Below are 68,232 nucleotides of genomic sequence, written 5' to 3' on the forward strand. Positions count from 1 at the left end.
GTTCCTGAGCTCCTGTGTCTCAGGATAACCTTTCCTTTGAGACTCCGTCCCATCTCAGAGTTGTGTGGTTCTTGGGCTCCAGTGTCTCAGGACACCTTCCAGCTGAGCAGAAACACTTGGGATGGCAAAGGATGGCTACACTCATCACACTGTTCTAGAAGTCAAAACTGCTAATCTGTTTCAACAACACGAAACTGCAGTTCTTAAAAAAAAAAAAAAAGATTTTATTTATTGCCAGGCGGTGGTGGTACATGCCTTTAATCCCAGCACTTGGGAGGCAGAGGCAGGGGGATTTCTGAATTTGAGGCCAGCCTGGTCTACAGAGTGAGTTCCAGGACAGCCAGGGCTACACAGAGAAATCCTGTCTTGAAAAAAACCAAAGAAAAAATTTTATTTATTATTACATGTAAGTACACTGTAGCTGTCTTCAGACACTCCAGAAGAGGGCATCAGATCTCTTTATAGATGGCTGTGAGCCACCATGTGGTTACTGGGATTTGAACTCAGGACCTTCAGAAGAGCAGTCAGTGCTCTTAACCACTGAGACATCTCACCAGCCTGAAACTGGAGTTCTTATCAGAACAAAATTATCAGAATGCTGCTTGCCTGGACTTCTCAGTCATTTCTTGTAATTCTGGGCTTTTCCTCTTTAGCCTTTAAACATGATTTTACTTCACCCAAAGTTAGGCTGTGTTCATATCTCTTCTGTGGTTGTGTTGTGGCTTCTGCTGTTTAGATCAGACCGAGCACTGACATTGGTTTGGCCTCTGTCCTGTTTATGCCTTCTACATATAACTAGGATATACGTCTCCCCTCCCCTGTCTGGAAGCTGTTCTTGTACATGAGGCACCTCCTCAGCTCAGCACATGTCAGATGAGCATGAATTGGGCCAGCACACGCCCTCACAGCTCAGGACTCCCTTGCTGTCTCCTAGACCCCCATCTGGCTAGGAAACTGCTTTGGAAAGTGCTTGTCTGTGGGTTGAAGAACTAGTTTTTTCTAAGCATTTAATTAATTAATTTTATGTATATAAGTACACTATAGCTGTCTTCATATCTTCAGACACATCAGAATAGGGCATCAGATCCCTTTACAGATGGTTGTGAGCCACCATGTGGTTGCTGGGAATTGAACTCAGGACCTCTGGAAAAGCAGTCAGTGCTCTTAACCACTGAGTCTTAAAAGAGCCTCTCTGTATTTTTTACTCAGCCTTGCTTTTTTTCTTTCTTCTCTGCAGCTAGCCACACCTGGCCTCCTGAGAAATTGTGTTGCTAAGCAACTGGTTTTCCCAGCTGCTCTTATGGCTTTTTTTCTCTCTTAAAGGAACAGAATCAAGAAACTGCTTTGTATCTGGAGCGCACCTGTTTCTCTTCTCACCCAAACTTTCTTAAATTTGGATTTCTGTCTCAGATCCTGTGTAAGTAATTTCCGACATTCAATGTCAAATATAACTGCACTGCCTCTCCCCTGGGACTTTTCTAAGTTTGCCTTCTATGCCCCATATTGGGCGCCATATATCCTTAAGATTTTTTTTTTCCTCCCAAGCTTTGTTCCCAGAAACGATGACTCTGAAACTTCTTATATATATAGGCCAATAACCTTGGCTTTGTTCCCTGACTCGCTCATATCTCAATAATCCAGTTTATTCTATTCTAGAGCCACATGGTTGTTTACCTACTTCTCAGATTTATGTGTCCGTCTCCTCAGAGTTTGGGTGACTCTCTCACATACCTTACTCATTTCCAGAATTCTTTCTCTCCCTGGCAGATGTGTTACCTCTGAATTCTGCCGCAGCTCAATGGCCAAAGTCTTTTTTATTGACAGGTGAAGGCTTACCCACAGTGCACAATGACCTCATTCCTACAGCTTTCCCACCACATGGAATTGCCTGCCATGTTGGTTTCACTCTGACATCTCCTTCATCTATTCCTCATGTTGAGTGCTCCTGTAGCCACTGAGACCTTCCTTCTCTTAGGGCACAGAAGTCCCTCCTTATTCTCTCCTACCCAGCTATAGCCTGATCTGCTCTTTAATGACCAATCAGAAGATAATGGAGGACAATGTTTTTTACAAAATACCGAGTTAGGAAATGCTTCATAAATAATGACAATATCAATTCTGAACTACATTCGAATCTCTGGGTACAGAAATCAGCACTTAAATACACAGTGCTCAAAAACATCCTCAATATTTCCCTCTTTTACTCTAAAAAAGGACATTTCTCTTAGATTAATAAACTACATATAATAAGAACAGTTATGGAAGCTATCAGGTAAAATTACTGTTGAGAATTGGTTCTAATGTTTTGTCTTAATTCAGTGCTCACAAACTGTGCTTCCAGACACCAAGGGTCCATAGCTGGCTTTGATTAGTAATTGACATAAAGCTAGTGGCTGGGCAGGAAGCCAGAGGAGGGACTTCTAGACTGAGCCAGCAAGGGGCCAAGGGGGGAGAACAGACAGAATCACCATGACAAGGAAGCAGAATGATCAGACTAAAAGGCCCACTGACATGTAAGAATCAGGGTAAGTGTCCACAGGGGCCAGTCCCCTGACCATGTCTGGGGTAGCAGAGAAAAAATATAGAGTTAGCAAATATTAATTCAGGGATACTGGAGGGGAGTGTGTGCTAGCTGCAGGGAGGCTTAGAAGTGCGTAACCATTGAGCTAGTCAGGCATATTAAAAATTAACCTATGCTGGGCATGGTGGCACACACCAGTAATCCCAGCACTTGGGAGGCAGAGACAGGCGGATCTCTGAGTTCGAGGCCAGACTGGTCTACAGAGTGAGTTCCAGGACAGCCAGGGCTACACAGAGAAACCATGACTTGAAAAAAACCAAAAACCAAAAATAAACCCAACCACAAAAAAATTAACCTGATGTGTGTGTGTGTTTCTAATAGTGAATCCACGCAAGCTGCAAAACTAGAACAAAGAAACACAGCCACTGGATGGGGACTTACCCAGGGCCCTTCCGAATGGTTTCTAGCTACCTCAGAGAGCTTAAGCTCAGAGGTGGTGGGAACCATCTCTCCAGCCCCCTAATATTAATTCTTTATTAAGGATCATTTAACTAGAGACAAGTCTGCTCCTGACAGTACCCACTTCTTGGTTCAAAGAAGAGACTGAGCTCTTTATTGACCAATCAGAAGATGTTGGAGAACAAATTTTTTTTTTTTAAACAAAAGACTGATTCAGGAGATGCTTCATATAATGACAATACCAAGTCTGACGCCATCTTCTGGAGTGTTGGAAAGCTACAGTGTACTTACATATACTAAATGAATAAATCTTATTTAAAAAAAAAAACATGAACCACCACCACTGGCAACTCTGTCATTTTTCAAAGATCATCTTTTCTTGACCTCGGGGGCTGGAGAGATGGCTCAGCGATTAAGAGCACTGACTGCTCTTCCAGAGGTCCTGAGTTCAAATACCAGCAACCACATGGTGGCTCACAACCATCTGTAATGGGATCTGATGCCCTCTTCTGTTGTGCCTGAAGACAATCGCAGTATACTCATATAAATAAAAAATAAATTAAAAAAAAAAAAAAAGGAAGCAGAAGCCATAGGATCAATGCAAGTTGGAGGCCAGAGTGGTCACATAGTGAATTCCAGACTAGGGTAGTTAATTAATGATACACTGTTTCAAAAAACCAAGAATAGGTTAGGGGACCAAGTTCAGTGGTAAAGGCACTTGTCATCAAGTGTAATGCCCTGAGTTCAGTTCCTAAAACTGACACGATGGAAGAAAAGAACTGAGTCCCAAAGTTGGTCCTCTGGCTTCCACATGCACACGGCGACACACACACACACAGTGACACACACGCAGTGACACACACACAGTGACACACACACACACAGTGACACACGCACAGTGACACACACACACACACACACACACACACACACACACACACACACAGAGTCTTAGTCAGGGTTCTACTCTTGCACAAACATCATGACCAAGAAGCAACTTGGGGAGGAAAGGGTTTATTGAGCTTACACTTCCACGTTGCAGTTCATCACTAAAGGAAGTCAGGACAGGAACTCAAGCAGGTCAGGAAGCAGGAGCTGATGCAGAGGCCATAGAGGGATGTTTCTTACTGGCTTGCTTCCCCTGGCTTGCTCAGCCTGCTCTCTTATAGAACCCAGGACTACCAGCCCAGGGATGGCACCACCCACAATGGGCCCTCCCTGCCTTGATCACTAATTGAGAAAATACCTCACAGCTGGATCTCATGGAGGCATTTCCTTAACTGAAGCCCCTTTCTCTGTGATAACTCCAACTTGTGTCAAGTTGACACACAAAACTAGCCTGTATACACCCACAAAACATTGGGAATGAGGTCACACAAATAATGAGGCACAAACAACCAAAGTCCAAAGTCAAACAAAAGCAGCTTTTATTCACCAAAGGAAACAGAAATCTAGCTGGACCAGAGATTCAGTCAGGCTCGGGAGCTGGAGCAATGACCCGAAGAAGTGAGCTCACAGGCCTTTTAAAGCAGAAAACCACTAACAGGTATGAAGGGGAAGATTGGGGGGGGGGGGGGGCTAAGCAACCTTTACCATTATTGGTCGTGGGATTTCCAGAGGTCCTGGTTCCTGATTGGTCCGTAGTGGCCCCTGGCTATCCCAGGCAAAGAAAGTTGGCAACTATTTCAGGATCTTGGAGAAAAGGCCAAATGCTCCTCCTCTCCCTGAGTGGTAGACTTCTAGTCCTAGAACACTTGTGGTTTTTCTTGGAATTGGGGTCATGTAAAATGGAGGATAGACTTCAAGATGGAGCAAGGTAGGCCAAGGAAGTTTAATCCAGTAACATCGACACACAGACACACAGACACACACACACACAGACACACACACATACACACACACAATTGAAACAATAAACAGAGTAATTTTTAAAATTTGATTTATTTCTTGGTAGTCAAGAGTTCCAGATTTTGTTCTGATTGATGGTTTCAATATAAATTCCATGTGTAACTACCAAAAAGTTTCAATTTCACTCGACAAGGCATAAAACAGCACTGAAAACTTTAAAAAAAATTTTTTTCTTTTTGTTCCATGGGCCTGTATTTTTCTTCCCCACCAAAAAAATGGGTGGAGATGACATTTTAACAACTAAATACTTAGATGTTAAACATTTCTAATTTTGCTTTGTGGGTTAAGTACTCTCTTGCACATACCACTTAAAAAAAAACATTGCCATAGTATGTGCTTTAATCATTTCATCCTTGTCACGCCGATCGTATTATCTATTTAAGTGACCCCCCTTTCCCATCAGCCTCAAGAAGGACCGGAGTCTGGGTCCTGCAGTTCTGAGCTCAGTACGCTGGGCTCCCAGGAAATGACAGATTACAAGTAAAGACCTGCCTGTTCCCTTTGTGTCTTTCGCCTCAGGGTGACCACAGGTGTGCTGGGATGCTATCTAGGAATCTTCGGTAGGCATTTTGCAGCTAGTGCTTGACCATTGCAAAATGGGAATAATTTGTACCTGTCGCCAAGTGATGTAGGGAGGAGCCAAGAGGTGAGTGTGAAAGGTTCGCGGCAAAAATTAGTAATTCATTCATCATTTAATGGACAATTGAGCTCCTAGGTTCGCTATTGCCGCACCAAATGTGTTTCTTCTGCAGGTCGCAGCCTTTCTGACTAGTGCTTAGGATAGAATCTCGCCCTGGACTGGTCTCCAGCGAAACACAGGGAGGTGCCTTATTAAAAATGGCGCTGGCGGCTTCAGAGGCGACTGCGGCGGCGCAGACTCAGCGTGCCCTCTGACCTGTTGGCAGCAGGCGGGGAGGGGCACCGGGCGACGCCATATTGGCTGTTGTCCTGTGAGGGGAGCGGCGGCGGCGGCGGCGGAGGCGCGAGAGGAGCCAGCGAGCCGGGAAGCGGCGCGAGAGGCAGCATGACTCGGAGGCGGAGCAGGCCGAGCGGTGGCGCGGGCCGGCGGGAGCGGGCGCGGGCTGCGGGGCTGCAGAAGCCCCAGGCACCCGAGCCGCAGCCGCCGCCAAGCCTGGAAACCGGAGCGGGTGCAGGGCCCCCGGAGGTACCCGCGGAGCCGGATCGCGACGGACCCCGAGAGGAAGACGAGCCCAAGCTGGCTCCAGGCCCTCAGGTAGGATAGAGCAAGATGACTCCGACTGCCCGGCTGCTTACACCTCCCCAGAGCGGGAGCGGGAGTGGGGCGGGATTGGGCATGGACCATACTGTGGGTCTGAGGCCAAATCCCAAGTCCCGAGCAGCTTTCAACCCCCTTGCCGAGAATGGAGGCTGGACCCCTCTCCAAAGCCAAAGCTCAGCCAACCCTCTTGCGACCCTTCTAAAGCTACCTGTTCAACCCCTACTCCGGAGTTAAATGTTCTGACCATTTATGCTCTCTGGGACTGGCTCAGGTCCTGAGACCACCGCTTAGTTCTCTGCCCTCCTCTTCCCTTTGGAGCCACCTATCTCCCACCCCCCACCCCCCCGCTCCCGGCCCCTAAAAGACCATCATCTCAAGACACTGGAACCTGCAAGGCTGCAGCCTCTGTGTGCCCCCCTGCCCCCAGCGGCTTCATTCCTTCCCCTGCACCGTCTGCAGCCGCTACCCTCAACAGCTGTAGCTCTGCATCTGCCTTCCGGAACCTCCCTCCTTTCCCTACCCAGCAGAACAGTTGGAGTAGAGTCGGGTGGCCTCAAAGATTGTTAGAACAACTTCACTAAGGAGGAAACCCTTGTTCTTCTCCTATCTCCTGTCCCTTAAGGCGCCCCCACTCCCACCCCCACCCCCGCCAGTCCACTAGTTTGGTGAATCCTGCGAGAGTAAGAGTATTCTCGAGGATTCTCTAAAGCTTCCAGCATGCCACCTGGAAGGTCACTTTCTTTTGAGCAAAAGAGAGAACAGGAGAGGCGGGGAGGGGTGGGTGGCGTGGGCCACAGTTGCTCAGGGAGGGTTGTGGCACCCGGGGCTGGGTGGCTTGCCCTAAGCTTGCTCTGACAAAAGAGTTTTGAGTTGGTTTTTTGGCTGAGCCTGCCAAGGAAGGCAGGCCCCTGCAGGAGTCTTGGAGGGTCGGATGCAGCGCCCGGATGAGGATGAGGCGTGGCGGAAGATGCGTTTGGCTCTGCAGACACTGCATCGGGCAGCAGGGGACTCTGGGAGGCTGGTGCAGCTGAAGGCATGCTCTTGACAGCCTTCTAGTAGAATCTCTGGAATTGTGCATGTGAGTGGGGATGCCATTTGGGGTACCATTCCTGGAAGGCTTTCCCTGACCTCCCCAGTTATACCAAGTGCCCCCTCTGTGCCCACAACCCTCTGTGCTTCCCTTTAATGGCTCCTCTCCTTCCGTGATGAAACTTGTTGATGTGTCTGTCCCAAGCACTGAACTATGAACACCAGGGGCTAGGAGGATGCCATTCGTGTGTCCTCCGTGCCTGTCCAAGGCTTTGCCTTCACAGAGAAGTAACTAGGTGAACGAGGGAGAGATTGAATGAGGCCAGAACCTGTGCTCACTGTAACCCACTTTTGATGCTGGTCTCCTTTGTGTCACCGTGAGAGGATTTTGAGTTAAGGAAAGTGTCTCAATTCCTTGGATGTCAGAAGCATGCCCGCCATCCTGCCCTGCAGCCTGGGCTGTCGCAGGTTGGACTGTGCTCCTGCCTGGGTCTAGATGTTAACCGAATGCTGCTTCCCCTTCCAACCTGTTTTGACCCCCACCAAGAGTGTTATCCAGAAGAGGACTGTGGAGGTGGCTGGCTGGTTTCCTGTTTCTTTCCCATTCAGACATACAGTGCTCTAGGGTCCCTGTCACATAGCCCAGAAAGTTTGGATGGTGTCTTAACTGTTCAGATTCATTGAAATACAGCTGTCCCAAAAATCAGAACCTTCATTAGTTTCTCTGATCCAGGGTTTTATAGATTCTTGTCTGTTCTACTGCTTGACCTAGGAATTCATTCCTTTATTCATGCTGGGTGGTTAGCATACCTTCCTTTTTTTGTTTTTTTAAAGATTATTTATTTTATGTATATGAGTACATTGTAGCTGTCTTCAGACATACCAGAAGAGGATATCAGATCCTATTATAGATGGTTGTGAGCCACCATGTGGTTGCTGGGGATTGAACTCAGGACCCTTAGAAGTGCTCTTAACCGCTGAGCCATGTCTCCAGCCTGCATACCTTGCTTCTAACCTTTGCACTTCCCCTATATTCAGTATCTAACACTTATTTTATGCATTAACTACTGATACAGTTCTTTGTCTGCTTTTCCATATAAACCGTAGAATGCAGGAACCTTGTACCTGGTCACCAGATCCCTGTCCTAGTGACTAACAGATATTAGTAAACAAACTAGAGGATGTAACTACAATTACCCTGTTCTCAGATGGGGAAACAGAAACCCACAGCAATTAAACATTTACACAAATGACTCCCACTTATAAACACGAGGCCAAAAACAATCCAATCAAATAAAAATTCACTCTTACACACGCAAGGGAACTGAAACACTAAAACATCAGCTCTCATCGGGCTCTACTTTTTGCTAAGGGTAGAAATGAGATTCAAGAAACAGCTTTTTGTGCTCTGGTCAAAAGTCCCTGGTGTCGGGGTAGAGGCTGCTCATTGCTCTGTCTGCTGACATACCTTTCTTAAGGGTCTTGGTATGTAACCTCCCTCACTTTTGTCTGGATATAGAGTGAATAAGGAAGGTGAAATTCAATGTTACCTGCTGAACCAAGTCTGTGGGTGGCAAATAAGACTATATCCAACCCACAGACTTATTCTAAGATCCCAAACTCATACACTGTTTTATTTTGTTTTTATTCTTAATATAAGTTGGTGCTTTGAAGCAATTGTGTGGCAGGGGGCGGTAGTTTGTGCCTGTAATTCTAGCGCCTGGGAAGCTGAGGCAGGAGGATAGCTTTGAATTCAATGCTAGTCTGCACTACATAGCAAATTACAGGCTAGCCTAGTCTACATTACCCATTTTGATAACAATAGGAAAAAATGAAGTAAAGCGTGTTTCATACCTGCATCTGTGCCTCTTAGAACCCTAAAGCCTTGCTCATGCTGAACCCACGCCTCTCTAAGAGTCATCCTGAGCGCTTGAGTGGCAGTGCCTGGCTCCAGCCCCATGGTTCTCGGTAACTCTGAGCTCACTCGTGTAACCTGGACACTTACGGATACAATCTCTTAAGATTTTTGGGATCCCAAAGGCCTTTCAGTTGTTCTCGCCCACTAAATCAGGTCTATTCACCCAAATTCTCCAACCCTCTTTTACTTCAAGATAAAGCTTAAACAGGTACTGTCTTACTAGCAATGGATGGTGGGAAGGTGGAGGCCGTGAGAACAGCTTGAGGACTTGAGTTTAGCTCCCCACCTCTCCTCACGCTTTGTGTCTCAGAGCTGCTGCTTTCCCTGTTTGAGCCTCATCCACAGAATGTGAAGCAGCCTAGGATGGGCAGGAGCTGTGTCGTGTGGCCAAAGCCAGCCTAGGATGGCAGCAGGAGCTGTGTCGTGTGGCCAAAGCCAGCCTAGGATGGCAGCAGGAGCTGTGTCGTGTGGCCAAAGCCAGCCTTACCTACTACTGCTTCCAGCTGACTTGAGTCCCAAACCATTCAGCTTGCAGCCTGTGTGCGCTCAGAAGCCGGGAGACTTGCTAATGGAACTGGGGTGCTTGGCAATGAGCTCACTCTGCCCTTCCCTTGCATCCCTACAGCGTCTCCTGGGACAGTCCAGTTTAGTGTAAAGGGCCTCTGGAGACCTGCTTCTTTCAGTGCTGAGAGTAAATCTGTTCCCTTGAGGAACTGGCTAAGGTGATCAGTTAGGACCGTTATTGAAACCATTTCATTATGTTTAATTCATTCAGCAAGCTTCAAAATGATCTCTGTAACCAGGGCCTTTGTTTGAGGTACACAGAAGGTCAAGGTAGTTCCTGTCCTCAGACTGTTCCCTGCTGGCTTGTGTCTGCACCACTTCCATGGCCAGTGGGAGGAAGTAATCAGGGGGACCCCTTGCCTAGAACCACCCAGCTTTTTGTAAACCAGAAAGGACTCTCATTGCAGAAATGCCAGTGACAGTGGATGATAAGGGCTTGCCCACTCAAGAGTTTTTAGTTTCCTTAAGATATCTTAGAGTTACAAGCTTAATGTCTAATAATAGATGGATGATTATAATCATAACACTTTTACTTACTGCACCTAGAAATCTTTAGAGTAGGGACTATTTTAATTAAATCACTTTAAGGGTATGCATTATGGGAGATCTTTATTGTACAACGTGTGGCTGTTGGATACCTCACAGTGCTGATTCCCTGATACTCACTCAGGCCAGGTATGGCATACACTGTCCTCTTGTCTAGCATTCATTTGTTCTACCAACACTAAGTGAGCCCTTAATGCCAGAGCCCTTAATGGACTAACTGCAAAGGAGAAGCAAATGAAACCTGGTTCCTGTCATTAGGGAGCTCATATGGTACAGCGAGCCCTGCATCCTCTTAAGTGGCCTTTGGGAGTGTTTTAAGCCTCCTTGGTTTGTTTACTCCTTTATAAAATGACAGTGAGTCCAGGCTTACTTGGTTAATGTTAGGGACCAGCAAGTCACACCTGTCAGGCACTTAGCACAGCAGTAGCTCTAACTGCAGGTGATTGTTGCTTTTATGGTAACTAGGGAGAGCTGAGGCAGAGAAACTTCTTAGAGCCTAGTCGTTATGGTTGAATATCTCCAGAAAAGAAGGTGGAGAAAGAAAGTCATGTCAACGACAGACATTCTTAACCTTCCTAATGTTGAGACCCTTTAATACATACAGTTCCTCATGCATAGTGCCCCCTCAACCATAACATTATTTTTGCTACTACTTCATAACTGTAATTTTGCTTCAGTTATGAGTAATAATGTAAATATCTGATATGCAGGAGGATATTTGATAGACAAACCCTGTGAAAGAGTACCCAAGGGGTCAGGACCAACAGGTGGAGAACCGCTAGTCTACAAAGAAGGGAGGACTCATTTGGAGAGCACGGAGGAGTCAGGCTGTACTCCCCTGCAGGTGGCTTGGGCAGTTGAGGAAGCAAGGGATGGTGTGATGTAGGGAGGCAGATAGTATGGTCGACCCTCTGACAGCGTGAGAAGGTAAATCTGCGAGAGGCAGCTGGGGTTGCTCTCTATTCCATGACTCCCACCCAGCCTAGCGACAGCCACATGCTTCGTTCAGCCCCATCTGTGCCCTATCTATCCGACTATCTATCTATCCGACTATCTATCTATCCGACTATCTATCTGACTATCTATCTATCCGACTATCCGACTATCTAACTATCTGTCCAACTATCTATCCAACTAGGGCCGGAGCCCATCCAAGATCCATTCTAATAGGTGATGCTGAGTGAGGCTGGATCTGGGAGCTGCTCACTTGAGGAAGTCTAGCATTGTGTTTTGTTTTGTTTTGTTTTAAGGGACTAGAGTCCGAGGGTAAAGCTCAATGGCAGAAGGCCTGTATAAAGTCTACGGCCTTAGGTTTGATTCCTAGCATCATGTAAAAAGCAAAAATGGACTGAAGAGGTGGCACAGGTTTCTACCAGAGGATCTGGGTTCGATTCCCAGCACCCACAGAGTGGATCACACTGTTTGTAACACCAGTTCTGGAGGACCCAACCCCTTCTTTTGGCCTCTATGGGCACCAGACATGCGTGCAGGTGAAATATTCATACACTTAAAATTAAAAAAAAGAAACAAAACCAAAAGACTCACCTTCCTCCACTTTTTGAGTTCACTGCTCAACTGCTAGTCTTCTGTTGTATATTAGCCTGCTATGTGTCTCTGCTGAATGATTGGAACACAGTGATGCTTAGAACACTGTCTCTTTGAAAGTCTTGTAGAGACTTAAACAACTAAGGAACGTGAGCTAGGGCCATGCATGGTGGTGCATGCCTGTGATCCCAGCATTTGAGGCAGAGGTGGGAAGATTTGTATGAGTTTAGAGGCAGCTAGGTCTACATTGTGAATTCCAGGCTGGCCAGGGCTACATAGTAAAATCCTGTCTTTTCTTTTGTTTGTTAGTTTGTAGTTAAGTTAGGAGGTTACTCTGTTGTAGAGATCCCTGTTCATTCTGACTAAGAACTTGGAGGATTTGTAACTGGGGAAAGTAGTATTTAATGGGCCTTCTTGGGCAGTTAAAACCAAGACAAGCTTGTATCCTAGGAAGTGTCTGAGTTTGCCCCTTCTATATCATCCTCATCCTTCAAATTAGGTAGCCATTAGCAGAGAAGCAGGAGGAACATGCAGCAGTTTCACAATCTGCCTGTCTCCCCTTTATCCTCTACCCAAAACTCATGACTCCTTTTCTGATTTCCCCCATTAGAATGAAAGAAATAGGTATCTTTAGACTGAAAAGGAATGTGGGGAAACTAAGTCAGGAAGAAAGGACCGGAGGAGCTGCTAACTGAAGATTCTTATTAGGAAGCAAGGGCCGTGTTATATACCATGGGGTTCAAGATGCCGTGAAGGTTCCTGGTTAGTTCTCTGTCCTGTGCTTCAAGTAATAAATTTGGTTTGGGCAAGTCTTACTTAGTAAGTTTCCCTATCATTTCTTCCAGGGCAGAAGAGGAAAGAAACTAACGGGTATTGGGCACCTACTGTGTGCCAGACCCAGGCCAGGTACTTTACATAATTTATTTCCTTCTGTCCTCACAACTCTGTGAAGTATGGTGTTATTCCCATTTCATAAATTGAGAAACCTGAGACTCAGAATTTGAGTAATACTCAAAATACTGAAAATGGCAGAACAAGAATTTGAACTTAGAACAAATGTCTCCAAAGTTCATGCTCTTTTCACAGGGAGAGACCTGTCTTGGAGTTAAAAGGAGTAGAGCAGCAGTTGGCCCAAGCATTTGGGTAAACGAACAGCATGGGCCTTTCTCTGGCTGCTAGTACTGCAGCAGTTGAGTGTGTTGGTTAGGCTCGTGGGCACCTTAGGATCAGCTAGCCAAGCTAGCTCACTGCTTTGTCCTTACTCAGCTTATAGGACCAAAGAAGCTTCTCTACTAATTGGCCTTAGAAAATGAAGCAGTTTTCTGCCTACTGGAAGGATCACGCTTGAATAAGAATTGCAGTAAAAGTTGTAGACCACTGGGGTGGGGTTTGGTCAGTTCGTGGGGCATTAGCCGCAGCTCTGATTTCTGGAATTCTGGAATCTTAGTTCTGATTGCCTTCTCACCAGAACCATGCCTTCCGCATAGCAGGTCAGGAAAGGGACTGGCTGTGCTGTTTGAAATTCTATTCCTGATGTTAAATAACTGAGACAGAAGGCCTTTAAAATCCCATTTACTTAATGAATGCCTGCTATGTGACAGATAACAAGCCATACTTGGTTTCTGAACATATGTAAATGATCAACAGCCACTCCATGCCTCAAAGAGCTACTTTCTGCCAGGAATATGGCACAATGTGACAGGTGTCACACTAAAAAAAATTATGTTAACTTAGAAAGTTCAGAAAGTTTCATTGACCTTTGACTAGGATCTTATAGATGCTAGGAATTTACCACAGAGTTGTCCAGGGTGTGGGACAGTGCTGGGTGTGAGAAATTGTAGCTGTTGGGGTCAGGGAGGCTCTTGGAGTTTAGTATCTTGAGAGGACAGTACTCTCATGGGCTATTTCAGAATAGAATTTGGAACCCGTTGCAGAGCAGCTGACTAGATACAGCATGTGTCTTGGGAAATCTGGTACAAACATCCGAGAACTCTTGGGACTGGGAGGAACTCCTGGGAGGAGACCAGGCTGAATGTTGAAATTCAGTCCAGCTTCTGAACAGATCTTGGGGTCTATCTGCTCTGCTGATCAGGGTTATTCTCTGACACTTGACAAACTGGGAAAAAAAGCCAGTATAAAGTCATGTCCCAAAAGCTGCTCAGATACACCACAAGCTATATAATTGCTGATAAGAATTATTGTAAAGGCTTTTGCTGCTAAGCCTGATGAGCTGAACTCAGTCCCTGGGATCTGCATGGGGGAAGGAGAGGAGACTCCTGAACTTGTTTTAATGTTTACACATATATATGGTGTGTATGCTCTTGTTCATGAATGCATGTATACTCACAATAATAATAAAGAAATGTGTTATTTTAAAATTAAGAATTATATATGTTTAATTTTATATATTAAGATAGGAAAATGGTCCTGTTTTCATTTTGCAAATTTTTAATAGAGTAAAGTTGGGGAAGGAGGCATGCTGTGTATGTGGGAGGATCAGAGTTTAGACCCTCAGCACTCAAATGAAAAACTAGTATGGTCTTGTATACCTGTAACGCCAGCATGGAGCTGGGGGTGGAATATGTGCAGACACAAGGCTTGCTGAGGCTTATCAGCCCACCAGCCAGCCTAGCCAAAAATGATGAGTTCAGATTGGAGAGATCCAGTGTCGAGGAAATCAGGCAGAGAGTGAGAGAGGAAGGCACCCAGCACCCTCCTCTGGCCTCCACAAGCTCTTCTGGGTACAGGCACCTGTATGCACAGATTATGCACAACCTGTTCACCCTGCACAAAGCCATGAGCTCAATGTTAAGTCTTTGTATTTATTTTACACTAAAAATCCGTTGTCTGAGCCTAGCACGATTGTACATGCCTTTGATCCCAGAAGCAGGCAGATCTCTGAGTTCAAGCCAACCTGGTCTACATAGCAAGGCCCAGGCTAGCCAAAGCTATGTAGTAAGACCCTTCCTCCAAACAGGAGTGAAAACAATAAAATCTGATGTGTATCTAGCACTTCAGATGGATTCCTCACAAATGCATAATTCTGTGAAATCATGCTTTCGTCATTCGGAAATGGATTTTATTTATCATGCCAAAAAATAACATTTGTTAATAACACCAATTTCTCAGTTAAGTATTGAGACACTCTAAAGCTCATGGGAAGTGATCCAAACTTTCCCAAATCTAAGTTTTTGTTTGTTTAGATTCTCACTATGCAGCCCAGTATGGCCACAAACTCATGGTAATCCTCCGACCTCAGCCTCCTGAGTGCTGGGGTGGAGGTATGAGCCGCCATGCCTGACTTTCACATTTGAATTTTTGATTGAAAGCTTGAATTTTTATCATTGGCCATAAATACTTGACAGTTTTTCTTGAAGTAAGGGTTTTATTTTGTTTATTTATTCTTTTGAGGAAGTGTCTGCTAATATTCTTGTCTAAATAACAAAGACATTTTTTTCAAGGTAAAACTGGTATTGCATGGAATAAAAAAAAAGAAACTTAGTGCTTCTTGGACCAAGTAGAAGTAGTTGGGTGGGAGGGGAGCAGAGACACTGGGTGCAGTGGCCACACATCCCAGCTTCCTGAACCCTGGCTCCCCTGCCCTGGAATGTGCACACTCCAGCCAGTTTCCTGTGGGCCATCCCTCCTGGAGAGGAGAGGCTCTGGCTTCCCTTGAAGAGTGAAAAAGTTACCTAGAAATCTTTTTGGCAAAATACAAAATCAACAGAACCACTAGAACTTTTTCTTCATGTTTTGCTTTAGAAATTTAATCTAAGGTGAATAGGAACAATTAGCTGATGCCTGGGCCTTCTGGGTTTAAGAATTAGTTCCCTGGGGGCTGGAGAGATGGCTCACCGGTTAAGAGCACTGACTGCTCTTCTGAAGGTCCTGAGTTCAAATCCCAGCAACCACATGGTGGCTCACAACCATCCTTAACAAGATCTGACTCCCTCTTCTGGAGTGTCTGAAGACAGCTACAGTGTACTTACATATAATAAATAAATAAATCTTTAAAAAAAAAAAAAAGAATTAGTTCCCTGAATCTTTGGGAATTAAAAAACTACTGGCTGTTTTCATTCACTTGATGGCCATGTTTTTGTTCAGAAATAACAATACAGCTTGGAGAACTGCGTGGAGAGCCTGGATTCACAGACTCAAGGCATAGAGACTATATGTTTGCCAGGACTGAGAAGTCACACGCACTGCAGTTAGAAGCCTGAGCCGGAGCTCGCTCAGCCAGAGCATTAATGAAAGGAATTGTGACATTGCTTGGGTCTTGGGCGTTTCACTACCCTTAACAATGAAAACAGAGATATGGGCTGGCAAGAGGGTTTAGCAGTAAAGATTCATACTGCCAGAGCTAATAACCTTGGTTGAATTCTTGGAACCACGTAGTAGAAAGAGAAATTGCTCTTGAATGTTGTTTTTCTGACCACCCATGTGCCATTGTGTATATTGCACACAGACACACACTCAATATAGTTTCAGAGCGAAAGCTGGAGACATGGCTCAGTAGTTAAGAGCATGTACTACTCTTGCAAAGGCCCCGAGTTTGATTCCCAGGACCCATTTTGGGGTGGCTCACAACTGCCTATAAATTATCTCTGGTTATAAATTATAATCACTTCCGGTGTCCAAAAGCACCTGTAAACACATATAGACGTAATTTAATAAAAACATACTTACGAAAGTAAATAAAAATTAAAGCAGAGGTGGATATGTCAAGAGACAGGTGTGGTGGCACACACCATAGTCCTAGACTCAGAAGGCTGAGGCAGGAGGACTGTGAGTCCAATGGTAGTCTGAGTTTATAGTGAATGCTGCCCCCGCTCTTTTTCCCCCCCCTCAAGACAGGGTTTCTCTGTAAAGCCTCTGTAGGCTGTCCTGGAACTCTGTAGACCAATCTGACCTCAAACTTTAGATATTCCTGGGTCTCTGCCTCCCAAGTGCTGGGATGAGAGGTGTGTACTGCCACTGTTCCCGTACCCCATCCCTGGCTGTGAGACCCTTTATCAAAACAACAACTAGCAAGTCTTCCAGCTCCATAGCACCTTGTATCCAAAGAAAGACATCAGAGCCTGAAGGCTTTGGGGGTGGGGGGCCTTCCAAATTGCATGGTCCTGGGAAAAAGTGTACTAGACTTAAGAGAGGATTGTGAATAGTTAATTCAGACTTGTAAGGAACAAACAGCCAAAGAAAGGGTCTGCTTTAGAAATTAAGTGCCTGCTGTCTGGATCCCTTTCACTGAGTGGTTTGTTTTGTTTTGTTTTTTTCTACTGTTACTTAGACCTTTGGGCAAGTCTGTGCGATGCAGATGGTGTCCGTGCTTCAATTAAAGCTTAATTAACTTTCCATGTCTGTTTCTTCCTTTATCAGGAAGACAGCCTGCCCTATGGGATGACTTTCATTAATGGCTCGTTCGTTTATTTGTGGCCTCATTTAGCTTGAGAAAGAGTCACATTGTTTCCTTAGCTGGGAACATCTTACTGTGCTCCTTGCAGATTTGAAATCAGAGCCATGCAGGCTAGAGAGGGTGAGAACCTGCTCTGTAGGAAGCAGTCATTTCAAGGATGGTCTCACCACGGTGCCTGCCAACTGGAATGCTGTGAGGATGCTTCACAGATCTGAGGAGTTAGCCTTGAGCCAGGCCCTGCTGAGTACCTGTACTCAATAGGAAACACTTGGGAAGGCAGGCGAGAGAAGTTTGAGGGCAGGCTGGTCCTCACCGTGAGCCGGGACAGCCATTTCCCTCTAGGACTGTCTAGAGGGGTGTGGATTTATGCTGAGGCCTTAAAGGCTTTAACTCTTTGTCAGGAAATGGAGATGAGCAGGTCTAAAGTAGAAGTCCCCCTTTAACAAGGGAGAAGCAAGGGGTGCAGGGTGTTGGGGGACTTAAGCTTTTGACTTCCTGGGTTAAAGGCAGACACTAAGATGTTTAACAGAAGCCCAACAAAAGGGTTATAACTGTAATCCTCGCACATAGAAAGAACGCTGAAGCAGAGGATTACTACAAGTTTAAGGGCAGCCTCGGCTGTACTGTGAGATCTTGTCAACCCCCAAGCCCTACCCCCAAAAATGATATCTAGTATCTTGCACTTGTTGTGTATGACAAGTTCTCAGCTGTATATGATTCAGTGGCCATTTACTGTTTCCTTGATTCCTTTCGTGTCATTAGTACCCTCTGTTTAGCTGAGAACTGTGTGCTTTGAGCTGAAGGAAGTTCTTGATCGCATTGCATTCTCAAAGCTGACCCTACAGATTAGGATTAATCCCGTTCTAGATGAGCAGAGGGAGCAAGCAGGACCTGGTCAGCGCCACACATGGCTGTGCAGGGTGAGCACCAAAGCCTGTGTTTGCTGCTGTGCCACAGCCCTTCCCGCAGTTACTCACACTGGTCACATGCTTAAAGTGATAACAATTCTGTGTTTGCTTCTGAAAGAAAGTAGAGAAAGCATCTTAAAAATTTTTATCTAGGGCTGGAGAAATGGCTCAGTGGTTAAGAGCACTGACTGCTCTTCCGAAGGTCCTAAGTTCAAATCCCAGCAACCACATGGTAGCTCACAACCATCTGTAACAAGATCTGATGCTATCTTCTGGGGTGTCTGAAGACAACTATTACATATAATAAATAAATAAATTTAAAATTTTTTTTTATCTATATAAGTATGCTACCTACATGTATGACTGTGTACCATGTACATGCCCAGTTTGAGCATAGGCCGGAAGAGAGGCGTGGCCTCTGGAAATGGAGTTAGGGCATTTTGGTGAGCTTCCATGGAGTGCTGGGGATTGAACCCAAGTCCTCTGGAATGACAGTCAGTGCTTTTAATTGTTGTGCCATCACTCCAGCTCTGAGAAGGCTTTTTTTTTTTTTTTTTTTTTTTTTTTTTTTGTACTGTGGGGTATACAGTATGCACTTGAATTATTTCTCAAAATCCTATATTAGTCAGACATAGTACTGGAATTTAGTCCCAGCATTAGGGAGACAAAGAAAAGTGGATCTTTTGAGTTCAAGGCTAGCCTGACCTACATTGTGAGTTCCAGGCTACCCTATGGCTATGTAGATGCAGTCTCAAAACCAACAACGCTGGGTGGAGGTGGTGCACGCCTGTAATCCCAGCACTCTGGGAGGCAGAGGCAGGTGAATTTCTGAGTTTGAGGCCAGCCTGGTCTATAGAGTGAGTTCCAGGACAACCAGGGCTACACAGAGAAACCCTGTCTTGGGGGGCGTGGGGGGAACCAACAACAACAAAAACACATAAAACCTAAGTATTTTAAATCCCTATATATTGTACTTTATAGACTATAATAATTTTACATGTACATGGTCCTGATTTTGATCTCTAGCATGAGAGAGGAGAAAAGACTGATTTAAAGATTTTTGCTATTTTCAAACTCTTCTTCCTGACCAGACATTCTAGCACATGCACATGCCCATAATCCTCGCACTTAGGAGTAGATGCAGGAAGATGAGGAATACAGGGCCACCCTCTGCTGAATAATGAGTTTAAAGCCAGCCTGACATTCATGAAACAAAGAAAATACCTAGCAACAACAACCCCACGTCAGGATTTTATGACCATCATGTCCTAGTGAGCTGAGAGCTGTCCTGTGGATCCTTGTCCTGGGATGCCCATGGCATTTTTAGATGCCACTAGGCTCCAAGCCCTGCATGCCGGAGCCTTCCCCTGTCTACCTGCAGTTAACTATAACTTGTCTTACACCTTTGAAAAATGTCCTAAGTGCTGTTCTCAAAAACTCTACCTTTGGGGCCCATGAGATGGCTTAACAACTACTGGAACTTGCTGTCAAACTTGAGAACCTGAGTTCAGCCCCCAGAACCCACATGGTGAGAGGTGAGAGCAGCTCCAGCAACGCATCCTCTTACCTGTGTGCAACACACACAACAGATACATACTTAAGCTTACGTTTCAAAAGCCCTCCTTTGCTTTCATGTCTCTAACCCTTCTTAGTTAACCTGCCGTGCTTGTGAGAGGACACAGTGAATGAGTCCCATTTGCACTTCCCCTTGACAGAGTGTTTGACTGTGTGCTTTATAACTCTCACTTGTAAATGTCTTTGTCTGGGAAACTCTCTCTCCAGTCCTTACACTTCCCTGAGTCTTCTTTTCCTCCTGTTGTCACTGCTGGGTCCTTCTGGAAGAAACCAGGGCCCAGGTCAGTGGATGGCAGCAGCATGGCTGCCTTCAGGGTTCTCTGGTCCCAATTCATTGTGAGGAGGCCATGTCACAGGAAACAACACTCCTTGCAAACACAGTATCTAGTGGAGGGTAAACTTATGTGCAAGTTCTCTGTTGCTATGAACAAACTACCTGCAGCCTAGTCACTTAAGACTTTACTACTTCTCCTGAACCTGCTGCTTGATGGAGTGTCCCTGCAGCTCCAGGCAGGCCTGTCTGGTTTTAGCTGGGCTCACTCAGATCTCATCAGCTGACTGGTTAGGTAGGAACACTCCTATTTTCTCCTGTTCCCTCATAGTGTGTCAGAGGCACAAACTCATGCAGACCATCCATGCCAGGACACAAGCAGAGCATGCACACGATTCACACTGATGCTGCCAGCTTGTCTGCTAATGTCCTGTTGGGCCAAAAGGTGGGCCATGTGCAGCATCAGTGGAGGGAGTCTAGGATGGGAAAATAGAGGAAAATCATTAATTGGAACTATAAATATAAGTAGGTTCCCAGCGACCCCAGTGCGAAGGGAACCTGCAGAGGTAAATGATGGGTCAGATTTATTGCCAAGGAAAGAAGCAGGCAGGGTAACGGCCTGGGTCTGGGCTGTGGCCTGCCTGTGCCACTCTGTAGCTGGGCGGGAAGCAGAGCTCAGGGAGCTTAGCTAGCTGGTTCAAGGTTGTCAGCTGACCGTGCTGACGCTGAGATGGAGTGTGTGTCTGTCTGACCCAGAGTCCAGGTTTTTTCTACCATCCTTACCCAAAAGAGCCCGAGGGTCTGTCTCTCCCTGCCTGTTTACATCTCTACAAACCCTTCTCCAGAATCTTGCTGCAGTGCTAAAGGGATTGATGGTTCATCTCTGGAAAATACGCATGTTCTTCCTCACTCTTCGAGGATGGAAAGTCCATTTTCCTTCCAGCTGAAGGCTGGTCTGTCCTACAAAGATCTGTGGCCCTTCCTAGGTTCTTCAGAGAGGGAAGGAGCATCTCTGTAGTTTTGATATTTTGAGGACATCTGAGCATGAGTTTTGGAGTTACATTTACTGGGATTCAATCATTCACTAGCTCTGTAACCTTGGGCAGCTCATTTAACTTCTTGAAACCTGTTTCTTCATCTTTAAAAAATGGGAATAAGAACACCTGGTTTGCAGAGCTGTTACAAGGACTAAAACTAAATTATGTTTCTAAAGTGCCTGTCCCAGCGCCTGGCACGTGATGAGTGAGTGGTGTTATTAATGATGTTAGCATCATTTCTAAGGCAGCCTTTCCCCCCCTGGGAACCCTGTGTCTGTGTGTTGGACAGGTTCCCCCTACCTCCAGCCAGTCTGTGCACACTTGTTGCCTGCTGTGTCACCGCGAGCGCAAAGGCTGGGAAGAAGGCCCTTCACAAAATGGACTGGTGTTGCAGGGTGAGAAGCTGCCCCCTGACTTCATGCCAAAGCTCGTCAAGAACCTCCTAGGCGAGCTGCCTCTGTGGGTCTGCCAGAGCTGCCGCAAGAGCATGGAGGAGGAGAGGCAGACAGGTGGAGACCGTGCAGTGGCGGTAGGTAACAGCTGACAGGCGACCCTGGACGCAGAGCTGCTTGCCTCCCTCAGGAAGCTGAGCTCTTTCCCCTGGCCGCAGGAGGCTCTGCCCACGCTGCTCAGAGAAACCACCCGGCTGCACTTAGTATTTGTGAACTGGGTTCAGATTCGAGGGAAGAAGAGACAGGCCCACTAGTGGACGTAGATCATTTTGTTCCTATCCGTCACCTGACCCTGATGCCTTCAGCCCTGTGGCCACTTGAAAGGCCAGCAGAATGAAACACCAGTGGAGGTCTGAGGCGTGCCTCAGTCAGAAGACATCAGTAATGGCTAGGAGCCGTGAAAGACTGCTGTCCATTCTTATTAGCTAGATTCCTCATTTACCCAGACTTCCATTTACCCAGAATCCATTCAGTTTTCAAGACTTCTTGCTTTGGGGCTGGAAATGGAGCTCAGTAGTAGAATGTTGTCTTGTGTACAAAGCTCTGGATTCATTCTTTAGTGCTGGAGAAGAAGGAAGGAAGTCGGTCTGGGGAGGGGACTCACTGGGAAAAAGCACCTGCCACACAAGCTTGAGGCCCCGAGTTGGAGTCCTCAGAATCCACATAAACCCACACCGGGTGGAGCACATCTGTAACCCCAGGCTCCTGCAGTAAACTGGGAGGTGGAGGCAGGACAGTGCCTAGAAGCTGGTGGGCCAGCTAACATTGCTGACACAATGGCAAACCAACAAGGATGGGGAGGGCCTGCATCCAAGGTTGCCCCCTGACCTCTACGCACACGATGACTCACAAGCATCTGTACTTACACACATGTGCATTCACACATCACACACAGATGTGCATCCCAAATGGAAGAAAGGAAAGGAATGGTGGCACTCCTTCTAGTCCCAGTGCTCAGGAGGCAGAGGCAGGCAGACCTCTGTGAGTTTGAAGCCTGCCTTCTCTACCTAGTGAGTTCCGGGACACCCAGGGCTCCCTAAAGAGACATTGTCTCGAAAAATACCCAAAGAAATAAAAAAAATAATTGAAAGTCTGGGGCTAGAGAGATGACTCAGTGGTTGAGAGCACTGGCTGCCCTTTCCAGAGCAGGGCGTCTGGTTCTCAGAAGCCACACATGGCTCATAATCTACTGTAATTCCAGTCCCAGGGGATTTGATGTCCTCCTCTGGCATATGGTACACAGACATACATTCAGACAGACACTCATACACATAAAATAAAAATAAGGTCTCAAAAATTAAAAAAAAAAATGGCAGGAAGGAGAAAGAAAGGGTCCGGAGGAGCATGACCCCAAACCGCACTCGTGATTTAAAGTCCTGTCATCTGGGTGGCAGCTCCTCACCATCACATGACCCATGTTCAGAGCCAGGCTCTGCCCCCATCCACACAGTCAGTCACACAGCTGGGAACACCATAGTCCTTACCGTGCTTGGCCCAAGCTGACTGTGCTTCAGCCGTAACCTAAGGCCTGACGCCAGGTCAGCCCCACTGTTTGACCATGAGCCTTTTTCTTTCTCCTTTCCAGATTTCCTTGTCACACACATCCTGCAAATCACAGTCTTGTGGGGGTGACTCTCATTCATCCTCGTCCTCTTCATCATCCTCATCTTCCTCCTCCTCTTCCTGCCATGGGAACTCAGGGGACTGGGATCCCAGCTCGTTCCTGTCAGCACATAAGCTCTCAGGCCTCTGGAATTCCCCACACTCCAGCGGGGCTGTGCCAGGCAGCTCGCTTGGGAGTCCTCCTGCCATCCCTGGTGAGTCTAAGCTTTGGAAAGTTCTGGGCCCCCATCTATGTAGGTAGCTGTTCACCTTCTCTACTTTGGCCTAGTCAGTGAGGAACTAGGTTAATAAAATTAGTAAACATGGACCTGTTCTGATGGCTGCAGGACAGCCTAGACCTTTGCTATCTCTGGAAGATGCTGCAAGACTCTGAAGTTACAAATACTGCCGACAGAGAAGTTTGCCCTCACTGTTATTACTGACATTGTAATAGGAAGGGTCATGTCCACCTGCCCTTTATCCCATCGACAGGCTGAGCCTCTGCTTCTCAGCCTCCTTGGTTTGTTCTGTCGACCTTAGGGATAGATAGCACTATCTACCCCGAAAGGCTGGCAGGCTGGCAGGCCACAGGAATCTCCTTAAACTCAATACCAGTACTCAAGACCCAGAGGAGAAAGCCTTTGGATTATTAATGCCATACTTCTAAATGGAAAGTTGTTCAAATGTCAAGTTCTGTGAATTGAGCACATCATTCCAGTTATGTTAGTCCTTGAGCTGAAGAGACTCGTCAAAGCCTTTTCCTACTTCAGTCAGAAATCTGCAGCCTCCTAGGAGTCAGGCATACCTTGGCTGCTCTGGTCCATGTGGCCAAAGGTAGATCCCAAGGTTGCTAGAGCTTCCTCTCTTAGGCGTCTTGAATGCCTTGGAGAAACTAGACATTCTCTGTCCACACTGCAGCCGAGCCATTATCCTCCTAAGGCTTGGGATGCTCAAGCCACTCCAGTGGAATGCCTACCCACACATTTTATGGCAGCTGTGCTATAGGCTGTGTCCTCTGGTCACAGGAAGCAGGATGATGTGGCAGAGAGCCTGTGGGCTTTCCTTCCAGGTCTGACCCCTCTTTCTCCCCTCCACCCACAGGTGAGGCTTTCCCTGTCTCGGAGAACCACCAGCACCCAGACCTCACTGCTCCCCCTAACAGCCCCACTGGCCCTCCCCCCCATCCAGCATCTCTGATTCCTTCTCACCCTGGTTCCTTCAGCTCGGCGTCCCACCCACACCTGCCGCCCACCACCCAAGCAGCACCTGTCCCCACCCAGGCTTCAGAGTGCCCTATGGCTGCTGCCACTGCCGCCCACCCCCCAGGGCCATGTCAGAGCCCTCATCTGCCCTCCACCAGCATGCCACTCCTGAAGATGCCTCCACCACCCTCGGGGTGCAGCCACCCCTGCAGCGGGCACTGCAGTGGGCCTCTCCTCCCACCGCCCAGCTCTCAGCCACTCCCTAGCACTCACAGGTAAGTGAGTGCCATGAAGGGCCCCACTCCCTGCTCGCCGGAGCCAAAGAGTTTGGATTGGTCTGGAAGAAATGGCTACAGAAGGTCCTGTATCATTCCTTAGCACCAAAAATAAATAAGCTCTAAATTAAGGGTTTTTTCCCATTGTTTTTTTCAATTATAAATTTTTAAAGCTTAGAACAGTTCAGATGTAAGAAAGGGTAGGGTCCTCACAACCTGAAGAGAAACTTCCAGCACTGTGGCCTGTTTTCTTAAAAATACTTCTGTACATAAATGGCATCATTTGGTTTTTATTTGATACATATTTTATGTAGCAATTTTTTATTTTCTTCATATTGAGACAGGCTCTTGCCATGTATCCCAAGCTAGCCTTCTGACTTGGGAACTTCCTGCCTAGCCTCTGCTAGTGGGATTACAGATGGTTCTTACCACCTCTGACCTATGTGGCAACACTGCTTAAATAGCGTGATCATTTCCCTAATTAAAAACTTTGTTTAAAACTTAAATATCTTTGTAATATCTTACTCTACAGTTGTAGCATAATTTATTTTCTTCCATCCCCGGACATTGAAGCATTTCCAGTTTGTTTTGTTTTTGAAGGCAGGGTTTCTTCATGTAGTCCTGGCTATCCTGAAACTCTCACTGTAGACCAGGCTGGCCTCAAACTCAGAGATCCACCTGTCTCTGCCTCCTGAGTGTCGGGGTTAAAAGTGTGCGCCATCAAATCTGGTTTGTTTCCAAATTTGTGACCAGGAGAAATACTATTGTGAAGAGCCTGGCCTTAAGTAGATCTGGGCCCTTCAGAGCCGGAGAAGCAGCTCTGTGGCTGTTAACGGTTCCTGAAAGTGAACGTATCGACGGCAGGCAGCGTTGTGATAGGTTGACAAGGCTCTGCATTTCCCAGTCGGACATCTCCCCGTCTGCTGCCGCGCTCTGGACGGGTGCTCCCACAGCTTTCCCATGCTGTTGATGATGTCAGTACAGACTTGGACCTTGCTGCTTTCATTAAGGAGTATGGTGTTCCTATTCCTATGATTTGTCCTTAATCCTCAGTATTTGGGGCTGGAAAATATTAATTATAGTTCATTTTGCTGGTCTCCAGCTATGGAACATTTAGGTCATTCCATTAGTTTAAAATAACCAACATCTAAAGCTCTCCTGCCCTAAAGCTTTTCCTTCTTATACTTTTTAATCATTGTTTCTTAGAAGGATTCTTAACACACATTGGCAAGCTGCTTTCTCCCATGCAGAGTGCTACACCTATGATCCCAGCATTGGGAAGCAGAGGCCAGGGGATCTAGAGTTCAAGGCCAGCCTCGACTGTTTAGAAAGACTGATTTTATTCAGAGAGTGAAGGGGAGGGCGGAGGGAGAGTGCATGTGTGCTAGGGATTCCCTTTGTGGTAGATGCAGAATGCTCTGAGTTGCATGCCCAGCGGGAAAGAGAGTAGGTGGGAGAACTGCTTTTATAGGGTTCTTCGAATCCATGTAACCTCCAGTAAAGAGTAGCAGTCTCTCTGGATCCTCAGAACACTGGGGAACTTGAAATAAACTCCTGTAGACACCACTGGTAGCAACTGCTGCTACCGCATGTTTATTAGCCTTTCCAGAAGCAGACATGGGCTACACTGGCCTGGCCTACACTGTCACCTCACTCTTATTTCCCCCTCAAATATGGGACCAGCTTTGCAGTGCTCCAGCTGCTGCTGATGTGTCTGTCACAGGGCTCTGCTCCTTCCTAGCTCTGATTCAGGGACCTCTCAGCCTGTCTCAGCCTTGCCCTGGAAAATACTGTTATAATAAAATTGCCCCAACTCATTGCCAGAGTTCTTGAGAATGTAAGTGGAGAAAGTATGAACTCTGTGCACAGGGAAACAGGAGTTTGTTGTTTACTACCTGTTCAGCAGAGCAGCCAAGTGCTCTGTGCCCCAGTCTCCATAATTGCTAAACAGAACTTCAAGGAGGGCTAGGTGTCCTGCTCACTATGTTTTCGGTCCGAGCAGTAGTGGTTCTTCTAGTCTGTGGCCCCCAGGAAACACATCTGCTTTTTCTCATCACAGAGCTCTTGAGTAAGGAGGCTCTGCCTACTGAGACCGATACAAGGCTCAAGTGTATCATAAGGACCCTGGACAAGTAGAAGAAAAACTGTTCTCGTTGGTCATTTGGGGCTAATACCAGAAGAGCCAGCAGCCCATGAGTCGGTTCATATTCCTGTTCACTGAGCACTTGCTCTGCAAGGTTGCTGTGCTGTGTAAAGACTCCAGAATGCAAGTGGCAGGCTCATTAGTTTAAAAGACAAATGGTGAACAGCCCACAATCACAAGGCTTGTAATGAGCTAGAGAAGTATTGACACAGCACCATCACATAGGGGTATGCAGGGAACTTCCACAGGGTCAGCCTTTACATTTGTGATACCGGAAGCTCTTACCAGGCTCTGGCCTTTACAAGAGGCGTTAATGCAACAGGCGGAGGGCAGCTGGAATGGTGGCTGGGGACTGGGGTGCTTTTCTAGGCTCCTGCTCTGTTCTGTGCCTACACCACCCACTCTTACCTCTGGGCCCTTCTCCCTTGCAGCAGGGACCCTGGGTGCAAGGGGCACAAATTTGCACACAGTGGCCTGGCCTGTGAGGCCGATGAGGGTCTGGGAGAGGAAGAGGATAGCAGCTCTGAGCGCAGCTCCTGCACCTCGTCCTCCGCCCACCCCCGCGATGGGAAGTTCTGTGACTGCTGCTACTGTGAGTTCTTCGGCCACAATGCGGTGAGTGAGCCTGCCTGGGCAGAGAGGGCTGGGCAGCCAGGGGCAGAGGACAGAGACCTTGATCATGGCGATGACTGCCGTTCTGGGCGTCAGAGTCCTAGCACCTACGTCTGCTTGCTTCAGCCTGGAGGCACATTTGTGAGGTCGGGATATCTTAACACTTTATTAGCTGTGTTCTTCTCGTGGTTTCTCTTAAGATTGACTTTTTTTCTTTAGGCAAAAGGAGAGGAAGTGGCAGAGAAAAAGCTATGATTCTGATGAGTATGTATACGTGTGTAATCCCAGAGAAGTGAACGCTTGTGCATGATGAAGGCAGAGTGGAAGCAAAAGGCCCCAGTGTGACAGCAGCTGAGGTCCCCAGTATGGCAGCCAGCTGAGGTCCAGGCCGTGAGCACAGGTGGCACCCAGGAGGCTCAGGTCCGGGCACAGGCTGTTTGTAGACAGTGGAGCAATTCAGAAGTCTCAGAAGGAGAAGAGGAAAAGGCTGCTGGCTAGTGCAGAACAGTTTAGAATAGGAAGTGTGGAAGTAATTCAGAATTACCAGTCACCTTTGAGTGAGGCATTGTTATCTTCATTTTAGAGGTGACAAAATTGAGGTTCACAAAGACTGAGTGACTCGCCCAAGGTCATACAGCTTCCAAGGGATGAAGCCAGGGCTCAAACCTGCTCCCCTGGCTCCCCAGCCCGTGGTCACCAAGCTCTGCCCTCATCTTCATACCTGCCACTGCTTCGGCTCAGTCTACTGAGGATGAACCCATTTGGCCTTGGTGGCTGATGCTAGAGCGAATAATTATCTGGCTTCTCACCACATACCTGGTGCCAGCGGGTGGGAGTGCCATGGGCCCCCCAGGCCTGGGGTGTAATGTCAGCACCTCCCCCTCCCCAGCCACTCGCTGCCCCGACGAGCCGGAATTATACTGAGATCCGGGAGAAGCTCCGCTCGAGGCTGACCAGGCGGAAAGAGGAGCTGCCCATGAAGGGGGGCACCCTGGGCGGGATCCCTGGGGAGCCTGCGGTGGACCACCGAGATGTGGACGAGCTGCTGGAATTCATCAACAGCACGGAGCCCCAAGTCCCCAACAGCGCCAGGGCTGCCAAGCGGGCCCGGCACAAGCTGAAAAAGAAGGTGGGTGTGGGGGGGCTCAGCTCTACTGCCGCTCCTCCCTGAGGACTCCCTCACCCCAAGCCCTAAGACCTGGGGTATGAATGGTGCTAACTACCAAAAAATCTTGGTATCCTCATTACCACGGGAAGGTCTGAATGAATCTGGGGGGGCATCAGGGTCAGGGAAACCCCAGGGGCAGTAATTGGAGCACGAAATGTGTCTCTGCCGCTGGCTGACTGCTGGTGTCCGCCAAGCTGAGGATTTGCCTCTCCCGTCATCGGTCATTTATTCATTCAGGAAGCATGTCCACAAATACTGGGAGCCAAAAAGTAACAGTTAAGTTCTCACCCTGGGAGAACCTCAGTCCAGTGAGGAGACTGACACAAAACTGGACAAACACATCAGTGTGTGACAGGAACCTGGGTGAGGGCCCTGGCCCGTAAAGCCCTGGAGTGACTTTATAGGAGGTGACTCGTCCGTCAGCTGCGTCCCAGGGAACACAGGCAGTGGGTCCAGCACACCTCACAGCAGTGTGGTAGAGCCAGTGCTGGAAGCAGCAGAGAAGTAGGGCAGGCAGGCAGTGGGAACAGAAGGGAGCTCAGAGGCTCTGTCAGGGCTGTCAGCTTTGACCTTAGCCTCCAAATAAGAGGATGTCACCAGGGGCTCAACTCCCTCAAATCGGTATTTTTTTTTAAAGATTTATTTATTACATGTAAGTACCAGAAGAAGGCATCAGATCTCATTACAGATGGTTGTGAGCCACCATGTGGTTGCTGGGATTTGAACTCAGGACCTCTGGAAGAGCAGTCAGTGCTCTTAACCGCTGAGCCATCTCTCCAGCCCTCAAATCTGTATCTTGACTGCAGTGTGGTGATACAGGGGGCAGATTGGGAGGTGAGGGAAAGGAAACTTTGAGTTTGATACACCAGGTAGGAAAAGACAAGACCAAGGGGTCAGTGACAGACTGGGGCTGAGAGACTTGAGTGAGAGCAAGCCTTGGGTGTGTCCCAGGTGTCGAAGGTAGTTCCTGTGACTGGGCAGCGCTGCGGCTGTGGAGGCTGCTGCAGTTGAGCAGATTGATTCAGGCTCCTGTGAGACACTCAAGTGCCAGTGGAGGGCGAGAGCAGCAGTTGCCAGCGCGGAGACGGACTGAAGCCCAGGCAGGGGGCCAGGCCTCACTCAGCACGGAGGAGTGACCCAGGGAGCGATCCCTGGACTGCGCTGCTGCTTACACGAGCCCCAGGGCCTGACGCCTGGTCGCCCGCAGCTTCATTTCTTACCTGCCCACCCCAGCTGCACCCGCTCAGTGCCACATGAAGGAACCACCAGCTTGCTTTCAGTTCTTGGGTGGTCAAACAACCCTAGATAGAGCTCTGGAAGGCAAGAAGTAATTCTCCATCTTTCCAGCCCAAGGACAACCAAGATCCTTCTGCAACCTCAGGTAGTTAAGCAAAAGGTCCTGATGCTGCCTTCAGAGGTCATCCTTTCTTTGCTCCCACCCCGAGTTGCCCTCCAGAAGTGTCCCACCGACTGCAGTGGTCTCTGGCCTCTGAGCAGTCCCCAGAAGGCATTGTTCCACAGTTCCCAGGTCTGGTGTGCATTTTATAAACCTGTGTGTCCTTCCTGAAAGACCGTGACTCTGGGCTCAGTTCAGACACTTCCCCAGACATCCCTGGGGAAGTCCTCTCTGCCGCCATGCTGCACCTTGCATCTCTCTAGCCTGCCATGCACTGAACCTTCTGATCCCAGAGCTCCCTGCAGTCACTGTAGAGAGGAGCAAGCATACAGATGCTGTCTTAGTGTTAGATCAGAGACTACTGTCAATGTGCATTGTCAGCCCCCTCTCTGAGGTCCTTCTTCCTTTTTTTTGTTTTGTTTTGTTTTGTTTTTGTTTTTGTTTTTGTTTTTGTTTTTTTGAGACACGGTTTCTCTGTATAGCCCTGGCTGCCCTGGAACTCACTCTGTAGACCAGGCTGGCCTTGAACTCAGAAACCCGCCTGCCTCTGCCTCCCAAGTGCTGGAATTACAGGCGTGGGCCACCACCGCCTGGTTCTGAGGTCCTTCTTAAGTAGTTAGGCTGCCATCAAGAATCCAGTTTCCCCGGGAGGCATGGAGTGATGACTGCGTGTTCTCTAGCACCTTGGAAGATAGGCAGAAGCAAGGGTCTTCCTGGCCCCTCACCCCACGTTCAGACATGACTTTCTTCTCTTGCCTTTAGGCACTAATCCCTGATGCTCTGAAGCTACACCCATGCTTGTGTTGACCACAACCTATGGTCCATCCTTCCTTGTCCCCTGAGTATTGTCTTCTGAGCCTTTCTCCTCTTCCAGGCCAAGCTAGCGCTCATTAGAGTAAGCTCACTTTGGCCGCTCTCTGACCAGTGCTCTTTAGTTCCTTGCCTGTTGCCTTTCTCACTCAACTGCTTGAAAAACTATAATGTATCTCTGGCCATCCTACTGTCTACCCTTCTATACTGAGAGGATAGCATGTGACTGGGGGGGGGGGCTCAGCTGGTGGCTCCCCAACTTGCTTGATCTCTCATGTAGCCTGGCTGGCTGTGGGTCCCCAGCCTGTTATCCCTGCCCGTTCACACGGCCCTTCTCTCAGACCTCTGATTGTCCAGTTTGGAGACTCTCAGCTGCTCCCCCTTGTTCTTTAGCAAACACACTCACTTCTGTTTCCAGCAAGGAAAACGTCATTGTCCACACCTCCTCCTCTAAGGGAAGAGTCGTCCTGCCAGCCTGTGTCGTCCCATCTTGCTTTCTCAGTCCAGGCTGCCTGCTCTTCTTTTCAAAGCCTTCAGTTGGTAAACTGCTTCCTCAGGCTCAGACCCCGGGTCTGCCGTCTCCTCTGCCCTGGCTCCCGTCGCGTGTCACTGTGCCAGCTGTTCAGAGGCAGGCAGTTCTGCCGGCCTAGCTCGTTTCCTCTTCCTTACATCTGAGTTCATCGTTCCCATCGCCACCTAAGCCTTCCCTCATTCTCCACTGTATCACAAAATCCTACGTATGTCCTAGATATTTGCCATCATAGATGTCCGCCAGTTGACCTTTGACGTGTGCTGCCCTTTAAGCCTTGGCTCCTTGACTTTCAGGCAAGCAGGGGCCGTGGGGTCACCATCTCTCCATATTTCTCACCGGCCTCCGTGACCTCTTTCCATCTGCCTTGTGAGTTCCTGTCCCTCGTCTAGACTTTGTGGACCATATCTCTCTAGGGAAGAAAAGCCGTCTAGGTGACATGTTTGCTCTGTGCTTGACATTGGCATCTCCGATAGCTATTGGTCCTCTTTGGGGACATCCTGCAGGTACCTCAGACTCAGTATATAACAAAAGAGACCTGCCTTTTCTTTTTCATTGTCTATTCAGTAAAGAGGACTGCTCCACTGAGCCATGGGCATTGTCCTGGGCAAGCACATTGTGACTGAAAGCAGTGAGCCTTGCACTTCAGTTTGAAGCTCAGCTTGCTCACACTTGCTGTATGACCTTGGGCAAATCAGTTCATCTCTAAGCCTCAGTTTTTCCATCTATAACATGAGACTAACAAGAACCTAAGTCATGGATTGTTGGGAGGATGATGTGAAATGATGCATGGAGACCTGGGTAGAATACCCGGCACTGAATATGAATGCTCAGTTCATGAGCACCACGGGAGCAGCTGTGCGCGATGGTGGTGCCTTCTGGATATGCATCATTTACCTTTCTGCTGCACATGGCAATCCCTATCCATGACAGCCACCCTCAGCATCTACGTTGGTAATACTGGGTACCTCAGGCTCAGAGCCAGCCTTCCGCACAGCCTACAGATCTTAGGACCCAGCTGCTGCTTAGCTTCCCAGCTTCATCTCAGCTTACTCTCCAGCCTGCCTTCCTGTCTTCAAGGTCCCTCCACACCACACCTCCCCTGGCAAAGACAAAGGCAGAGCAGAGCTCTAGGCTCCACCTGTACTTCTGCGTAGGGCACTTAATTTTCCAGGGTAGACCCCTCACCCTTCAGTGCCCGCCAGGAGCCTTCTCAGGTGCTCCAGGCTGGGCTAAAGGTGCGCGCTGGACTTTCTGCCCTGTAGCACTTGACACTGTCACTGTTAAGCAGACCATTTGGATATCTCTCTTCCCCGGCTAACTGAAGCTGGGAAACAGACCATGTCTTGTGCCCAGCTGTCCTCCCAAAGCTTAGCCCACTGTCTCAGTCAGTGAGCAAAGGAACTCAAGAGTCTGGAACCCATGAACTACGCCTTGCTGATTTACTAGCCTGCTGATCTTGAACCAGTTTTGTATTTTTGCCAAAGCAGAAGTTCCCCATCTGTATGAACTGCATGATGGTACAGCAAGGGCAGTGGTGAGGGCTAAAGGATGACCTGCTGCAGGGACCAGGTCTGTGCATGGAGACACTCTAGACATGAAGCAAACATTCCTGAGTAAAAACTTCCTAATCTCTTACAACCAGAGGCAAGCTGTGCTGATTCCGGAAGGGAAAGAGCATCCCTCTGTTCTCTAATTGCCCTGTTCTCTCTGCAGACACTGCTCCAGGCCACACTGCTGGTGCCTTCCTGAGTAGGCAGAGTCCTGGCACATGGGGAGGGAGACTTGGACCCTTACAGGCCTCCTCAGAGCAACTTTTTCTTGTATATTCCAAACTTGGATATTAAGGTTTAAAGAGAGAGATTAGTCCAAGGGGCCCTAAAGAACTGAGCTTAGGTGTGCAGTCAGGGTTCAGAAGGACAGAGCTTACATGGTGGCCGTCCACTAGCACAGAAGAGCATTCTCTCTGAGGTGATGCAGAGGGGAGGCAAGTCTTCTCTCCCCAGATTCATTTTCCTTTGTCTCCCCCTCAGTCTGCAAGTCACCTGGAAACACGTGAGGTGGTACTCCACCACGGCCTTCTCATCTGACCCCTAGGCTCTGTAAGCCTCCTGGTACCTTGGGTTTAGGTAGAGAAATTTGGATAACTCAGCCCACAGATGGATTTCCATTCTCCTCATTCAAGTCTGTTGAAGAGGATTTACAGGACCCAACCTCTTGGGACCTGCCAGTGTCTTGGGCTCAGGAGCTGCTTGTACATCTGGTGGTGAGGGCCCTGCCTTGTCACTAACCGTGGTATGCTGTGGGACACATGCGAGATGTGGGCTGGGGTATGTGGAGCTGGCTGAGCAGTGAGGGACCGTTGTAAGAGATGCCCCTCTTCAGTAACGCGGCATCAGGACACTCACTCGGAGCTCTCAACTCCTGTATCTTACCTTTGCGACTGCATAATAATGCCTCCCCGGCACCTACACAGTGAAGAGCCTGCTCCGCAGCCACGCATCCCCACTCTGTTCTTCAGTCCACTTCTGTTCTCAGTTATCGTCTCTGCTTTGTAGATGAGCCCACTGGGTCCTAACTGGGGAGTAAACAGATCACTCAAGCTCACACTGACCCGTACTCAGAAGCAGGTCCCAGCCCTCTTACACCCTGGAGCCGACACAGACTCAGAATGAATAAACTGTCCAAAGCCACCATCAGGGGCTTCTTTGTACTCCCCCCCCCCCCCCCCGAGACTGCTCTCTGTCTGCTCTCATCAGCCCCTCCTCCCTGCAGGCCCGAGGAATATGTGAAGATCATGAGTCTCTGTCTTCAGCAAGTGGCAAAGCTAGGTCCCAAGCTGAGGTATCACAGTGTTCTTGTTCGGTAGCAGACCTCTGCTGAAACTGTCTTCTTTTGGCAGGAAAAAGAGAAGGCCCGGTTGGCAACAGAAGCTCTGAAGCAGGTGAATCGTGTTTCCGGAGGCCAGGAGCCACGGCCTGCCAGGGAGAGGCTCCTAGAGTGGCCTGACCAGGAACTGGACCGGGTCAATAGCTTCTTGAGCAGCCGCTTGCAGGAGATCAAGAGCACCGTCAAAGACTCCCTCTGTGCCAGTTTGAGTATGTGTGAGCTCAGCGTGGATAGCAGTGGCTTTAAGGAGGGGACTATGGAAGCTCAGACCCTAACCCCTTCAGACCTCAGCGGCTCCTCTCAGAAACAGCCTGACATCAACCTTGACCTGTCCCCCTTGACCTTGGGTTCCCCTCAGAGCCACACAATACAAGCCCCAGGTGAGCCAGTCCCACCATGGGCAGAAAGGAGAGACCCTCACCCACCATGGACAGAGGTGAGGTGCCCCCCTCCTGGTATCCCTGAGAATGGGCTCGTGAGAAGACTCAACACTGTGCCCAACCTGTCAAGGGTGATCTGGGTCAAGACACCCAAACCAGGCCACCCAAGCTCTGAGGGAAGTTCAAAGGAAGCTCCCAGTTGCAAGCAGGAATTGTCAGAGCCTGTGGCCGCAGGTGGGAAGCCAAGGAAGAGCAAGAGACAGGGGAGTCACGCAAAGAAGACTGAGGCAAGTCCAGCCTCCTGGCCTCCAGCTGATCTAGAGACTCCCAGTGCAAAGACCCAGATATCTAGCCCCAAGCAGCCAGGCAAGGGCTCAGAGCCTGCCAAAGCTGGCAGTGGTGCAGAACCTGGAGAGTGCAGCTGGGGGAGCCGGCCAGCACCAATTCAGGTTGACAGCTCCAAACCTGACAAGAAGGGCAGTTCCTGGCAGAACTGGCCGGGTGGGGCCAAGGCACGGACTCTGGAGCAGGAGTCTGAGCAGACCCCTGGCCCAGCAAGGCCACAGAGCTTGTCCCAGGGCAAGGGCCGCAGCCGCCGGAGCCGAAACAAGCAGGAGAAGTCAGCCGCCTCCTTGGGTGAGTGCACCAGGAACCAAGTGGCTGAACCCCCACTCCAACCAAGCCATGGGGTGGAGGGCAGTCCCAGCATGACCCCAGAGGCCTGCCATAGGCACTGAGCCCTCCTGGCTGTGTCTTCCTAGACGATGTGTTCCTGCCCAAGGACTTGGATGGGGTGGAGATGGATGAGACAGACCGAGAGGTGGAGTACTTTAAGAGGTAGGTGTGTGCTGCCTGCTTTTCCCAGCTGAGGGAGCCGACGTTCTCGCCCGAGCCCCAAGGCAGAGGAAACCCATGGGTTCCTCACTGCCCTGCCAGGCCCTTCCACATAGTTTGAACCCAGGGAACCTCTTGGCAAGATGATCATCTGGCAAAGTGTAAGGCCTGAGGTGAAGGAGCCGTGCCAGCACCCAGGAGCAGGGTTTCATGGTGCTCACGAACTTGTTACATAAACTAGGCTGGCGTCAAACTCACGGAAATCTCCAGGGCTGGCTTATTTATTTATTTATTTATTGCTTGTATTTCTGTTCTAGTGGGCCAAACTCTAGAAAAGTCTAGAGAGATCAGAAATATACAGCCCAGTGATTGATGCCATTACAGGCATAATGGTATGATGGGGCCTTCAAACCAGCCTGGGGGCTAGAGGACACTGTTCTGGAGAGGTGAGGCTGACGTGCAGTTTGAAGAATAAGACTGAGCTGAACTCAGCAGGGACGGTGAAAGGTGTGACAGTGGACGTCATGTACAGAGACTAAGGCAGGGACGGTGAAAGGTGTGACAGTGGACGCCATGTACAGAGACTAAGGCAGGGACGGTGAAAGGTGTGACAGTGGACGCCATGTACAGAGACTAAGGCAGGGACGGTGAAAGGTGTAACAGTGGACGTCATACACAGAGGCTAAGGCAGGGACGGTGAAAGGTGTAACAGTGGACGTCATACATAGAGGCTAAGGCAGGGACGGTGAAAGGTGTGACAGTGGACGTCATACATAGAGGCTAAGGCAGGGACGGTGAAAGGTGTGACAGTGGACGCCATGTACAGAGACTAAGGCAGGGACAGTGGAAGGTGTAACAGTGGACGCCATGTACAGAGACTAAGGCAGGGACGGTGAAAGGTGTGACAGTGGACGCCATGTACAGAGACTAAGGCAGGGACAGTGGAAGGTGTGACAGTGGACGCCATGTACAGAGACTAAGGCAGGGACGGTGAAAGGTGTGACAGTGGACGCCATGTACAGAGACTAAGGCAGGGACGGTGAAAGGTGTAACAGTGGACGTCATACACAGAGGCTAAGGCAGGGACGGTGAAAGGTGTAACAGTGGACGTCATGTACAGAGACTAAGGCAGGGACGGTGAAAGGTGTGACAGTGGACGCCATGTACAGAGACTAAGGCAGGGACGGTGAAAGGTGTGACAGTGGACGCCATGTACAGAGACTAAGGCAGGGACGGTGAAAGGTGTAACAGTGGACGCCATGCACAGAGGCTAAGGCTAAAGGTGTAACACTGTCTGTAACAGTGGACACCATGCACAGAGACTAAGGCAGGGACGGTGGCCAGTTTGGAGCTCACAGCTGTTGTCTTAATGCATTGTCCCCTGGCCTCATGCACAGGAGTTCTCAAGCCTGTCAAGCCCCGACACCTGGGAGTCACCATGTCTGTTTAGAACCAACTCGTTTCTTTATTTGTTTTTTTGTTGTTGTTGTTGTTTTGTTTTGTTTTTTTTAAGAGTCTTGCCAAATAACCCGGGCTGCCCTCACACTCATGGCAGTCGTGGGTGCTGGGATTACAGTGTCTCACTCTAAGCTTCCAGCTAGTTTTTGAGTAAATGGGACATGTTTTGTCTAGAGGCAGGAGAAAACTTCTTACTGTGTTTTGCCCATATTTCCAAAACCCAATAGGTTCTGTTTGGATTCTGCAAAGCAAACCCGTCAGAAAGTTGCTGTGAACTGGACCAACTTCAGCCTCAAGAAAACCACTCCAAGCACAGCTCAGTGAGGTAGAGACCCCAGCTATTATGTGCACCTGCTCCCTTCCGAGCTCTGTGCCCCCTAGACCTTTCTGTATGGTGGCTCCAGGGATGTGTCTGGACTTCGGGCTTGCTCACCTGCTTTCTGCAGCAACCACATCTCCACATTCAGTTGCTGATGCTCTGCACCGTCCTTGTGTGAGCTGACTCACCGAGGCCTCTGTTCTTCCATCCATCCTCCCTGATTGCTCCCTCCCTGAATCTTGCTGCTGCTTCTCCTGAAGGTCAGCTTCTTGGGATGTCAAAACTGGGGCTCAGCCTCCCAAAGCGTCCCGGCGACAGTAGACATCAGGGAGGTGGGCACTGGACTTGAATCTCACTTGTTCCCAGCCCTGAGGGAACAGTGACAGGCAGGTGAACTAGAGCAAGACCTTGCAGGCCATTGATAAATCATGGAGGTGTTGATAAGGATTCTTCCTAATCCTCTAGCACAAGTTCCTGAGAAACTAGTAGCTAAGCTGTCTATTGGGAAGAGACGGACTCACAGCAGCTCTGGCCTGCCCTCCACTCAAATAAGCCCTGTTATCTGAACTATTGACATATTGGGTAATGTCTGGGGGCTGGTTGCCCAAAACTGGAGAAAGCCTCCAGGCTGAGAGCTTTAGTGCAGACAAGATAGGCACACAGTATTGGGGCCCACGGCTATTCAGTTCTGTGTACATTTTTTTATTTTATGAGTGCTCTATCTGCATATACACCTGCATGCCAGAAGAGGGCACTGAACCCCATTACAGATGGTTGTGAGCCGTTGTGTGCTGGGAATTGAACTCAGGACCCACAGTTCCATGTCCTAACTTCGTGCTGTGTATCTGCACCAGGAATCTTGTCTGACAGCTGCATAGCTGACCTTAGTACAGTGGGAGCGCTGACCTCTGTGCACATACATACTCGTGTCTTCCCCACCTGATGCTATGCTCCTGGGTTCTTGAAAAATTCTTCTCTGGGTTAAAGCAGTAAGCTTCCTGGACTCTGAATAACTCACCCAGGCAATACAGAGGCCTGAAGCCGGGGCAGCCTCCAGAGTTGAGGCTCCCTGTGCTGTGCATATGTTGCCTCCAAGTTAAAGCTGCTTTCTTCAGAGTCACTTCAGACTTCCTGTGCTTTGAGGAGTGGGATCCTCTGCACTTCAGGATAGCCACACCCCAAGGGTATCTTCTAGGGGTAAGGTGTTCTCTTACCTTTCTTTTCCACCACCACAAGAGTGATGAAATAGCCAAGACCCCATCTGTTGCCGCTATGGAGAGAAAAAGGGTCACACCTCACTTTCTGAGACCAGTTTCACTGGTCTCCCAAGAAACCTAATCCAGCCATCTTCTCCCTTAGTTGATCTCTTCCAAGACAGGAAGACCACTGTCCTCCTCCCTCCCCTCGCAAGCATACAGCCTGGAGCTATTCCATCATCTTCCACGAAGGTCTAGTAGGCTACAGTGCTGACCCAGCCCAGGCTGTCTCCTTGAGCCTGAGTAGGAGTCTGAATACAGGGCTGGCCTCCACTAGCACCTGTAAGTGGGAGAATGGTTGTCAGCATCGGAGCTCTTGCTCAGCCCTGACCTGCACAGGTGTGCTGCAGGAAGGGCCTTAGTTTCCTCCAGGGCTGTCCCATATGTTGACAGAACCTCAGGACTGGGCTCTATCCCAGTTTTAAACTTCATTTTCTATTGAAAATTTTCCTATTTCCATCCTGGAAATCTATGGCTTGGTTTTTTGGTTTTTTTTTTTTTCCAAGACAGGGTTTCTCTGTGTAGCCCTGGCTGTCCTGGAACTCACTCTGTAGACCAGGCTGGCCTCGAACTCGAAATCCGGCTGCCTCTGCCTCCCAGAGTGCTGGGATTACAGGTGTGCACCACCACCGCCCAGCTTCTGTGGCTTGTTTTTAGTCCAAGAAACAAAGTTAATGCTACATACTACCACCTCCACAGGCCCAGATACAGCAGGGGTCTGGGCAGAAGCTGGGGGTGTGATTCACAGGGACCCAGAGCCAGCAAGGCCAGCGGGGGGGAGGGGCCTGCACTTACTCTGACCCTGCCCTCTTTGCCCCTTTCAGCCCTGCCCAGGTTAATGTCTCCAGGTCATCTCAAGGCTCCAACTCAAGCTGCAGATGTAGTTCTGACCCGCCCTGCTCCCTCCACCCTGAACAACCCAAAGCTGAATGGACGCCATGCTGTGCTGGGGCCTTTGAGGACCTCAGCAGAGCTGCTTCCTGGTGCTACGCAGCCTCCACTCAGAGCCCAGGGATGGGCTGGCCAGTGAGCCGAGGGCTGGCAGCACTGCTGGCCCAACACTGCTCTCTGTTTGGTTTCTGTTTTGTTTTTTTAATTCTTTACTTTTGATACTGTGAATATCTTTCATGGAGAAAGATAAAGCAACATTTGGACACAGTTAGTGTGATGGTGATTTGCTGGTCTGGATGGGGAGTGGGAGAGATCTGTGTACTCAGAAACAGAGGTCTGCCTTAGTCACCATCTAGAGCAGTACTCTGCCAAGGCAGACTGTCAGTTCTTACTTAACTCTTAAGAGTCCCCAAGCAATCTTGAGTGGAGCTGACAGCCCAACATAACAGAGATGGGGAACAGCAAAGTGACTGCTAAGCTGTCTGGCTGGGCCCAAAGGCTGTTGTCACTGTCTAGGCTCAGCCTCCTATTGGGAGAACTCAGGCACATCAGCCTCTAACACTGTATGGGCTGGGTAGCTCAACAGTGGCTGCCACTAGGCTGGTTCAGTCTAGTGCTGAAGTGCTGGACAATTTCTGGAGAACCACTGATCTTTAATTTTTATTTTTATATGTGTGTATGGGTGGTTTTTTTCTGCATGTGTATGCATGCACTACATGTATGTACTGCCTGTGGAGGCCAGAGAAGAGCATTGAATCCCCTGGCACTGCAGTTACACATGGTTATGAGCTACCATGTGTTTGCTGGGACTTGAACCTGGGTCCTCTGGAAGAGCACAGTGCTCTTAACTGCTGAGCTATCTCTAGAGCTCAAGAGAGCCCCTTAATCTTTAATCTACATTGGAAGACTGAGGAAGCTAAGTTCTGATGTCAGCAGCAGTAGCAGCAACCGAATAAATGCATCCATCACGAGATATGAGTGAGGACAGACAGGCAAAAAGCAACAACTTTCCCTGGGCTCTCCTTATGTCCAGGCTGCACCGGAGAGAGTGCAGCCCATTCCAGGGTAGTGTCTTGGCCCCTCAGTTAATGCACAGGAAGTGAATGCCCTTCCCATCCCAGGGTATTGTCCTCGCCCTCAGTTAATCTGCAGGAACTGAATGCCCTTACAGGTTCACCCTGCCTGCGCAGTGTCTAAGTACCTTGGGAAACAAGCTTAGCCCTTAGACTTAGTTTTCCCCTTTGCAAGATTACCACGTGGTGGATACAGGTTAGATATGCCCTTTTACATATGTATGAGACCAGAGGCCTGAGGCCTTTACAACCACCACCTGCAGCTCTAGCCAGTTGGGAGCCACCCATACCTTACCAACACATCTGGAGCAGTTAAAGGCAAACACCTTATATGAATTCAATCTGCCTGTCCTGTGGGAATGGGCCGTGTACCCACTCATAGACCTGAAAACAGAACCCATGATAAACGTCTGTGAAGTCGAGGGATCCCTGCATCTTCCCAAATCCTAGTGTAATGTCCATTTACTCACAATGCCTCATGCACTAAGTCCAAGCTAAAGTCTCTTTAAGATCTATTTTAGGTGTGAGTGTTTTGCTCACCCTATAAGCCTGGTGTCCAAGGCCAGAAGAGAGCATTGGATTCCACAGAACTGGAGTTGTGTTTGTGAGGTACAATGTAGTGCTGAGAATTCAAATCTGGGTCCTCTGCACAGACAAATGCTCCTAACCCAAGTCACCTCTCCAGCACTGCTAAATGCCACTCTTACCCAAGCTTCTGTTAGCAGCAGCCTCTAGAGAGGCGCTCTGCAGTTGAAGGGCCTATGGAAGCGGGGCAGGCCAGAATCCCTGCTCTTCCCCTCCTCTCCCCAGCCACTCCACAGGAGCAGGAGCCAGAGCACAGGAGCACAGTTCCTGCTTCTCCACCTGGTCAGTCTCAGGACAGGGAAGCAGAGGAAGCCTTTTCTCTGTGTTGGTTAGCTTTGTTTTTCACACTTTAAACAGCTATCTAACATTCCTGCTGTGGCAAAAGTAAAAGTCTGGCCAAGTACCTACCAAGACTTCCCTAGCTTTGGCCTTCAGCACACAGTCACCAACAAGGCCTGCTGCCCTCAGGGCTCCGTACTTTCCTTCACATTCCCCACCCTGCCACAATTACTCTTCCATTATGAATTCCAGGTGTTTGTTTCTTTACCGGAAGATGAGTTCTTACTATGCAGCTCAAGCTGGCTTCAAACTCAGATCTGCCCACTGAGTGCCGGGATTAAAGGTTCGTGCAACCACCTGGCTTTTCTTTTCTTTTAATTATTCCTCACATCCTACAAGAGAGGTCACTTGCTATGAATATCATGAAAATTGATTTGCACTGCCTTTGTGATGATTTCATGCTTGGTATTGTTTACACAATCTCAGTACTCATGAGGCTGAAGTAGGATGATCACCACAAATTTGAAGCCAGTCTTGGCTACATGGCAAGACCATCTCTTAAGGAAAAAAAAAGATCCTGTATTTCTCCCAATCTCAAAACAAGTGAGTTCTCTCTGGCACTGCATGGTGATCAATGCTCCTATTACAGGTAAAGACTCGGGAAGGGGCAGCCAGCACTAGCTCTGTCTCTCCTCCTTAAAGTTGGACTCCTGACAACCCGGGCCTGGTCTCCTTTTCCCCCTGCCTCACACCAGCCCTGAGATCTCTGCATATGCCCTAAGGAATTTGTGTATTTGCTCTACGCTTTTCCTTTTTCTGCTCTCCTGATGGTGACTCCTCCACTTACTCGCAAACCCAGATCCCAGCATCTCCTCTGTGCTATCTCTAGCTTCCCAGGCGGTCACTCTGAGATGTATATCATTTACAATAAAACATACAAGGTTAAAAAACACCTTGAGCCAGGCAGTGGTGGCGCACGCCTTTAATCCCAGCACCAGGGAGGCAGAGGCAGGCGGATTTCTGAATTCGAGGCCAGCCTGGTCTACAGAGTGAGTTCCAGGACAGCTATACAGAGAAACCCTGTCTCGGGGGGGGGGGGGGGGACATAAAACAAAACAACAACAACAAAAAAAAACACCTTGACCATTAGTTTACTTCCAACCCCATCGAAAGAGTGGTGTTACATCACACTAAAGAGGAATCATATTCTGCGAGCACCGCCCTCGAGGAACACTGCTTGCGGGGCTGGGACTCCTGGCCGCCAGAGGGCACAGCGCTCCCGTGCTGAGGGTAGTCAACAGCTCCTTTAACTCACGACTTGAATCTTCTGCGCATGCCTCAAGTCCTCCCGCTATCCACAAGGCTTCGCCAGACTCAAATAGCTCCGCCACCCGCCCACAAACGCGCTGGAAGAAGATTGTCCCAGTTCGCGATCCGGCGCTCACGCCGTTGCTAGGCGACCACAGCAGTTTTTCCTATCTGATTGGAGCTCAGATGAGGTGTGGCTTTTTTGTCCCAGCATTGCGCATGTGTGCGGCCTGCAATGGAGGAGTCGGAACCCGAGCGGAAGGTGGGACTGAGGTTTGGTCCACGCGAGGGGTTGCGGGTAGGGGGGGAGGGGCCGCGGCTGACTCGGGTCTCCGCAGCGGGCACGCGCGGACGAGGTGACTGCGGGTGGGAGCCGCTCCGAGGACGAAGATGAGGACGACGAGGACTACGTGCCCTATGTGCCATTGCGGCAGCGCCGGCAGCTACTGGTGAGGGGCCGCTTCGCGGGTGCAACGGCGACATGTCCCCGGCCGTCAGCGGGAGGGGGCTCTGGGGAGCGGTAGTAGTACCTTGGGACGTGGTTCTGAGGAAGACCAGGGACTAGGGAACCTGAGTTCCGGACAAACGTGCGCCTGCTTCAGTGCACACGACCCCCTTCCCGGAAAAAAACCCACATCTTAGGTTCCGACCCTCCCGGGTGCTGTGTCCCCTCACCTACTGGGTCTTGGGCGTGACTCTGAGGGACACTGGTGGAACTTCAGCTCCAGAAGCTGCTGCAGCGAAGACGCAAGGGAGCTACAGAGGAAGAGCAGCAGGACAGTGGCAGTGAACCCCGAGGGGATGAGGACGACATCCCGCTGGGCCCTCAGTCCAATGTCAGCCTCCTGGATCAGCACCAGCACCTCAAAGAGAAGGCTGAAGGTGGGCGGAGCAGGAAGGAGGGAGGATGAGCCTAGGCTGCAGTGCTCCTGGTTCGCTGACATCTTTGGCTTCTTTTTCTCAGCACGAAAGGAGTCCGCCAAGGAAAAGCAACTGAAGGAAGAAGAAAAGATTCTGGAGAGTGTGGCCGAAGGCCGAGGTACCATTATAGTTGGTGCAAAGAGGAGGTGGGCTGAGCCAGGTGTCAAACAGGTTGTGTGCCTCTGGCGAGCAGGAGCCTCATTGAGCTATGTCTGTCTCCTCAGCCTTGATGTCAGTGAAGGAAATGGCCAAAGGCATCACATATGACGATCCAATCAAAACTAGGTATGTCTTTCCAGTCAGCATGTGTGGTTGAGACTGGCAGTGGTACTGACGATGCCCATCTGTAGGGACTGGGGAGGGAGCTACTCCACTGTCCTGTACTATACTGTACTGTGTTGACCTCTCCTGCCTGCTGCCTACCCACAGTTGGACACCCCCACGTTATGTCCTGAGCATGTCTGAAGAGCGACACGAGCGCGTCCGGAAGAAGTACCACATCCTGGTGGAGGGAGATGGTATCCCGCCACCCATCAAGAGCTTCAAGGAAATGAAGTTTCCTGCAGGTATCTGCGAAGGAGACCCCATACTTTATCATCTTGCCTCTGTGAGAGCGTGTCCCAGTACCCGCTGCGCTCAGCACTGGGGATGGAGAGTTGGATATAGAACATCCCTCTGTGGTTGTTGGTGGCACTTGGTTTTGGGGGAGAAGCTCTTTTGAGACAGGATCTCTTTCTGCACCCTGGGCTGACCTCAAATTCAAAACACGCCTCCTGCACCATCCCTGCTGAATATTCACGCTAGCACTGAAGGCATGACTGCCATGCCCTATGGGCAGGTGAGGAGATGTGCAGGCCTGAAACCAGATGGCATTATGGAGTCCTGATTGTTCCCGAGCATGACATGACCAGGCTTTTTCCTCAGACCCAGCAATCCAGTCACCTGTGCGCCTAGGTTCAGAGCTTATAGGCATGTCCCACTGCTCCTCGTGAGAGGAAGGGTTTCCTCAGACATATTTTCAGGTGCCTCAGCTGTCTTCTGCTTCCACAGAGCTTTAATGAAAACTTAGACCGAGTCAGCCAGTGGGCCTCGGACCCACTGTTTCATGACCCCCAGCCTCTGTTTCATGACTTACAACTTAACAGGGAAGAGCTAATTTTACTGGATTCCAGATGCCAATAAAACACCTATGCTTTTCTACAGCTATCCTTCGAGGCCTGAAGAAAAAAGGCATCCTCCAGCCAACACCCATTCAGATCCAGGGGATCCCTACCATGTAAGTATGGGCTGTGGGTGTGGCTGCAGCAGGGAAGCCACGCCCATTTATCCCCCTGTCTCCTGCTGGGGGGGGGGGGCCAGTCCTGAAGCTGTCATCTCCCGACAGTCTGTCTGGTCGGGACATGATCGGCATTGCCTTCACTGGGTCAGGCAAGACCCTGGTATTTACACTGCCCGTCATCATGTTCTGCCTGGAACAAGAGAAGCGGTTGCCTTTCTCCAAGCGGGAAGGACCCTATGGGCTTATCATCTGCCCCTCGGTAAGACAGGCTAACCCTGTGGTCGGGAGAAGGGCTGGGCTGGCCTCTGGTACCAGCCTTGTCTCTGCCTTCAGCGAGAGCTGGCTCGACAGACCCATGGCATCCTGGAGTATTACTGCCGTCTGCTTCAGGAAGACAGCTCACCCCTCCTGCGTTGTGCTCTCTGCATCGGGGGCATGTCGGTGAAAGAGCAGATGGAGACCATCCGACAGTATGGACTGCTGGTCCCACAGGCATCCCCAGGGTTCCCAGAGAGGCAAAAGAAGCCTTTACCTTAGCTAGTACATGGGCCTCACAGAGCTCTCCTGGGAGCCCAGCCCTGGAGGGAAACAGTTTGGGGTAGAATAGAAAGATGCAGCTGGATGTTGTAGGAGTATAGCAGGTGGGATGTCCCAGTCTCTGGGATGTCGTGGGAGTACAGCAGGTGGGATGTCCCAGTCTCTGGGATGTCTTGGGAGTACAGCAGGTGGGATGTCCCAGTCTCTGGGATATTGGAAGTCAGAGAAGGCTTTGCAGGGAAGGTGCCATTGAAATCTGGGGTATTCAGAAAAATCAGAACTATTCACTGTGAAGACTAAGAAGGCTAAGGTACTTAAGTAGACCAGACCCCAGTAGCACCTCTGTCGGTCCCTTCCAGGTAATGCAAGCCCAGCAGACATCTCTAGCACTCTGGACCAGGCCCCATGAATATGGTCACATAAGAACCCACCCTCTGTCTGAGTATTCCCAGGCTCAGGGAAGATGCAGGCATATAAGAGATAGTCAGGTCATCAGAAACATGAACCCAGCAAGGCCAGCAAAGGGATGCAGGAACTAGGAGCGAAACCTCTAGAGGTTCAGGACAACCCTCGTGGGGAAGGCATGTCAAAATAAGTGCAGGCCAGAAAGGTCCAGCCTCTACTAAATAAGCTGCCTATGCTATATGGAAGATAGCCTAAAGGAAGTGCTGAGAGGCAGGGGAGGGCACAGCAAAGGCAGAAGGCACCACCCAGCCTCTTGGTGGGTCGTAGGGATGGATACCCAGGTACACAAAACTCAGGGTGTCTGTGTTCTCAGTGGTGTGCACATGATGGTAGCCACACCGGGACGCCTCATGGACTTGCTGCAGAAGAAAATGGTCAGCCTAGACATCTGCCGCTACCTGGCCCTGGATGAAGCTGACCGCATGATCGACATGGGCTTTGAGGGCGACATCCGCACCATCTTCTCCTACTTCAAGGTGCGTGACTCTTGCACGTAGATACACACACACTTATGTACTGCATGCTGAACTGCCGGGCCCCTGTGCTGCATGCTTCCTGATCAGGGCCTGTGGCTCAGCTGTTCAGTAGCTGTTCTCCGTACAGTCGTACACGCCCTTAGCCCAGGGTTCTCAACCTCCCTAATGCTGATCCCACAACAGCTCCTCGTGGTGTGCTGATCCCAAGCACAGTTACTTCATCACCACTTCATAACTGTGATGTTGTTGTTGTTATGCATTGTATTATAAACATCTGATATGAAGGCGCTCTGATGTGGGACTCCCAAAGGGGTTGAGACCCTCAGGTTGAGAACCACTGTCTTAGTCCTGGCTTTTCTCAGGGCCAGCGGCAGACTCTGCTCTTTAGTGCCACCATGCCGAAGAAGATTCAAAACTTTGCCAAGAGTGCCCTGGTAAAGCCTGTCACCATCAATGTGGGTCGTGCTGGAGCAGCCAGCCTTGATGTCATCCAGGTATGCACACACTCCTGGTGGGCAGAGTCCTGGGTGGATGCTAAAGTTGGCCTTGCTCGTGAAGCTAACCAAAGAGTCCACCTGTGGCTTCAGCCAAGGCTGTCTAGCCCTCACAGCAAGAGGCTTCTAGTGCAGACTGGGAGCCGGGCTGCAGTGTCGGGGCCATGACTGTGAGCTGAGCCTTGGCATCCCCTGACCTGGCCTCTCTGGTGGCAGGAGGTGGAATATGTGAAAGAGGAAGCCAAGATGGTATACCTGCTTGAGTGCTTGCAGAAGACGCCCCCACCTGTGAGTATAGGTGGACCAGGCTGGTCCCAGAGGTCCCGTGATGAGTGGGATGGGATGGGAGGGATGTGTGCCAGGCGGTAGTCCGTGTGATGCCTTCTGACTAGAGTGGCCTTTTCGGGGCAGGTGCTCATCTTTGCAGAGAAGAAAGCAGACGTGGATGCCATTCACGAATACCTCCTACTCAAGGGGGTGGAGGCCGTGGCCATTCATGGGGGCAAAGGTCAGGATGGCCAACACATTGGCATAGCTTCCTCCCTTCCCATTCCCCTTCCCCGTTGGGCTATCCTGCACTACTCCCAACACTCCTACTATAGTTCTGACACCTACCTGACCCACCCAGACCAGGAAGAGCGGACCAAGGCCATAGAGGCATTCCGGGAAGGCAAGAAGGATGTCTTAGTGGCCACGGATGTGGCCTCTAAAGGCCTGGACTTCCCTGCCATCCAGCACGTCATCAACTATGACATGCCTGAAGAGATCGAGAACTATGGTACAGAGGGCGGGGATTGGTGGGCTGGGAAAGAGGAGGGCCGGCTCCGGGCAGCGGACCAGAGGCTGTTCCTTTCCCTGCAGTGCACCGGATCGGCCGCACTGGGCGTTCAGGAAACACGGGCATTGCCACCACCTTCATCAACAAGGCCTGCGGTGAGGCGCTTACCTTAGCTACCTGGCTCTGCTTCGGGTTCTAAAGCCAAGATAGACCCTGATGGCGCTCATTGTCTCCCTCAGACGAGTCCGTGCTCATGGACCTCAAAGCCTTGTTGCTGGAGGCCAAGCAGAAGGTTCCGCCTGTTCTGCAAGTCCTGCACTGTGGGGACGAGTCCATGCTGGACATTGGAGGTGAGTGCAGAGCAGGTCCATGCTGGGATTGGAGGTGAGTGTGGAGCGTGGTCCATGCTGGGATTGGAGGTGAGTGTGGAGCGTGGTCCATGCTGGACATTGGAGGTGAGTGTGGAGCGTGGTCCATGCTGGACATTGGAGGTGAGTGTGGAGCAGGTCTGTGCTGGGATTGGAGGTGAGTGTGGAGCGTGGTCCATGCTGGACATTGGAGGTGAGTGTGGAGCGTGGTCCGTGCTGGACATTGGAGGTGAGTGTGGAGCATGGTCCGTGCTGGACATTGGAGGTGAGTGTGGAGCATGGTCCGTGCTGGACATTGGAGGTGAGTGTGGAGCGTGGTCCGTGCTGGACATTAGAGGTGAGTGTGGAGCGTGGTCCGTGCTGGGATTGGAGGTGAGTGCGGAGCAGGTCCGTGCTGGACATTGGAGGTGACTGCGGAGTGTGGTCCGTGCTGGACATTGGAGGTGAGTGTGGAGCGTGGTCCGTGCTGGACATTGGAGGTGAGTGTGGAGCAGGTCCGTGCTGGACATTGGAGGTGAATGTGGAGCAGGTCCGTGCTGGACATTGGAGGTGAGTGTGGAGCAGGTCTGTGCTGGGATTGGAGGTGAGTGCGGAGCATGGTCCATGCTGGACATTGGAGGTGAGTGTGGAGCAGGTCCATGCTGGACATTGGAGGTGAGTGTGGAGCAGGTCCATGCTGGACATTGAAGGTGAGTGTGGAGCAGGTCTGTGCTGGGATTGGAGGTGAGTGCGGAGCGTGGTCCGTGCTGGACATTGGAGGTGAGTGTTGAGCAGGTCTGTGCTGGACATTGGAGGTGAGTGTGGAGCGTGGTCCGTGCTGGACATTGGAGGTGAGTGTGGAGCAGGTCCATGCTGGACATTGGAGGTGAGTGTTGAGCAGGTCAGTGCTGGACATTGGAGGTGAGTGTGGAGCAGGTCTGTGCTGGACATTGGAGGTGAGTGTGGAGCAGGTCTGTGCTGGACATTGGAGGTGAGTGTGGAGCAGATCTGTGCTGGACATTGGAGGTGAGTGCGGAGCGTGGTCCGTGCTGGACATTGGAGGTGAGTGTTGAGCAGGTCTGTGCTGGACATTGGAGGTGAGTGCGGAGCGTGGTCCGTGCTGGACATTGGAGGTGAGTGTGGAGCAGGTCTGTGCTGGACATTGGAGGTGAGTGTGGAGCAGGTCTGTGCTGGACATTGGAGGTGAGTGCGGAGCGTGGTCCGTGCTGGACATTGGAGGTGAGTGCGGAGCGTGGTCCGTGCTGGACATTGGAGGTGAGTGTTGAGCAGGTCAGTGCTGGACATTGGAGGTGAGTGTGGAGCAGGTCTGTGCTGGACATTGGAGGTGAGTGTGGAGCAGGTCTGTGCTGGACATTGGAGGTGAGTGTGGAGCGTGGTCCGTGCTGGACATTGGAGGTGAGTGTGGAGCAGGTCTGTGCTGGACATTGGAGGTGAGTGTTGAGCAGGTCAGTGCTGGACATTGGAGGTGAGTGTGGAGCAGGTCTGTGCTGGACATTGGAGGTGAGTGTGGAGCATGGTCCATGCTGGACATTGGAGGTGAGTGTTGAGCAGGTCAGTGCTGGACATTGGAGGTGAGTGTGGAGCAGGTCTGTGCTGGACATTGGAGGTGAGTGTGGAGCAGGTCTGTGCTGGACATTGGAGGTGAGTGTTGAGCAGGTCTGTGCTGGACATTGGAGGTGAGTGCGGAGCGTGGTCCGTGCTGGACATTGGAGGTGAGTGTGGAGCAGGTCTGTGCTGGACATTGGAGGTGAGTGCGGAGCGTGGTCCGTGCTGGACATTGGAGGTGAGTGTGGAGCAGGTCTGTGCTGGACATTGGAGGTGAGTGCGGAGCGTGGTCCGTGCTGGACATTGGAGGTGAGTGTGGAGCAGGTCCATGCTGGACATTGGAGGTGAGTGTTGAGCAGGTCTGTGCTGGACATTGGAGGTGAGTGTGGAGCAGGTCCGTGCTGGACATTGGAGGTGAGTGTTGAGCAGGTCAGTGCTGGACATTGGAGGTGAGTGTGGAGCAGGTCTGTGCTGGACATTGGAGGTGAGTGTGGAGCAGGTCCATGCTGGACATTGGAGGTGAGTGTGGAGCAGGTCCGTGCTGGACATTGGAGGTGAGTGTGGAGCAGGTCTGTGCTGGACATTGGAGGTGAGTGTGGAGCAGGTCCATGCTGGACATTGGAGGTGAGTGTGGAGCAAGTCCATGCTGGACATTGGAGGTGAGTGTGGAGCGTGGTCCGTGCTGGACATTGGAGGTGAGTGTGGAGCGTGGTCCGTGCTGGACATTGGAGGTGAGTGTGGAGCGTGGTCCGTGCTGGACATTGGAGGTGAGTGTGGAGCAGGTCCGTTCTGGACACTGGAGGTGATGAGTGTGGAGCAGGTCCGTGCTGGACATTGGAGGTGAGTGTGGAGCGTGGTCCGTGCTGGACATTGGAGGTGAGTGTGGAGCAGGTCCGTTCTGGATACTGGAGGTGAGTTGAGCAGTTCTTGCTGACACAGGAGGTGAGTGCGGAGCGTGGTCCTAGTCTCCAGTGTACAGCGGCTCCCTTGGGGCTGGTAAGGCAGACAGATTGAAATACCAGGAAACCAGTCCTGGCTGATAGGGCCAGCTGGGGTCAAGATCCAAGACCTGAAACTTGGTCCTAAGTCCTTGCTGTCCCTTCTCTCCACCCCCAGGAGAACGGGGCTGTGCCTTCTGTGGAGGCCTGGGCCATCGGATCACTGACTGCCCCAAACTCGAAGCTATGCAGACCAAGCAGGTCAGCAACATTGGCCGCAAGGACTACCTGGCCCACAGCTCCATGGACTTTTGAGCCGTCTGTTTCCCCTCATCTCCCTGAGAGTCAAGTCCCAGGACACCAGCCATGTGCACACCAGCCCTCAAGACAAGAAGCCAGCCTCCTCGGCCCAGCAGGCCTGGGCAGCCCCAGCACCCTCAGAGTTACTATTTCTGTTCTCTTCTCAGCTGCCATTAAAGCACAAACCTTTTTCTTGGACCAGATCTTCCTCTCTCTCTCTCTCTCTCTCTCTCTCTCACCCACCTGCCCCTCAGTCCTGCACAAGCCTCTGCCTCCAGTACCACCTGAGGCAAGACATCTGCATCTTCCAGAGTTGCCAGCCTCCTATAGAAGAGATTTCACTGGCTGGTGTCCCCATCTGGGCTCAGGGTATCTGGTCGGGATACCTGATAACTCAGGAGCCACCATTGAGGGTCACAGGGAAATGGTTGTGTTCCTGTGTGTGCCTGTGTGACACTGCCATCAGCTTCAGTCTCCTGTGCCAGTTCCAGGGCTTCTAAATCGCCCTGGCTGCTGCCCCTCCCTGCCTGTGCAAGTTCCCTGAAGTCCTCTGCTCTACCTGCTGAGGAAGTGGCACATGCCACAGAATCGCCATTGTGGCCATAGGCACCCTCCACCTCCATCCTGCCCCACTCTTCCCTGGGCTGTAAAGACAAACCAGCCAGGCTGATGCTGCCACAACTGGGGAACCACAGGTAAGATGTGTATGTGCAGATGGCCTGTTGCAAGACCGGCTGGACCACCGACCGGGACCTCACCTTGAAGAAGGGGCCACAGAAAAGGTATAGACTACCCAGGTGTCTCGCAGCTCTCCTGTGCTGGGGACTCTGCAAGGCTCAGGCTGTCTGTCACTCTGTGTGGCCTCCAGCAAGTTACTTAAGTTATCTGAGCCTTGATTTCCTCATTGCTGAACTGTCAGTGAGAACGCAAAAGACAGGATCAGACTGTGTGAGCTCAGAGCTGCCGGGACCACAACCATGGTGGGCACGAGCCAGGTGCCAAAGGCCTTGTGGATGTATTTTCATGTGCAATGTGTGTGTCCCCCCCCCTGCCCCCAAGCAGCATTCCTCAGCTGTGTTACAGCAATCTTCCCCAAGGTGACATTGCACAGATGACAAGACACTTCCATAATTTGTATTCTTGCAAAGCCCCAATACTGGCCTCCAACAAAGCAGGTCAGGTTGGGTAGGGGCAAAGCCACTGGGCAGGAAGCAGCACTTTAAGAAGCATGTGACCTCCCTGGGGAGCACGCGCTGGGGGCCTGCCCACCCACACAAGCAGCGAACCTAGACAGGAGCCCTTGTGGCCCGCTGCCTGAAATGTCTGTTTTGTGGTGCTTCACTCTCCAGCTTTGGAGAGTGGTCAGGAAAGGCCTCCAGGAAGAAGCAGCCACCTGTGGCAGGGCAGAGCAGTGGTAAGGGATGGCCAGAAGGGCCTGATCTGAAGAACTGCACCTCAGGGAGTAAAGGCGAGGGCAGATGGGGTAGAATTGCCCAGGCTAGACTCAAGGAGAACAACAGGATTGGTGGGCACTGCCAGGGTGGGCCCAGGTGGAGTGAGGATCTGGAGGAACCTTAGAAATATTTCTGAAGCCAGGCATGGTGGTGCACGCCTTTAATCCCAGCACTTGGGAGGCAGAGGCAGGTGGGTTTCTGAGTTTGAGGCCAGCCTGGTCTACAGAGTGAGTTCCAGGACAGCCAGGGCTACACAGAGAAACCCTGTCTGGGGGAAAAAAAAGATTTCTGAATGCTGTGGCAGGTGCCAAGACCCAGTACCATGAGAGGCAGATGTGCCACTCAAAGCAGCCAGTTTAGTCATCTGGAGAGAGAGAAGGTCCAAGGCTGGGCAGCTCCCGTCCTCACATCGCACAGCTGTCTGGGAATGGGGGTGGGGGAGGGCTCATGACTCAGGGCGTCCACCCTGTGGTCAAACACTCATCTCCAGCTGATCCAGGTGCATGCACGAGACGCGGTCCTCGTCCCCACCCCACCCCTGACCTCACCGGCCCCAAGCTCCTCATAGGCAGGTATGGGCTCCTTGAAACAGCAAGAATCCTAAGAAAGAGATTCGTTCTGAGTACTGTCCCTTAAGTGAAGACCGGACTCCCCTCCCCCGGCCCTGCAGCTGTCTCTGGACAGAGGGAGGGGGAAGTGGCCAAAAAAAACGAGAAGTAAGAGAAGTTCCTGTCCAGCCTGTACCAGTCTCCTCAGGACTTGAGAGCTGCCTGCCGTGGCCATGGACTCTGTGGAGACCCCAGTCAAGGATGGCATCCTCTACCAGCAGCACGTGAAGTTTGGCAAGGTGGGGACCCCAGGCTGTGAGCCGTGGACAGAGGGAAACCCCGGCTTGGCCCACATAGCTTATCTAGACCTGAGAGAACCAGGAAGGGAGTCTGGGTGAGGTGAGACCTGGCAATCTGAGAGTGGAGGTTCTCTGCCCAAGAAGGTAAGGGATGAAGCACCTTCAAGACTGCCTCAGCTAGTGGTAGAGATGCCGAGACCACGGAAGGGTTGGAAGAGTCAAAACCTTTGTGTATAATGGCTCTAAGAATCCTGGAGAAGGCCAAGGCCTGTGTGGCAGGAACCCTCCAGGGATGGAGCAGACAAAGGCTGGTTCTCTGGATACTGGGGAGGAGATGGGGTGAGAATTCGTTTTTTTCTTCTCCTTGAGCATCTGACTGTACACCCACGGGTCAGCTACAGCTGCTCCTGGGCAGATCAACCGTCTGTTTCCTTTGCTAGATGGCATTTGCATGTTTCCTTCCTTACCAGCACGAAGCAGAGGCCGCCTTCCCACCCCACCCCACCCAGGCCATGGCCCAAGTGCCCTTTTGGGTTGTGTAACAACAGCGTCAGTTGGTCTGCCCCAACCACTAGGTACTATTAACTGTGAAGGTCACCCAGAAAAAGGCAAGATGTGACTTGAACTCAGATCTGACCAACACCAAGTATGGACTTCTCCCTGCCTACCCCTGCCCCAACAAGGCCACCTCCTTCCTCTGTATCCTAAAGTCTTAGAGCAGAAGCCAGGCAGCCAGCTGCTGAGCAGCTTGTATAGAGCCAAGGGGCAGGGGCAGCTCTCTTCCCAAGGGTCTCCTTCCTTACAGAAATGCTGGCGCAAAGTGTGGGCACTGCTGTATGCGGGAGGCTCATCAGGCGTGGCCCGGCTAGAAAGCTGGGATGTTCGTGACGGTGGCCTAGGACCAGCAGGTGACAGGTCCACAGGGCCTAGCCGTCGAGGGGAGCGCCGGGTCCTACGCTTGGCTGACTGCGTATCTGTTCTGCCGGCCGATGGCGAGAGCTGCCCCAGGGACACCGGTGCCTTCCTGATTACCACCACCGAGCGAAGCCACCTCCTAGCTGCACAGCACCGCCAGTCATGGATGGACCCCATCTGCCAGCTGGCCTTCCCGGTGAGTGTGATGTGAACTAGCCTGCTGGGACCACCTCACCCTGCTTACCTACCCACGGCCTTGCTTGGTCAGATCCTGCCCCTTGGTAAACACTGCCAAAACCCTGCAAATATGGACAACAGCGTAGAAACCCACAGAAGGATCCTGTGTTCCATGCATATTATAGAGAAGATAAAGCCGGACCTAGGTCAGGAGGACAAGCGGGCCTAGACCCTGGATGACAAGAGCTAGCCCACAAGACAGTGGTCTTAGACAGGTGTCTGAGCGAAATGAACAATGACTGTAACACAGTGGTGTCATGGGCAAAGGCCCTGGGGCAGGAAAACATGGTCTATTTAAAGGAACAGAAAGTAGGCCAACCAACAGCTTAGACAAGAGTCAAGACATTTAGAAAGTTCAGTGAGAGCCTTTTGAATCCACCCTGGGCCATGTGTGAGTGAGAGGTTTTATGAGGAACCAAAGGGGGGGTGACTTTGGGTATTAAAGCCAGAGGCTAATGGTGGTAAAGTCTCAGAGGTTAATAGTGGTAAAGTCTTTGTGGTCGCCTGGAGGTGAGACAGCACATGACCCTCCTTCCCCCAACTCCTACCCTACCCCTGAGGAAGAGATAAACAGAGCCTTGTGATTAGAAAGTCGAGCACAGCCAGTTCCAGGCCAGCCTGGGCTATTTGAGACCCTATCTCAGAACCAAAATGAAAAACAACTAGTGTTGAAATATGACATGAAAGACACCAAAGAGTCAGGCGGTGGTGGCGCACGCCTATAATCCCAGCACTCTGGGAGACAGGCTGGCGGATTTCTGAGTTCGAGGCCAGCCTGGTCTGCAGAGTAACACATATGTTTTCTTAATGTTTAAAGTTCCTATGACTCTCAGAATAAGCATATCCACATAGACAGACAGCAGGAGCACTCGGGGCGTGGGAAGGAGGTTCTGACAGCTGGCTCCCGGGACAGGCTTTCATCTGAGATGATGACAGGTTCTGGATTAGGTGCCGCTGATGGCCGTACAAACTTGTGAATATACTAAAATCCACTGGACTGGGTGGGTACCTTAAAATAGTAATGTTGAGGGCTGGAGAGATGACTGTAGTTAAGAGCATGACTGCTCTTACAGAGTAGCTGAGTTCGATTCCCAGCAGCCACGTGGCAGCTCACAGCTGTCTGTAACTCCAGTTCTGGAGGATCCGACACCCTTGCACCAATACACATAAAATAAAATTGGATAAATTAAAAAATTAGTAATATTGATTTGTATTGTTTAATTGTTTTGAGACAAAGGTTTCTCTGTGTAGCCCTGGCTGTTCTAGAACTCACTCTGTAGACCAGGCTAGCTCTGAACTCGGAGAGATCCACCTGCTGACCTCCCAGATGCTGGAATTAAAGGTGTGCACCGCCACTGCCCAGCTTATCATTTTTGTTTTTGTTTTTTTTTTAAATTAAAAAATGCACAGAGAGCCGGGCATTTGTGGCACACTCTTTTAGTTCCTGTGCTTGGGAGGCAGACTCTGGTAGGTCTCTGAGTTCAAGGCTAGCCTGGTCTACAAGTGAGTGAGTGAGTTCCAGGACAGCCAGAGCTACACAGAGAAACCTTCGTCTTGAAAACCAAAAACCAAACCCCCCCCCAAAAAAAAACAAATCCGGGTGGTGGTGCACACCTATCATTCCAGCACTCCTACAGAGTGAGTTCCAGGACAGCCAGGGCTACACAGAGAAACCCTGTCTTGAAAAAACCAAATCCAAAACGAAAAACAAAACAAAACAAAAAAGACAAAAACAAAAAAGGAAAGAAAGAAATGCAAAGAAAGAGAGAGACAGAAAGAAAGAAAGAGAGAGACAGACAGACAGACACAGGGTGAAGAAGAGGAAGATGAGGCGGAGTTTGGCTCTGGCTATGCTCATGGGTCAAGGTGATCACGTGAGGTGGCCATTTCCTGACAGATAGGACTGGCTGTAGGATGGAGGTCGAGGAAGGTCAAGGGTGACCTACAAGTGACTACAGAAGAAACCTGGACATCAGCTCAGTGCTACCCTGCCTCTCCACTGCTGCATGCCTGCAGAGGTCCATGCAAGCCAGCACACGGGCTGTAGATGCGTGCCCTCAGCTGCTTAGCTTACAGCACCAGGACTGGCCGTACTCTAGACTAGCACCGCCCCCCCCCCCCGCCCCCAGTGGGCACTGCTGCCCCATAGTCCAGATAAGAAATGACCCAGGAGCTCCCGGAGCCCTGCAGTGTGGGTCAGAGTCAGGCTAGCCCTGGGAGCTTTGTCTGCTGAGCCCATGGAAGGGATGCGATGGGGGAACGGGGCGGACTCGAACAGATGACTTCAATCTGCTCCTCAGGGTACCGGAGAATGTCCCTCGGGCTCAGGACGGGCCGAGAGTCCACAACGGGGCTTTGTTCCCATGGAGGAAAATTCCATCTACTCCTCCTGGCAGGAAGGTGAGTCAGGGGAGACCCTGGGGCAGCCTCACCCCTCCCCTGGTGGCGAGGTGCCTGGGAACTGACAAAATGCCCTTGCTTCCCGAGGGCAGTGGCTGAGTTTCCTGTGATAGTGCAGAGGACAGAGGCCACCGCCCGCTGCCAGCTGAAAGGGCCCTACCTCCTGGTGCTGGGCCAAGATGACATTCAGCTGCGGGAGACCTCCAAGCCCCAGGCCTGCTTCAGCTGGCCCTACCGTTTCCTGCGCAAGTTTGGCTCAGACAAGGTGAGGCGCTGGGCACCCTGCCCGCTGTCTGTGGGGAAAGGTGGTAAGAAGTCAGTGCCCTGGCTCCTCTGATCTGGCTGCCACTGATCCCTGCCTGTGTCACTTGTGTGCAGGGTGTGTTCTCTTTTGAGGCTGGCCGCCGCTGTGACTCAGGTGAGGGCCTTTTTGCCTTCGGTAGTCCGCGCGCACCAGACATCTGTGGAGCTGTGGCTGCAGCCATTGCCCGCCAGCGGGAGCGTCTTCCAGAACTGGCCATGTCTCCACCCTGCCCCCTACCTCGGGCACTCTCCCTGCCCTCCTTAGAGCCCCCTGGAGAGCTTCGGGAGGTGGCCCCAGGATTTGAGCTGGCCACTTCCAGAAAGCTGCCTCTACCTGATCCTGGGCCTCAAAGCCTACCGCTGCTGCTCAGCCCCACCCCCACCCCGGAAGGAACGGCATTCGCCGGTCTCTATGCTTCTGTGTGCAAGCAGACCAGCAAGCACACAGCCCCTGGGGAGCATGTCTATGAGAACGTGTGTGTGCTGGAGGCTAGCCCTGGGCTGTCCAATGGGGGTCCTGAGGCCCAAGAGGGCCCTCCAGGTGGCCGCAGCCCCCTGGGCAGCCCCGTCTACCGTAACAGTGAGGATCTGAGTTGGCCTGGCTCGGCCCACGACAGCAATCTGGAAGCTCAGTACCGGAGGCTGCTGGAGCTGGAGCTGGATGAGGCTGGCGGCACAGGCCGCCCCGAAGCACACACCGGCATCAAGGCCAAGCTGGTAACCTTGCTGACCCGTGAGCGGAAGAAGGGCCCCGTCCCCTGTGACCGGCCCTGAAGGCCTGCGTGGCCGCAGCAGGACAGAGGTGATCTCCCAAAATAAGCAACACCTTGGAACATACCCTGACTACTCTTCACGTACAGGACAAGCCAGGTGGCCTGGGGAGGAGCCACACTGCCCTACCTCCTCCCTCAGACACTGTACAGATTGACCAGTAATAAAGCTTGCCTGTCTGCATCCCCTCAGATCTGCCTGTGGCCCACTTTCTCCTGGATCCCTCCTGCCCACGGTCCCCTGCGAACACCAGACCTTGGTGCTGGGCCCCAGGCACCGAGTGTCCCGAGCCTGACTTCAACCACCACTGGGCTAAAATCTCCTTGAGCAGATGGACATGAGGCGGGTGGGTTGGGCTCTGTGTGGTTCTGTGCAGCAGGGATGACAGCCAATCAGGGAGACGCAAGGCCTGTTGACAGATGTGCTCCAGAACTGAGTCAAAAGGGTGAGCATGGCCCAACCAGGCGGGCTGTGGAGCTGGCCTTGCCAGGCTTAGGAGAGTCAGCCACAGAGCAGTCAGTGCCTTCTGTCCTGCAGTGAACTGGGTCTCCTTGGAAAAGCTATCAGCTAAACTTGGCAAGGAACAGTAGGAAGGCTGGATCTGAGGGAACAGGTAAGCGGAGCAGCCGAGCTGTGGCGAAGGTGCCCAGCACTAGGGGGTCGGGGTGAGGGACAGGCAGAAGGGCTATCACTTGTTCACTCCAAAACACTCGTGGCTGATGGGACTTAGGCAGTCAGCAGACACATCTGGGGAACCTCGGCTGTGTCATCAACTAGAAAGAAACTGAAAATATTAAGATAAAGTCATATGGAAAGGCAGCGGAGCTCAGCGGTATGAGACCCACCTAGTATGAGGTAGACCCTGGCCTCAGTTCTCAGCACCACACACACTGAGGAGAAAACACACAGGCTGTGTTACTCAGGGGGGAGAAGCAAATGTATCCCTGTGTTTGAGGTGAACCGGGTCTTCATAACAAGTTCTAAGTCAGCTGAAGCTACAAGATGAGAACATACCTCAAAACAGATATTAATTAAAAAAAAAAACCACAACACCGAAAAGACTAAATTATATATTAGACCTAATCCGCCATTAAGATTTTCACTTGAAGCTGGGCGGTGGTGGCGCATACCTGCAATCCCAGCACTTTGGGAGGCAGAGGCAGGCGGATTTCTGAGTTTGAGGCCAGCCTGGTCTACAGAGTGAGCTCCAGGACAACCAGGGCTAAAACCCTGGAAAAAACCAAAACCAAATAAAAAAAACAAACACAAAAAAAACAAAAAAAAAACCCCAAGATTTTCACTTGAGAGCTGGAGAGATGGCTCAGTGGTTAAGAGCACTGACTGCTCTTCCAGAGGTCCTGAGTTCAATTCCCAGCAACCACATGGTGGCTCACAACCATCTGCACAGGGATCCAATGCCCTCTTCTGGTGTGTCTGAAGACAGCTGCAGTGTACTCATATATATAAAATAAATAAAATATGTTCTTAAAAAAAGATATTTCACTTGAGGTGGGGTAGGGGGTTAGAGAGATGGCTCAGCAGTTAAGAGCACCGGCTGCCTGCTCTCCCAGAGGATCGGCATTCCAAACCATGGTTAGTTCCAGCTGTAGGGAACCAATAGCCCTCTTCTGGCTTCTGTGGGCATGTATGCTCTTAAAACATCCATACACATGAAAACAAATGGAACAACTATTTCTTTTTAAGGTTTGTTGAGACTGTGGGTGGGATGATAGCTCACTGAATAAAGAATATGTGAGCCCACCAGCCGTGGTGGCGCACGCCTTTAATCCCAGCACTTGGGATGCAGAGGCAGGCAGATTTCTGAGTTCAAGGCCAGCCTGGTCTACAGAGTGAGTTCCAGGACAACCAGGACTATACAGAGAAACCCTGTCTCGAAAAACCAAAAAAAAAAAAAAAAAAGTGTGACCCACCTAGCAGCCGCTGTGAGGTGCTACCTGTATTCTCCATTCCTGGGAGGCAGAGACAAGACTCCCATGGCAAACCAGCGGCTAGGTAGACTAGCTGGAGTCGGTGGTGGGCTATGGTGGTGGGCTACAGCTTCAGTGACTCAGAGCAAAGTAGAAGGTGTGAAGAAAGATGCTCACTGTTGGCTTTCGACTTCAACACAGCACATGCATCCCTACACATGCACGCACACACAGACATGTATGGGAAACCCACACTTCCGCACACATGCCACACATGCATGCACACGAACAGAGTTTTCCCAGTGCCTCCACTGTTCCAGTCATGAGAGGACCAGCCTGTGTTGAAGACAGCTTCAGCTCTGGTCCCAGGGTGCCAGCCTTCCAGAGCAAACTACATTTCCTGAAGACTCCAGTGCTGCTTTTTCTTTTTTTCCTTTTTAAAGATTTATTCATTTATTTTATGTATGTGAGTACATTTTCACTGTCTTCAGACACACCAGAAGAGGGCATCAGATCTCATTACAGACGGTTGTGAGCCACCGTGTGATTGCTGGGATTTGAACTCAGGACCTCTGGAAGAGCAGTCAGTGCTCTTAACCGCTGAGCTGGCTCTCCAGCCCCACTGCCTGCTTTCTGCTCGCTGCTGCTCTGGACTCTCCTCCACCTGTGCTCGAGATGCTGCTCCTGCTCCCAAGGATCTAGCTTGTCACTCGCTGGACTCTGCTTCAGCTACACCTCCTTCATAGACAGAATCCAGGAAGCTCCCGTTTGTCTTAAACTCGCCCCCCAGCCATCAACCATGAGATTGTAGACACCCGTGTTCCTCTTGCCCACAGGTTGACACTTCCAAGGCCTGGGCTCAGCACCGTGCCGATCAGCTGTGCTTCCTGGCAGCTCCTGGCTGCCTCCTGCCTTACACCCTACTTCCCCTGCACCACACACACACACACACACACACACACACACACACACACACACGGAGCTGCTCCTTCCTTCCTCCTTCATTTGACTGGTCAAGCTCTCAGCCTCTGGTGAATTCACAGACAGCTGCCCACATCTGGAGGAATCCACTTGCAAAGGCTTGACTATTGTCTCACATAGGCAGGCTGCCCATGCGTCCTGAGGAGCTCATGTCCCAGGGGAACCCTTCTGTGCTGGTTTGAACCCATAGGTTCCTAGGTTTGAATGCTTGATCACCAGTTAGTGGAACTGTTTGGGAAGGATTGGGAGGTGTGGCCTTGATAAGGGGTCTGTCGCTGGGGCTCGGAAGAACCTCTCTCGTTCTGCCTCCTGCTTGTGGATCAGATGTGAGCTCTCAGCCACTGCTCCAGTGACATGCCTGCCTTTCATACTGCCATGTACCCACCATGACAAAAACGGAGTAATTCTCCGAAACTGTTATCGAGTCACCAGGTAAATGCTTTCTCGTGTAAGCTGCTTTGGTCAGGGCATCCTATCACAGCAGCAGGACAGTGACTAAGGCATCTTCAAACCTTCTTTCCACTTCCACACACCCTCACCTCCTAGACACTGTCTGCAGTCAGCAGTGAGCAGACATGAATTTCTGCTCCCCTCCGCCGCACTGACAAAGGGTCCAGCACCTTCATGCGTCTTTTCCATCCTGTCCCTACAGAAGGAGTGTTTGTCTCTAGAATTGGTTCCCATCGGAGCTGTCCAGTTAGTTTCTCTTTAGAACTTTTCCTCATTCATTCATTCATTCATTCATTTGCCAACATTAGCATCTTGCAATCACCATTTCCAACCCCAGAAAAGTGGCAGATGCTCTCTGATTTCAGGTATGAAGAACAACCTTCCTTGACCCTCACATTCCCCTGTCTGCTCCTTCCCGTTTCTCTGTTCTGCTTCACACCGAAGCTCTTCGAAACCCTTGAATTACTCTCATTTCCAGTTTCTTGCCCCTCTCTCCCTAACTTCAGTTTCCTCTTTTTCTACTTTTCAGTTACATCATGTTTCAAAGTCACCAACTACCTGCCAGACCAAGCTCCACATTGAGACCCTGAGACCGCTCTGCTCCTTGGCAGGACTCCTCACCCTTCCTGAGGGCAGGCATCCAGGTCCTTTTTACCCTCTTACAGCCTCTCCTCCACAGCGGCTCACCTTTTTTCTGTGCTCAGGGATTGAACTCAAAGCTTTTGTCCGGGCTAGCCAAACGTTCTTCCAGAAGCAGCCGGGGCACTTCCGCCATCTTCTCTGTCACTGATCCTCTCTGGATTCTTTCAGATCAAAATGTAGCTCAGCCTGTCACATCACGCAGAAGCCTTTGAAGAATACCTTTGGCTAGGCTCACACATACAGCTCTCATTATTTTGTTTTTATCAGTTGGGGACAAGAGACCTTGGCATTGGTGTTTGGGTTTTCAAATTCTGGGATTATTCTGACGTGCGTCCTGAGCTGACGTCAGACTCAACCACTGGTGTGAGTGAGCTAGTCACTGGCTTCACTTTCTTAAGATTCACTTTTTAATATTTATTTATTTATTTATTTATTTATTTATTTATTTATTTACTTATTTATTATTTATGTTTTCTGAGACAGGGCTTTTCTATATATCCCTGACTGTCCTGGAACTCTCTCTATTGATCAGACTGGCCTTGAACTCAGAGATCCATTTGCCTCTGCCTCCTAAATTCTGGGATCAAAGGTGTGTGCCACCACCACCCCAGTGATTTATTTTTTTATTTTTATCTATGTGTGTTGTTTGTGTGTCTGTGTGCACTAAGTGTATGCAGTGCCCATGGTAGCCAGAAGAGGTCAGAGGGCTTGGATACCCTTGGCCTGGAGTTATAGACCCATTGTTAATCACCATGTAGGCACTAGGAACCAAACCTGGGTATTCTGCAAGAATGAAATTGTTCTTAACTGCTAAGTCTCTCTGACCCTACACATCACTCATTTTTTTTTAAGATTTATTTATTATTATGTGTAAGTACACTGTAGCTGTTTTCAGACACACAAGAAGAGGACTTCAGATCTCATTACAGATGGTTGTGAGTCACTATGTGGTTGCTGGGATTTGAACTCAGGACCTTCGGAAGAGCAGTCAGTGCTCTTAACTTAAGCTGAGCCATCTCTCCAGCCCCACATCACTAAATTTTAAAGGCCATTTAAATGCTGGTAGCTTCCAAAGGCATGTCCCCCTTCAACATAGACTTTCTGGGGCTGGAGAGATGGGTTAGTGGTTACGTGCTTACTGCCTCTACCAGAGGACCAGAGTTTGTTTCTCAGCCCCCACATGAGGTAGCTCACAAATGCCTGCAACACCAAGGAATAATACAACTCTCCCCTGCTCTCTGACAAATCTTCAAACACACACATGCACACTCATACACTCACACACTAAAACACATGCATGCATTCACACACACATATACATGCTCACACATGCATGAACACACATGTAATACTTACACTCACACACTGGCATGCATGGGCACATACACACAAACACATGCATGCATGCACACACGTACACATGCATACACATAATTCCTGCTCACTACAGATTTAAGAATCCTGCTGCACACTGGACATCTGGATATCTAAAAGCCATTTCCAGGTCTAGGGCTGTAGCTAACAGGTATTACACGTACCTAATAGACATGGAGCCCTTGCTCCCTAACACTGCTGAAAGAAAAAGTATCTCCGGGCTGGAGAGATGGCTCAGCAGTTGAGAGCACTGACTGTTCTTCTGGAGGACCTGAGTTCAAATCCCAGCAATAACATGGTGGCTCACAACCACCTGTAGTGAGATCTGACGCCCTCTTCTGGTATGTTTTCTACAGTGTATTTACATATAATAAATAAATATTTTTTTTCTTTTTGGTTTTTCGAGACAGGGTTTCTCCGTATAGTCCTGGCTGTCTGGAACTCACTCTGTAGACCAGGCTGGCCTTGAACTCAGAAATCTGCCTGCCTCTGCCTCCCAGAGTGCTGGGATCACAGGCGTGCGCCACCACCGCCTGGCTAGTATCTCCAACTTTAATGTGGGACAAGAATTAGAAGTCGGGACTCTGAATTACTGTCCCAAGGTATGTTTGAGAACAGAAAGAAAAGTCCAGAAGGATGTTAGACCCTGAGAGTCAGGTTAGCACATTACGAACCCAAGTAGTCCTGGCAAAACAGCATCATCCACAATCAGTCAAGCTACTGTAGAGCTACAAGGCCAGGAAACCTCATCAGAGCAGCTGCAGCACGGAGCCCTCACCCGACAGTGGCTAGTCCAAGTCCTTGCTCCGTCATCAAATGCTAGGACACAGCAGAGTCCTGGTCATAACCAAAACTGAATCCAGAACTCTTCAGGCTTTGGTCTGTTGAACTTCTTCATTAAAAATCTCAGTTTCAGGGCTGGGGATATGACTCAGTTGTAGAGTTTCCCAGAATGCACACGGCTCTGTGTTTGATTCCCAACCTTGCAAGAGAAGACCCTTAGCTGCAGGTCATGGTCCATTGTAATTCCAGCTCTAAGGGCTGAGACATGATAAAAAATTCTAAGCTAGCCTGGGCTACAAAGCATAGCCCAGGTAGTAAAGACCACACATCAATACCATGTCTTCAGGAAAAAAAAAATACAGTCTAAGCCTCTCTTCCACGGGGATTTCCAACTTATTCCAACCAGGTTAGAAGAGAGCCTGGAGACCTTCAGAACTAAGAGGCCTGGCCGTGGAGCTGGGGATTCTGGCCACCAGAGGCCGCTGTACCCTTCCTAGTCCCTGCCTGTTCTAACCCTGAGGCTGTATGTTCTGGGGAAGATACCAAAACTGTGCCCAGGCCCACGCCTTTCTGTGGAGCAAGAAAAGGCCCTGGAGGTCTTTCCTGTGGGCCAGTAGATAGCCAGGAGCTGTCAAACTGCCGTCTTCTTTCCTTCATTGCACCTTTGTAAGCCTCCCTTCCTTCATCTGATCTGTCATACCAACTTGGTACAGACTCTGAGGACAGGCTGGAGAGGCCCAGATCTCCCAGGACAACAGAGACACAATGTGTCACCGGGTGGAAAGTGCTGCAGGGAAAACATAGCAGGTTAAAGGACTAGGGTATGACACAGGTATGGTGTCACGGAACTGCTGTTTCAAATATTAAAAATGTATTTGTTTATTCTATTTGTCTGTTTGTCTGCATGTATATCTAGGCACCGTGTACATCCTGGTACACGGGAAGGCCAGAGAGGGTGTCTGAAATCCCCTGGAACTAGAATTACAAATGGTTGCGAGCCACCATCAAAGAAAGCCTGGCCCTTTGAAAGAGCAGCAGTGCTCTTAACCTCTGAGCCATCTCTCCAGCTGGGTCTGCGGTTTTAGATGGGAGAAGACCCCGGGAGGAGGCGGTATTCAAACAGAGAAAAAAAAGTAAGGCTTTTAGGTCTCTAGCAAAAAAAATGTTTGAAGCAAAAGGAATTGCGAAATGCAAAGAGGCCCTAAGGCAAGAGCATGCCTGGGGCAAGAGCATGCCTGGGGGTGTAGAGCGAAGGCCAAGGTGGCCTGAGAGGAGGGGACAAGCCTGGAAGAGGCCTGCCCAGTTTCACTTCTTCCCCCCCCCCCCCCCACATTGTAGAGATCCAGACCTATCCTCTTGCCCAAGAAGGTAAGCACTCCCTTATTTTTATCGTATTTCTTTTATTATTTTGAAACAGGGTCTCACTAAATCACCCAGGCTGGCCTTGAACTAGTAACCCTCCTCTTCCCCAGTAGCTGGGATAGCACAGGCCCTGTGCTGACAGACCCAACACTTGACCCAGTTTCTTAGTCTTGGGTAGGTCTTAAGGACTTTAGTTTTATTTTAAATCGAGTGTGAGCCCACTGGAATGCTAAAAAGATGAAGTGTGATCTCTGTTTTAAGAATATCACATCGGCAACAGGCAAGAAACCTGGAGGCGAGTGCGGGGTGGGGTGGGGAGGCAAGGGTGATTGTGGGGCGGTCAGCAAAGAGACTCGGTCAGCAAAGAGGCTCGTAGGTGTTGAAGCAGCAAGGATTAGCTGTGGGATCACCTTAAAGGTGGAATCTGTGGAATTCGGGAGATGATGGATATGGGAAGAGATGTATAATTTCATAGGTTCTGCGATACCAGGAGGGTAGATGATGTCACTGGCTGAGACCAGGAAGGAGTGAAAGGAAAGCACAAACTTGGATTGTTTGAGAAACCTTGCTGGCAGACACGCAGACGAGGTATCCATCATTGGCGTCTGCAGTTCTTGAGGAAAGAGCCATTTTTGGTGTTGTTGAAAGCCAGAGGAGAGTAAGGGCTCTTACGGTGTGAGTTTAGTGACCAGATGGCCAAGACAGGAGGCAGATGATGTGGTACAGAGGGAAGGAAGCCTTGAAGCCAGAGAGATGGTGGTTTTAGATGGGGAGCTGCTGGATTGGCGGTGTGATCTCAGCCCTCCCTCCGGGGACAGAGCTGGAAGATCTGGGAACCCATGCAAGTTCAAGCCAGGCCACACAAGGAGACCTTAGTTTGTGTGTATGGGTGTTTTCCCTGCAGGTGTATGTACGCCATGTGTGTGTGCCTGATGCCTGAGGAGACGGCACTGGATCTTAGGGTGTGGGGGAAGAAGAGGAAGGAAGGAAGGAAGGAGGGAAGGAAGGAAGGAAGGAAAATAAACCTGACCAACCTGGTATAGATCAGCATTCCTTGGTAGGACAGGATGGACCCTGAAGGCTTCAACTGACTTGACTGAGGTCATAGGAGTCCTGGAGAAAGTGTCAAGAGTCCTATAGGGGACAAGGGACAAAGAGGAGAAGGTGACAGAGACAGAAGCATAGCAGACAGATAAAGGCAGTTTCTTCTTCTTCTTCTTTCTTCTTCTTCTTCTTCTTCTTCTTCTTCTTCTTCTTCTTCTTCTTCTTCTTCTTCTTCTTCTTTTTCTTCTTCTTCTTCTCCTCCTCCTCCTCCTTCTTGTTTTTCGAGACAAGTCTTCTCTGTGTAGCCTTGGCTGTCTTGGCTCACTATGTAGATCAGGCTGGCCTTGACCTCAGAGACCCACCTGAAGAGGATTTCTTCAAGGATGACAACTCCCCTGGGAGTTTGTGTACTTGGGACAATGATGGGGAAGAGAGGGTGTGATGATGGTGGGAGGCTGGGCAAGGGGAGGCTGTGCACCTCACTACTCACTCAAAGACTCAGGAGAGCTCAGCTCTCCCTCCTGCCCACCCTTTTCTAAAGCTGAAGATAATATAGGGGCTCTGAGAACACTCTGTGACAATCCTTCCATCCCAACCGCATTGGAAAAACTGTGTACTTTGGACTGGGGTACACAGTTAAGTGGGAAACGATCCATTCCAATGGTGGTTCTGGGCGCTTGGGTGGAAGTCTGGGGTTATGGACTGCTGTCTGCGTGGCCTTACACCGTCAGGCAACAAGAGGAGCTAAGCCCGCCCCCGTTGGTACTTACTGGGTATATATTTACTTATTTCCTATGCCCTGCAAGCCTTTTGTTGGGTTTGGTGTTGAGGACTGAACCAAAGGCCTCCAGCGAGCTCAGCCACTGAGCCCTACCTCTAAGTTACATCCCGAGCGCCAGGAAACCTAACTTGAAACTACCCTGTCTCGCTTCTCCTGTTCCTGGAGAATCTGAAATCTGATGGTGCCGACCATATTGTCCTTTAACAGTATCCCTAACAGAAAAGTGTTGCCATGCCATTTTTCCCTACAAGGGAGAATAAGATGAGAGACCAATCAACTAGTGTTTCAAAAGGATGCTTTTCCTCCAGTCCGCCAGTGGGAGGCGCAAGTGGTTTGGGCGAGAGCCTGGAGTGGGGCATAGGCTGGGCAGCGACCGGGCTCGCGAGGGCAAGTGCCCGATCTCGCCTTCTCTCTCCTGGAGACTCAGGGCTTCTGGACTGGGTGGGGCCTCCCACCGACCCCGGGATGTCCACTCGCGTGGCCTGGAGAGGGTGTGGCCTAGGGCTCCGCCCCCTTCCGCGGGCTCTAAATGCGCGGCGTCCGCGGAGGCGGGGTCAGAGCGCAGCGGCCGATCGCATCGCGGCTCCCGGAGGCCGCCAGGCAGCGGCCCGACCGGGCACTCAGGTACCGGCGTCCTCGAGGGGGTTCCGGGGCTGCACCCTACGGGGTCCCATGGCCTGCTGAGGCGCTGGGGAGGGCGTGGGCGGTCGTGGAGTGTGCCAGATTCCCTCGGCTGGCTCCGGCCGCTGCCTCCGCCCCCGCCTTCCTGCGGCGAAGTGAGGCTGATTGGCGCCTGCGCCACCGTGTGCGGTGGGGACGCGGCCAAGCGCGGGGCTAGAGCGGGAGACGAAGGGAAACAGAGTCACGTTGGCAAGGGAGCATCGTGCGTGGGTGGCACCACTTTCTCTGGCTTCCAGAAAGGATCCCCTCTCTGGCCATGCGTAAGGGCCCCCGTCGCTCTCTACAGGGCCAGTACCCCATTTTCCTTTTCCTCTTACAGAGCTCAGGGGTCCCACCCTGACCATCAGCAGCCTCGACCTGTCCCAAAATGGCTAGGACCCGCTCCAGAATCCTCCTTCCCCACCCCTCCCCCTCATATCCCGAGCCCCTAACGTGCACCCTCCTCGGGCTCTCTAGTGTCAGCTTACACGCCTTATATAGTCCGAGCAGGCTCCAGCGGCGGCCTGCCTGCCGGGACCCGGGGAAGGAGGGGGAGCTGGCCCCTGACTCACCCCGCCGCCCTTCTGAGATTCCCAGGTTAGCTTGGGCAAAGCAGTGCCAATTAACCCCACAGCCAACCCCTGGAAGAGAAAAGAAATTGAGCTTGATGAGGACTCTCCTCACCCTCCCAGTGGCTGGGGGCAGGGTGGGGAACCACCCTCTGTTGTCTGTGAGAGGTTGGCCTGCCAGGAGTCCAGCCAAGCCAGAAGAGATACCTGCCTCCCAGTGCCTGTGTGTGCTGAG

The 68,232-nt window shown here is 50.5% G+C and overlaps 4 protein-coding genes and 1 long non-coding RNA gene across 22 annotated transcripts in view; all 5 read left to right on the forward strand.

Moving 5' to 3' along the window:
- Positions 1 to 5,804: 5,804 nt before the first annotated feature.
- On the forward strand, positions 5,805 to 39,417 carry Fam193b (family with sequence similarity 193 member B). Of its 9 annotated transcripts, XM_052156322.1 has the most exons (12): positions 6,033 to 6,122; positions 7,016 to 7,206; positions 12,576 to 12,636; positions 21,224 to 21,463; positions 22,972 to 23,203; positions 24,090 to 24,465; positions 27,040 to 27,223; positions 28,110 to 28,349; positions 34,026 to 35,028; positions 35,154 to 35,229; positions 36,912 to 37,009; positions 39,084 to 39,417. In XM_052156322.1, exons 4-11 carry the CDS (start codon positions 21,353 to 21,355, stop codon positions 37,006 to 37,008), a joined length of 2,319 nt encoding a protein of 772 aa, XP_052012282.1. In that variant the 5' UTR covers positions 6,033 to 6,122; positions 7,016 to 7,206; positions 12,576 to 12,636; positions 21,224 to 21,352; the 3' UTR covers position 37,009; positions 39,084 to 39,417. The 9 variants fall into 9 exon arrangements, with proteins under 9 accessions (XP_052012278.1, XP_052012280.1, XP_052012279.1 ...); XM_052156324.1 differs by lacking the exon at positions 7,016 to 7,206; XM_052156321.1 differs by having other exon boundaries at positions 6,036 to 7,206.
- LOC127664403 (uncharacterized) lies at positions 35,239 to 36,903 on the forward strand. Of its 3 annotated transcripts, none has more exons than XR_007973199.1 (3): positions 35,239 to 36,125; positions 36,175 to 36,321; positions 36,469 to 36,903. It is a non-coding gene; the product is annotated as an uncharacterized LOC127664403 (long non-coding RNA). The 3 variants fall into 3 exon arrangements; XR_007973197.1 differs by having other exon boundaries at positions 35,239 to 36,076; positions 36,126 to 36,321; XR_007973198.1 differs by having other exon boundaries at positions 35,239 to 35,733; positions 35,783 to 36,321.
- A 3,051-nt stretch (positions 39,418 to 42,468) lies between the features above and the next one.
- Positions 42,469 to 50,511, forward strand: Ddx41 (DEAD-box helicase 41). Of its 2 annotated transcripts, none has more exons than XM_052156329.1 (17): positions 42,469 to 42,657; positions 42,734 to 42,844; positions 43,118 to 43,277; positions 43,360 to 43,434; positions 43,541 to 43,601; positions 43,746 to 43,882; positions 44,520 to 44,592; positions 44,701 to 44,854; positions 44,929 to 45,065; positions 45,911 to 46,073; positions 46,436 to 46,567; positions 46,784 to 46,855; positions 46,979 to 47,075; positions 47,196 to 47,345; positions 47,429 to 47,500; positions 47,585 to 47,695; positions 50,375 to 50,511. In XM_052156329.1, the coding sequence occupies exons 1-17, from the start codon at positions 42,631 to 42,633 to the stop codon at positions 50,509 to 50,511; spliced, it is 1,869 nt and encodes a 622-aa protein (XP_052012289.1). In that variant the 5' UTR covers positions 42,469 to 42,630. The 2 variants fall into 2 exon arrangements, with proteins under 2 accessions (XP_052012289.1, XP_052012288.1); XM_052156328.1 differs by lacking the exon at positions 50,375 to 50,511 and adding an exon at positions 48,086 to 48,104 and having other exon boundaries at positions 42,472 to 42,657; positions 47,585 to 47,729.
- Positions 50,512 to 51,007: 496 nt separating this feature from the next.
- On the forward strand, positions 51,008 to 57,614 carry Dok3 (docking protein 3). Of its 4 annotated transcripts, XM_052156333.1 has the most exons (7): positions 51,008 to 51,910; positions 52,450 to 52,522; positions 52,621 to 52,797; positions 53,603 to 53,908; positions 56,250 to 56,349; positions 56,442 to 56,614; positions 56,728 to 57,614. In XM_052156333.1, the coding sequence occupies exons 3-7, from the start codon at positions 52,732 to 52,734 to the stop codon at positions 57,424 to 57,426; spliced, it is 1,344 nt and encodes a 447-aa protein (XP_052012293.1). In that variant the 5' UTR covers positions 51,008 to 51,910; positions 52,450 to 52,522; positions 52,621 to 52,731; the 3' UTR covers positions 57,427 to 57,614. The 4 variants fall into 4 exon arrangements, with proteins under 4 accessions (XP_052012293.1, XP_052012290.1, XP_052012291.1 ...); XM_052156330.1 differs by having other exon boundaries at positions 51,008 to 52,522; XM_052156331.1 differs by having other exon boundaries at positions 52,450 to 52,797.
- A 9,675-nt stretch (positions 57,615 to 67,289) lies between these two features.
- Pdlim7 (PDZ and LIM domain 7) overlaps positions 67,290 to 68,232 on the forward strand; it is a 16,436-nt gene continuing 15,493 nt past the window's right edge. For all 4 annotated transcript variants that reach the window (XM_052156757.1, XM_052156758.1, XM_052156759.1 and 1 more), the window contains exon 1: positions 67,290 to 67,392. The gene's annotated coding sequence lies outside the window, so the exon portion shown is untranslated. The remainder of the gene's footprint in view (positions 67,393 to 68,232) is intronic.

The sequence above is a fragment of the Apodemus sylvaticus genome, chromosome 14, assembly GCF_947179515.1.
Source record: "Apodemus sylvaticus chromosome 14, mApoSyl1.1, whole genome shotgun sequence".
Classification (NCBI taxonomy): domain Eukaryota; kingdom Metazoa; phylum Chordata; class Mammalia; order Rodentia; family Muridae; genus Apodemus; species Apodemus sylvaticus.

Coding starts and splice junctions, on each gene's coding strand:
- Fam193b (XM_052156318.1), top strand. CDS start 5,913: ATGACTCGGAGGCGGAGCAGGCCGAGCGGTGGCGCGGGCCGGCGGGAG. Junction 24,466..27,039: donor CCACTCCCTAGCACTCACAG/GTAAGTGAGTGC, acceptor TCTCCCTTGCAG/CAGGGACCCTGGGTGCAAGG. Junction 28,350..34,025: donor GGCACAAGCTGAAAAAGAAG/GTGGGTGTGGGG, acceptor TTCTTTTGGCAG/GAAAAAGAGAAGGCCCGGTT.
- Ddx41 (XM_052156329.1), top strand. CDS start 42,631: ATGGAGGAGTCGGAACCCGAGCGGAAG. Junction 43,435..43,540: donor GAGTGTGGCCGAAGGCCGAG/GTACCATTATAG, acceptor CTGTCTCCTCAG/CCTTGATGTCAGTGAAGGAA. Junction 46,074..46,435: donor CCATCTTCTCCTACTTCAAG/GTGCGTGACTCT, acceptor GGCTTTTCTCAG/GGCCAGCGGCAGACTCTGCT.
- Dok3 (XM_052156330.1), top strand. CDS start 52,732: ATGGACTCTGTGGAGACCCCAGTCAAGGATGGCATCCTCTACCAGCAG. Junction 53,909..56,249: donor TCTGCCAGCTGGCCTTCCCG/GTGAGTGTGATG, acceptor TCTGCTCCTCAG/GGTACCGGAGAATGTCCCTC. Junction 56,615..56,727: donor GCAAGTTTGGCTCAGACAAG/GTGAGGCGCTGG, acceptor ACTTGTGTGCAG/GGTGTGTTCTCTTTTGAGGC.